The following is a 66,267-nucleotide window of genomic DNA, read 5'->3' as shown; positions in this document are numbered from 1 at the left end:
CACCTGCAAGAAGCAAGGTGCCTCTGAACCCCAAGATTGCTGCTGGACCTGCGCAGAAGCCTGTGACTTCCCTCTGCCCAGTCCAGCCCACTACCTGGATGCCTGCTGCCCCCAGCCCAGTGAAACTGTGAGTGCCATTCATACCCTTGGGCCACAGATCCTCGATCTGAGTATGATCTGTTCTTCATTTTCTCTTTCCAGCCTTTTTATTAACTGAGTACCAACTCTGTACCAAGCATGGTTCCGGAGTTATGTGGAGCCAGCATAAACACCATCCAGCTTTTTGGCTGGTTAATTGGAGATAAGAGTCCCATGGACTTTCCCACTCTGGGAAAGTCCTTCTAACGACAGTCCTCAGATCTCAGCCTCTTGAATAGTAGGATTACAGGTGTGAGCCACTGGTACCTCAATATTGGCTGCCACTGAATAGTCAGGGTTGACCCTGACACAGAAGATGAGCCCATTTCTATAGTTGTGGGAGAAAATATATTAAGCCCCGGGCAAACTCTTGGTCCGAAAATCCCTGGCAGATGTTTTAAGTTTCAAAATAAATTGGGGTAAGGAGCTTTTCTGTCATAAATCTACTTCTGGTTCCCTAGGGATAGTCAGGAGAGGGGCTCCAGGGGTTTGGGTTGATAGGGCAGAGGGTAAAAAATGGAGACCTTGGGTCGGACGCTGGTGGCTCATGCCTGTAATCCTAGCTACTCAGGAGGCTGAGGTCTGAGGATCACAGTTCAAAGCCAGCCCGGGCTGGAAAGCCTGTGAGACTCTTATCGTCAATGAACCACCAGAAAACCAGAAGTGGCTCTGTGATTCAAAGTGGTAGAGTACTAGCCTTGAGCAAAAGAGCTCAAGGACAGCACCCGGGCCCTGAGTTCAAGCCACATAACCACCACCACCAACAACAACAAAATGGAGACCTTGGATTATCAAAACTCTAGTTGGAGCTGCTCAGTTACAGAATTTCCTCTCTCCTGAGGACACTGTCCTCTTCCCTGTCTGGCCACACAAAGGGAATAGTCTGGCCATTTCCTCCTTAGGAGAGGATGGACTGAGGTGACTGTAGAGAGTCAAAGTATTCCACCTGCTGGTTCAGGAATTTCCCAAACTGTAGCCTTCAGGGTCTGGTTTGATCTAGTTTCTGCTGGAACCTGGAAGAAATCTGGAAGAGTTCTGGAATAACCAGGAGTAGGGCTCTGATTCTGTCCTTGAGTTGTCTTTCCTCAAAGTACATTGAAGTCTCTGTGTTCTCTCCTTATAGTAACAATAACAACCACAAAGGTAACAAAGCTCTTGCCTGTTCAATAGCTTTAGACACTAAGGCTCATAGATACTTCAGTGACTTGCCTGAGGTCATGGAGCTGGGCCAGCCAGACCATAAACCAGGCTTCTCATTGCCTCTGGGAGACAAGCCTGCCTGCTGAGCTGTTTTGTGGTGAGGGTTGAATCCCTACCTTCATTTCCCCACTACCACCACCACGTGTGTATGGAGTCACTGCTGACTCTGGGCTGGACCCTGGAACTTGACCATAGACCAAATCCTAAGTCTTGGGGGATCTCCCAGGACAGAGAGATAGGTAAGCTGTGACAGTAGAGTATAGGAGAAAGATCAGCTGTGCGGGAGCTCTGCCTGAGTGTGATCTGAAGCAGATAAGACACTTCAAAAGAGTCAGGCCGGGCTGGGAAGTTGGCTTAGTGGTAGAGCGCTTGCCTTGCATGCTTGAGGCCCTGGGTTCGATTCCTCAGCACCATATAAGCAAAAAGGAAAAAGCCGGAAGTGGCACTGTGGCTCAAGTGGTAGAGCGTTAGCCTTGAGCTGAAGAGCTGAGGGACAGCGCCCAGGCCCAGAGTTCAGGCCCCACAACCGGACCCCAAAAAAAAAAAAAAAAGAGTCAGGCCTCCAGGCCCCTCACAAGGTAGGTCTGAGGTATCGACTTAAAAATTAAAAAAAAGTTAGCCGGGTACCAGTAGCTCACGCCTATAATCCCAGCTACTCAGAAGGCTAACATCTGAGGATTGGGGTTCAAAGCCAGCCTGAGCAAGAAAGGTCGTGAGACTCTTATCTCCAGTAAGCCACCAGAAAACCAGAAGTGGCACTGTGGCTCAAGTGGTAGAACACTGGGGACAGTGCCCAGGCCCAGAGTTCAGGCCCCACGACCGACAAAAAAAAAAAAAAAAAAAAAAGTTGTCACATGTTCTATGGGGATTGTAACGCTAATGATGAAGCTAGTTCTCTTTCTGTGTATGCTGGACCTTGGATTTGAACTCAGTGCCTGGGGGCTGTCCCTAAGCTTTTATGCTCAAGGCTAGTGCTCCACCACTTTAGCCACAGCTCCACTTCAGGCTTTTTGGTGAGATAAGAGTCTCTTGGACTTTCCTGCCTGGGCTGGTTTTGAACCATGGTCCTCAAATCTCAGTCTCCTGAGTAGCTCCAATTACAGGCGTGAGCCACTGGTGCTGGCTAGTGTTCTCTTTCACCCAGCACTCACGAGGTGTCAGACATGGAACTCAATTCTTTCCAGATTCCCGGCAGTAACTTTGTGAAGCAGGTGTTATATTTGTTCCAGAGATGATGAAATTGAGGTTCAGAACATGAATTAGCCAAGCTGAGATTTAAATCCAGGTCTTCCTAGCTTTAGGGCCTGAACTCTAACCAATAAAGATGGTAACTGCCACCCCCCACCCATCTCTCTCTTGGCCCCTCTGTCTCTCTCTCTCTCTTGGCCTCTGTGTCTGTGTCACCAAGTAGTGGAAACTTGATACAAATGTTAATTATTTGCAAGGAGTAACAATTCTTTTTCCGTGGGAAAACTTTCAAAGTGAAAAAACTCATTCAGGAGCAGAGAGGCATGTAAGGGTTAACAGGCTTGTGGAGTTCTTGTTTAATGTACTTAAACAGCAGATTCCTTCCAGAAGCCACTGTTGTGAGTCAAGAAATCCATTAGCCTGTTATTAATGACTCCATCTAAACCCTTCTGTGGACACAGCCAAGAGATGCTTTTAATGCCCTTCTTTTCTGAGGTAAGGGCAACAGGGCCTCTCAGCCTCCAGCTCTGCACAGAGAATGAGTGTAAGGCCTCTAAAAACCCACAGCATGGGCTCCCTGGAGATGCCTCCAGCCCACCCCCTCATCAACACCAACAAAACCCACCTCTGGTCTCCCACGAGGGTTCTTCCTACCTTCTCTGGCTGTTGGCAATAGTACAGCCAGCTTTATAGCCCCTTCTGTTAGATCCCCTCCCCTTGCTGGAGCCCCTAGTGAAAGCTGATCTCACCAGTCATCTGACACCGTACCCCGAAACCTCAGCTGTTGGAAAGGTCATTTCCCTATTCCTGGCTTGGCCCGGGTCTCTGATTGAGCTGTGCAACTGTGTCACTAGCTCTCCTTCTGGCCCTGGGGAGCCAGTCTTCTGTCCCACTTCGGCCCCTTGGCCTGCCTCCAGTCCATGCCCCTGGCAGTTGCAAATCACTCCCTTCCCAGGGTGGAGGAGCGTGCACTGCAGGGGTTACAGCTTCCCATTTTGTCTCTAAGGACATGGTGTTCCTTCTCCCCAAGAGACAAGTCTGTTTCCTTGGAGCCCAGAGCCCTCTTCTGTCTGCCTACGGAGGGAAAACGATCTGCTTCACTTCATCCACTTATTCAGTGTCTGTGTCTGAGACACCTGCTCAGCAGAGTCTCCCTGCCCGCTCAGTGGAGAACAAGGGGTTATCTACCCCTCCCCTACTCATGCTCCTCAGCAGCAGTGGGGACAGGGGTATCTCAAGCCCGAGGGCAGCCAACCCTGGCTCATCCCAGCTCTAAAATTGTGTGCCAAATGTGGTGGTGCACATATGCAATCCCAGTACTTGAGAGGCAGAGTCAGGAGGATTGTGAGTTTGAGGCCACCATAGGCTACATTGTCTCAAAACAAATACTAAAATTTCTTTAAAATATTTCAGAGGAAACTAGGAAAGTGAGTTTTTTGTTTGTGGTACTGGGGTTTGAACTCAGGGCCTCATGCTTCTTAGGCTGGCATTCTACCACTTGAGCTAGCCTTAGAAAGCATTATGCCAGGCACCAGTGTTCACGCCTGTGAGAGGCTGGTATCTGAGAATTGCTGTTTGAAGCCATCCCTGGGCAGGAAAGTTCAGGAGACTCTTGTCTCCAATTCAGCACGAAAAAAGCTGGAATTGGAACTGTGGCTCATGTGGTACTAGCCCTGAGCAAAAAAAAAACCCAAAAAACAAAAAACTCGGGAACAGCGCCCTGGCCCTGAGTTCAAGCCCTAGAACAAAAACAAAACAAGAAGTATTTGGTGCTTGGTGCTCAAAAACAAATGACAGGCGGGGTGGGCATAGGTGAAGTGGTACAATGCCTGCCTACCAAATGGGAATCCCTACATTCAAACCCCAGTACTGGAAAGAAAAAGAAAGGGGGGGGGGCAAAGGAAGGAAGGAAGGGAGGGAAGGGAAGGCAGGAAAGGAAGGAAGGAAGGAAAGAAAGGAGGGAGGGAAGAGAATAGAGCTATGGCTCAAGTGGTAGAGTACCAGCTTTGAGTGAAAAACCTAAGGACAGTGCAAAAGCCCTGAGTTCAAGCCCCAGTACCAGCGTGCACGTGCACGCACGTATGCACGCAAACACACACAGAATGATATCCTGCAGCCTGGTCTCATGCCAAGAGTGATGTTCATAGGTTAGTGATGGACAGAAGAGTGTATGTACTTCCTGTGTACTAATTCGATGGCAAAAGGCCATGAGGGTACGCAGCAGAACCATCCTTGAGCTGGACCCTGGGACACCCAAGTTGTAGCAGGAACAGGGCCTTCTGCCCCTGGGTTCATGCAGGGGGAAGGAGAGAACCCCTCCAGCTGGCTCCTGAACACGGCCTGACTTCTCAACAGTACAGGGAACAGGTTTTGTTCACCCCAATAGTGGGTGGCACCCTCTGTTCCACTGAGCAAGCCCCTGGGTTCCTTTCCCCCTTCGAAGGGCAACTGACCCTTCTCTCCTCTCCCCGCAGGGCTGGGCTCCGCAGTGCCCTCACTGTTGCCCACTTTGTGACTGCGCCTGTGCCTGCCAGCTCCCTGACTGCCAGAGCCTCAACTGTCTCTGCTTTGAGATCAAGCTCCGATGAGGACCCAGGACCCCTGGTCTTTGGGGAGCGGTCAGCCCCCGGGAGCCACATGCCCCCCTTCCTAAGGGCCATCAGGACATTTCTCTCCGGACTCCTGGAGCTACAAATGGCTTCCCCAGCTCTCCAGGCTGGGAACCCCCAGTGGAAAGCCTGGCCCCTGGCAGCCTTTGGGTGGCTGGCCTGCAGAGAATTTGGAGGGCTGGAAGGGAAAGGAACTCGTTCTCTGGCCCGTGCCTCTGCCCCTCCTTCCCTCACCAAGTAAATGACTGCAGGTGCAGGTGAGGGCCAGGATACTTCTGACCAAGAAGGCATTATGGGAAGACCCCAGTGGGCCTTGAGCGTCAGGATGTAAGGGTGCCCGCCTGCACCCTATGCATGGACTCTTGGTTATTTTAGAAGTGAGTGTCTTGTCTTCTTATGCTCTCCCTCTTAAGAAAAAAATAAAAAACCCACCACCCGGCCCAGAGTGGGGACGGGAGGGGGTTAGAAGGAATGGGTGGCAGGCAGCGGGGAGGCACCCCCCCCCTTACTCCTTCCTCTCCACCCACAGATCCCTGCTCAGAGGATTATTTCTCATAACAACCAATAGCCTCAGTCTGGAATTGCAAGGACGAGAATTCCTCTGAAACATAACGGTGAGTTGGTTTGGGGGGGGGTGCGGTGCCCTCCCCACTGGGTGGACCCAAGGCCTCCGCCTGCCCCCAGGCAGGGCCCCATGCTGGCATGAATGTCAGGGGCTTCAAGTTTCCCTAAATATAGGTCCCTGCTGCGGGATCCGTGGTGAGGAAAGGGCAGGGGTTACCGCGAAGGTTGGGGACACTGGCGCGGGGGAGGGCAGGGGCTGCCTTATAACCCAGCCCAGGCCCCCGGAGCTCACTGCAGACCGCGCGCGCGCGCCAGGCCCGGCTCCTCTTCCGCTCCTCGCCTCGCTGCAGGTGGGCTGGGGCCGGGGGTAGGAAGGCGATCGGGCCCCAGGCCTGGAAGAACGGGAGGCCAAGCACGGGGGAGGCGGACAGCTCGGGGGCTGAATTAATTCTGGAGAAGGAAATCAGGCCCCGGGGCGGGCGGGGGGTGGGAGGGAAGCCGTTCCTCCGGGACCTGTCCAGGCCACGCCGGGCCAGCCCGAGCCGGCCCGTGCTCCCTCCCGAGTCAGGCTGGACGGAGTGCGCGTGCGCCCGGGGCTCGGCTCCCCGGCCGGGGCCGGGCCGGGCGCGGAAGGGCCTCGCCGCCCCCTGCCGCTCCCAGTGCGCCCACCTGCCGCCCTTTCCCCCGCCCCTGGCCCCGGGTGGGTGGCCGCCCGGAGGCCTCGGCCGGCTCCGCCCGACCTCGCCCTGGGGTTAGGGTGACTTAGGTGGCGCCGGCCGGAAGCGGGGCAGGGAGGAGCGGGCAGCCCGCGCCCGCCGCGTCCCTCGGGGCGCCCCGGCCCCGCGCCCGGGGGGCCCCGTCCTCCCGGGGCCCGCAGTTCCCGCTGAGTCACCGCGCTGGCTCGCGCGGGGCCGGCGGGGGCCCAGCACGTGGGGGGGGGGCAGGGCCGCGGCCCGCGGGATGTGGCCCGAGTCACGTCCAAAGGGGGCGGCGGCGGGCGGGGCCGCGCGGGCGCCCCGCCCCTCCCGGGCCCCTCCCGGGCGCCTCCCCGCGCGGCCCGGCCCGCGGGCGGCGGCGCTCTCGGCTCCTCGCTTGCCATTGGCGGCTTGGTGGCCCGGGCCCCGGCGGAGCCCGGCGGAGGGCGGAGCGGTGCCTTTAAAAGGCCCGGTGCCCGCCCCCGCCCGCCCCCTCGGCGCTGAATAGGCTGCGTTCTCTTGGAACGCGCAGAACCGAGCCCTGGTGACTGCGCTCGCGTGGCTCCGTCTGTCCGTCCGTCCGTCCGTCCGCCCGCCGCCGCCGGCCCCCTCCGCCCACCCCCTCCGAGCCAGGTGAGCGCCCCTCGCCGCGTGCGCGGGCCGGGGCCGGGGCCGGGGTCCGCGCCGAGCCCCGCTCCCGCCCCGCCGCGCGCCGGCATCTCCCCGGCCCTGCTGCGCAACGCCGCCGCCGCTCGGCTCGCTGAGTCATGGCGGGGGAGGAAGCGGGACGAAGGGCCATCTTACCACCGGCTCCTTCTTATATCCCCCCCACCAAGGGACTCCCCCCTCTCTCTGATGCAAAGCATTAGGGGTCCTTTCGCTCCCCCTGGGACCCCGGTTGGCTGCCGCCTCGGAGGGGGGAGGGGCGCCCGCCCGCCCGCCCTGGCCTCCGAGAGGAGGGGAACCCCCTCTCCGCACCCCCTCTCGCAGCCCTGGTGACCCATTAACACCTTCCCTGTCTTTCCTGATCTGTGACCTTGCTTCCGAGCTGTTTTCTGCCAGAGCCACACGCACTTTTTAAAGAGAAGGGGTGGGGCGCTTGTCTCTCCACCACATCCCCCAGTTAGGTAGAACCCCTCCCCTTCCCTCTCACTTGGGGCTTTTCCCCAGTCTGATTACCCTCGTGCCTTTCCCCTAACAGGGCCCCCCCCCCCCCGTCTGACCTTGGGATGTCCTTGAAGCCTGGGCCAGCCCTGGGATTCTTGATTGGAATGGATAGGACATCAAACTGGCAGTCAACATCTGGGTTCTAATCTCAGATCTGGCCCTTGGGTGGCTGTGTGGTTCCAGCACAGATCTTTCTCTTCTCTGGGCTCTTTCAGACGAACTTACTGGGCCCTCTTGCCCTACTCATGCATGATCTTTAAATTCTGAAATACTCCGGTTCAATTTTGTTTCTAGGAAGGTGACCCCATGGCAATGCGCAGGCCAGAAGGGTCCAGCTTCAACGTGACCCGCATGTCTCTGGCTCTGGCTGTTTCCTTTCCCCCAGTTGTCAGTGGGAGAGCCCAACCTCAGCAGGGCACCACCCAGCCCACCACCCAGCCACAAAGAGAGTTAGGAAAGGTACAGGTGGAGGCAGGTTTAGTATAAAGAAGAGCCGTGGATTAGGACATGCCCCAGGACCTGCCGGGTGTGGGGCAGGGGAGGTCTGGGAGGTTGGGAACCTCCACCCTGACCTCTAGGTAAGGAACCCTGACCCTGAGAGCTTATGGGAACATCCACCTGACCAGGCCTTGCTTCCTCCACCCAGGAAGTTGGTGTCACCAGCACCATGCCCTACCAATACCCAGCGCTTACTCCGGAGCAGAAGAAGGAGCTGTCGGACATCGCTCATCGCATTGTGGCTCCGGGCAAGGGCATTCTGGCTGCAGATGAATCCACCGGTGCGGTGCGGGCAGGAGACAGGGTGGTAAAGCCAGGATTGGTAGTGACAGGTTGATCCTCTTAACCTTCCCTTGTGACCCTGTCTCCAGGAAGCATTGCCAAGCGGCTGCAGTCCATTGGCACTGAGAACACCGAGGAGAACCGTCGCTTCTACCGTCAGCTGCTTCTGACCGCCGACGACCGAGTGAATCCCTGCATCGGAGGGGTCATCCTCTTTCATGAAACACTCTACCAGAAGGCGGATGATGGACGTCCCTTCCCCCAAGTTATCAAATCCAAGGGTGGTGTCGTGGGCATTAAGGTGAGGACGGAATACTGGTCAGGGGTCTGGAGACTTGTGTGCAGTCCACTCCAGACTTCTGGAACTTACTAGTCTCTTGCCCCTTTAAAAAAAAAAAATTGGGCTGGGAAGGTGGCTCTGGTAGAATGCCTGCCTTGGATGTGTGAGACCCTGGGTTCGATTCCTCAGCACCACATAAGCAGAAAAAGCCGGAAGTGGTGCTGTGGTTCAAGTGGTAGAGCGCTAGCCTTGAGCTGAAGAGCTGAGGGATAGCGCCCAGGCCCAGAGTTCAGGCCCCATGACTGACCAAAAAAAAAAAAGTTTTTGTGGTCCGATAGGTGGCACCCAGGGCTCCTCTGAGTTAGCCTGGGGATAGGCTAGCCCACCTCCGATGGCATCTTTCATTTTGCAATTCTAAGAGCAAGTGGAGGCATTTTCTCATTTTACAGATAGAAATCTAGAGGCTTGGGAGGTGATGAGATGGTTTGCTGCGTTGAAGGTAGAGCCAGGTCCCTTTGATATCCAACCCATTAATGTTCCTGTCAGATACTGTCCCAGCAGGTCCTGCCTCACAGGTCTGGGTGTTATGGCTGATGACACTGTTAGTGTGCCCTCTGAGAGGCAGGAGAGAGGTCAAGTAAATTTTGGGGAGATGGCGGGGGGGGGGGGGAGGCGCGTAGAGTAGGACAGTGCTTTAGATCATCGTTTCTCATCCCAATAGGTGGACAAGGGCGTGGTGCCCCTGGCTGGAACAAATGGCGAGACCACCACCCAAGGTGAGGACTGTTGAGCCCCTTCCTTTTCCCACGCAGCTCGCCAGGCTGGGGCTTAGCTTAGGCAAGAGTAAGTGGAGCCCCACGGCACATTTCCTCCATGTTCGGTCCTCGTCTCCTCTCCAGGGCTGGATGGATTATCCGAGCGCTGTGCCCAGTACAAGAAGGATGGAGCTGACTTTGCCAAATGGCGTTGCGTGCTGAAGATCGGGGAACACACCCCCTCCGCCCTCGCCATCATGGAAAATGCCAATGTTCTGGCCCGTTATGCCAGTATCTGCCAGCAGGTGGGATTGGACTGCAGGTCCTACCTCATTTGAGTGCAGGCTAGCTTGCTGACCATCTGCTAGGATACCTCCCCCACAACAACTGTTGCCAATACTTAGCAAGTAGTAGTAGGCCGCTTGGAGGCTACTCTGCAAGGCCGAAGGGCAGAGTAGAGATTGTGGGGGCAGAGCTGAGATTCGTTTTGCCCGTAATTTACTGAGCTTTGAAGCCTTGAGTCCCGCATGATAACATCTGGGCTGGTGGCTGTGGTAACTATAGGGTGGGGTTCCATCTTAGGCCTTACAACTCTGTCCCTCTCACCACAGAATGGCATTGTGCCCATTGTGGAGCCTGAGATTCTCCCTGATGGGGACCATGACTTGAAGCGCTGTCAGTATGTAACTGAGAAAGTAAGTGAGCAGTCCTGCCTGGCTGGGTCTGAGCTCTGGAATGATTGGTCCTCTACCCCACCACGTACCTTGGTCCTGTCTGGCTCCAGGTGCTGGCTGCTGTGTACAAGGCTCTGAGTGACCACCACATCTATCTGGAAGGCACCTTGCTGAAGCCCAACATGGTCACCCCAGGCCATGCCTGCACCCAGAAGTACTCGAATGAGGAGATTGCCATGGCCACTGTCACAGCGCTGCGCCGCACTGTGCCCCCTGCGGTCACTGGTGAGGCCCGTCCCCTCACCCACGGCCTCAGGGAGGGGGAGACAGCAGCTGACCATGACCTTGGATCCCAGTCGGTCTGCTGTGAAAGAAAGGCACTTTCTAGCTGCTTACCCCCCCCCACCCCCCCCCCCGCCGCCCCTATCTCTGACTCAAGTCCTGCCCTTGTTCTCCAGGGGTCACCTTTTTGTCTGGTGGACAGAGTGAGGAAGAGGCAACCATCAATCTCAATGCCATCAATAAGTGTCCCTTGCTGAAGCCATGGGCCCTGACCTTCTCCTATGGCCGAGCTCTGCAGGCCTCTGCTCTGAAGGCCTGGGGTGGGAAGAAGGAGAACCTGAAGGCTGCCCAGGAGGAGTATGTCAAGCGAGCTCTGGTAAGGCTGTGGGGAAGGCAGGTGGGCATCTGGCAAGTGGGAGGGCTCTGATGGGAAACCTCACTCTCCTCCTTCCTTTCCCCTCCTAGGCCAATAGCCTCGCCTGTCAAGGAAAGTACACTCCAAGTGGGCAGGCTGGGGCTGCAGCCAGCGAGTCCCTGTTCATCTCCAACCATGCCTACTAAGCTGAGGTGTTCCTAGTAAGCTGAGGTGTTCCTAGTAAGCTGAGGTTTAAGCTGCCCCCTCGACACTCCAGGCCCCCGCTCCACCCACTCCCTCTGGAGGAGTGGGCCTCATCTGGACTCCAGGCTCTTCCCCATCATTCTTGCCTCCTTTGTGACTTGGTGTGTGGTGTTGTCTGTGAGCGCTAACTCCATCACCCCTTCCAGCCCACTGCCAATAAACAACTCTTGAAGGGGGAGTCTGTCTGTTTTGTGGCTTTTAGGGTGGTGTGGAGTGGTAGAGACGGCTGAGGCCAGAAAAGGAAAGAGCCCTTGTCTTGTGCTAATACTCCCTAGGAAGGAGAAGGACAAAATAGTGGGTAGGACCTTCCTGCTCTGTTTCTTACGTGATCAGGGCTTTGAGAACGATGGAATAGTGCTTCCCAGCTGTGCTGGTGCAACTGCTAGGGCCTGGGAGGCTGCAGCCTTGGCCTCACTCGTAAGCCCAGAACTCAAGGGTGCTTAAGGTCACCATGGCAAAGTTAGCTACCCCTGTGAAGGCTGGCCTCTCCTGTGTGCTGTGAAGCATGAGCTCCAGCTTAAGCTTAGTATGTTTTGCAATCCTGAAATTGTACTGTTCCTTGATGAAAGCAGGACATTTAACCTATTACCTCCTTAGCTACATTCTTCAGCTGTTTTTCCATTTTAAGGGGAGTTGATAGCCCACTTCTATGATATCAACTACTGATCAAAGAGTCTGAAAAACAAATGTTGGGCCCAAGCAATATAGCACCTGCCTACCAAGTGCAAGGCCCTGAGTTTAGACCCTGGTGTTGCCATTAATCAGTGGGCCAGCACTGGGGATGTGCCTCAGAAGTGGGAGAATGCTTGCCTAGCATAGCAAGCCAAAGGCCTTGAGTTCAAATCCTGGCACTGACAATGCTGGGATTTAAAGTGGATTAGTTTCATTTAGGCAATAGAACCCTCCATAATGCAGGACACCTTGAAGCTCTGTTGTGGAGCTCAGGCTCCAGGTTAAGAACCAAGCTTCTGAGTTGCATTCTGTGAAGTTAAAGTGAGGGCCCCATGTTTATCCCCTGCCTTGAACCCTTGCCAACATCCAGTCTTGGGTGTAGTAGCAGCTACACCAGTTTATAACTGCTGCAAATCCTGATTGTAATGAGGGAACTGGTTAGTCTTGCTGTTTAATTTCCTGCAACCTCCCTGCTCTTTCCTGGTCCGGGAAGGATCCAGACCAGGAAATATTGACCTACACACTTATGGAATTGCAGTGATCCTCATAAAATTAACTTCCAACTATCTAGGAATTTAGAAACCTGATCTCCTTCCTATATGCACCTTTGCTTTCATCCAAAACCAAGCCCTGGTGGGATATATAACTCAGTAATAAACTAAGCATTTACAAGACTAGATTCACCCCTAGAACGGTTAGAAACCCCCCCCCCCAAACCTGTCTCTAGTACTCAACTTTCAAAAATTTAGAAACTCAGTCTTTAATCCCAGCTGTTAGGGAAGTGGGTACTTTGGCTAGTGGCCAGTCTGGGAAAAAAAAGATCCCCTGCCCCCATTTCAATAAGCTGGACCTGGTGGTAGTGAAAAATAGACCCTACCTGGAAAAACAAAGCTGGGGCAGGTCAAGTTCACTTAAGAAGCTGGGCAAAGGAGCTACCTCTCAGGAGGCTAAGATCTGAGGATCATAGTTTTTTGTTGGTTTTTTCTGGTCATGGGGCCTGAACTCTGGCCTGCGCAATGTGCTTCAGCTCTTCACCTCAAGGCTAGCGCTCTACCACTTGAACCACAGTGCCACTTCTGGCTTTTTCTGCTTATGTGGTGTTGAGGAATCGAACCCAGGGCCTCATGCATGCACGGCAAGTACTCTACCACTAAGCCAACTTCCCAGCTCTCCCCCCCTTTTTTTTTGTGGGTCGTGGGGTTTGAATTCTGGCCTTGGGTAGTGTTCCTCTGCTCTTCAGCTTACACACTACCACTTAAGCCATAGCCACCACTTCTGTTTTTCTAGTGGTTTATTGGAGATGAGTCTCATGGAGTTTCCTGCCGGGGCTGAGTAGCTAGGATTACAGGCGTGAGCCACTAGCGCCCAGCTAGATCATGGTTTGAAGCCAATCCAGGCAGAAGTCCATGAGACTTATCTGTGTGGCTCAACTGGTAGAGCAGCCAGTCTTGAGTGGAAAAAGCCAAGCAAAGGCACCAGGCCCTGAGTCCAAGCCTCAGTACCAGCACACAAAAAATTCTAGTTACTACAAAGAAAATGCAAAGAATATTGCAAAAGGGAACATTAGTGCAAATGCACAAAAACTGGATTGCTTGAAGGTCACAGGTAAACATTTGAAGGTATATGGTTTACTCCGCCTACAAGATACTAGGGAATGTGACTTAGTGGTAGAGTGCTTGCCTAGCAAACCCTGGGTTCTGTTCCTCAGTACTACATAAACAGAACCAGAAGTGGTTCTGTGGCTCAAGTGGTAGAACACTAGCATTGAGCAGAGAGAGGCTCAGTGACAGAGCCCGAGCCTTGAGTTCAAGCCCCAGGACTGGCAAAAATCAAAGATACTAGGGAAGAAGAGGACTTGTGATAGGACAGTTTGGAGGGTGTTTCTGCCTTCATTTTATAACAAGCTGATATCCAGAAACCTGGGAATGGGGAGGTGGGGGCACAGGACACTGGAGCTACGAACAGTTTTCCTGGGTTCAAATCTCAAGCCTCTGACCTAGTGTCCTCCTTAGGAAGAAAGACATTTTCAGGCCAAAGCAAGCGGCGCAGGAGTGTGGCGTGCGAGGGGCTGCGCTGATGCAGGCGCAGGCACGGGGCGGGACGGGCGGGCTCCTGGTTAGGTGCTCAGGCTGGCCTCTCACCCTGTAAGTGCTGGGGCTGCAGGCGTGCACCACCACGCCCAGCCTGAGCGGCCTAACGCCGCAGCTCCTCCAGGATGAAGATCGGGCTGCTAGGTCTTCACTGAACAAATGCTTATGAATGCCTACAGCAATGGCCCTCGTAAACCCTGCTGCTGCCATGGTGGGCCTGCAGTGGGGGGGATGGAGGGGGAGGAGGCGACAAGACCCCCAGGACCCGCCTCCCGCGCTGTCCCCAGACTGAACCGTCCGTGGTGAGTCTGGAGGACTAACGGTCTGGGCAGAGGCGACTTCCGGTTCCTTGCACCTCCCCCTCCCCTCCCCCATTCTCCGCCCAGAGAGCGATTGGAAGGGCGCGGCGAGGGCGGGGACGTGTGTATGACGTCACGTCCGGCTCACGGCGGAACTGGCCTCCCTTTGCTTCCGCGGCGGGGCCGGAAGTAGAAGCGGCTGTGGCGGCGGCCCAAAGCGGAGGGAAGGAGGGAGGCAGGAAGCCGGAGAGCCCGAGCCGGGGTCGCAGCGGCGCGGTAAGAGTCGGAGAGCCCTCCAGGCCACCGTCGTCAGCGCGGGGTCGCGGGGTTCGACGGGAGTTAGCGGGGCCTGCGGCCTGGGCGGTGGGACGCTGGGGGTCCCGGCGCCGATGTGAGGGGAGGCCGGGGTGGGGGGCGCCGGGTCAGCCCCAGAATCCAGTCGCCCCCCCCCCCGCGCCCCGTGCGTACACTCTGACCCGCGAGCTCGTCTTCGCCTTCCGCAGGAGACCCCTGTGCGGCGCGGAGGGGGCGGCGGCCCCGACTCTGACCCGCGCCGGGGGGAGAGCGGTGGGCCATGGCGGAGATCAGCGACCTGGACCGGCAGATCGAGCAGCTGCGGCGCTGCGAGCTCATCAAGGAGAGCGAAGTCAAGGCCCTCTGTGCTAAGGCCAGGTGAGCCCGGCGGGCTCGGGGCCGGGGGGGGGGGGGGCTCGGTGCGGGGCCATGCCCAGCGGAGGACTTGGGGGTTTGTCCCATTCTGGAAGCGTCCCCCAGAGGAGCCAGGCTAGGACCGCCAGCCTCGAGGGACAGTTTTATGTGCCGGAGAAAAAGCAAACAAGGATAATAACACTTCGAAAAGTAGTAGAGGGGGTGTTGCCAGTGGAGTAAAAGTTGTAGAAAGTTTTAAGAAAGTCAGGGAGGGTCCCAGCCTCCATCTGTCGAGGCCAACGGGGAAGACTTCTTGGAGCAGCCTGGAAGAATAAGGTGATACATGAGCTATGGTCGGCAAGAATAAACGCCACAGGCTAGAATGTCACAGACCTCGTGGGTTGTAAAATTCTCTTACTGCCCTCAGCAACGCTTAAAGAGAGGTAGGTGGTTTGTCCCCATTTCAGAAGTGAAGACTCATTGTTCAGTTCCTTCAAAGTGAAGCTAGTTTTTTGACCTTTTCTCAGTCCCTGCTGCACCAAGATGGATTTGGATTACTGGTTTATTTTGGTGTGAGAGAGCATAAGAAATTAGTAGCACATAAGGCACAAGTAAGTAGTAGAATTAAGCTTGATGTAGAGAAAGGCCTGACTCAAAAGAGTTTAATGGGAATTAGCAGGAAGTAATGGTTAAGGGTCCAGGTATAAGAATAAGAGGGCCTTCCTTTAGGTCGTCTGGGTTGTCTCTGCCTCCTGTTGTGGTGATAGTGAGGTGTGTTGGACTTTATAGGTAAAGAAGAGGCCATTGTGTAAGGTAGTTGTAAAGATTCATTCAGTGGGTTGTGCTTGAGGTGAATTTAGCAGTGTTTGGTAGCATCAGTGCTGACAATGAGCCGGTGTAGTTGACTATGTGCAAAGACGATGGTATATAAAGAGATGAAGCAATCGGAAACTTCAAAGAGAAGGTGGGCCTAGAAGGCTGGAGATAATCTGCTGGCTGACGGGGATACAACTGAGGAAGGGCCTTCCCAGCATGGCACAGTGGGAGTGGAAGCCTGAGACTTGGGCAATAGTTGAAGAGACAAATGACCTGTCCCTTCTAGAGAACTATAGTGGCTTCTACTAGGCTGGTGAACTGTAAGAGAAGAGGTAGAGAACGAGTAGCCATGCCCCATACAAGTTTTCTCCACTGCCACCCCTAGTCCTGTGAGGTTGGAATCATTTTGCTGTGTTGAGCTTTAGAGACTTAAGGACTTGACCCAGGTCATCCTGTGAGGAAGTAGCTGAGCTGGGTTCTGAATCTGTGTCCTGAGGCTCTTTGTTTGACTCTGCCCCTCAGAGACACTCTGAAGCCAGTCAGGGCTGAATTTGATTAACAAGCTATGTCCCTTTAAAAATACCCGACTTGGGGCTGGGAAGGTGGCTCAGTGGTAGCGCACTTGCCTTGCATACTCGAGGCCCTGGGTTCGATTCCTCAGCACCACATAAGAAAAAAGCCGGAAGTGGCGCTGTGGCTCAAGTGGTACAGTGCAACCTTGAGCTGAAGAGCTGAGGGACAGCGCCCAGGCCCAGAGTTCAGGCCCCACGACCGGACCCAAAAATAAAAATAAAAATACTGGACTGATGGGGCTGGGAAGTTGGCTCAAGTGGTAGAGCGCTAGCCTTGAGCTGAAGAGCTGAGGCACAGCGCCCAGGCCCAGAGTTCAGGCCCCACAACTTGACCCCCTCCCCCCCCCCAAAAAAAAAAAAATACCGGACTGAGGCAGTGCGCAGTGGATCACATCTATAATTCCTGCTACCCATTAGGTGGAGATGCAGAGGATCGTGGTTCTATGCCAGCCCAGGCAAAAAAAAAAAAAAAAAAAAGTAAGGGCCTCCATGTCATTCAATAAACCAGGTGTGGTGGTGAATGCCTGTCATCTCAGCTACTGGGGAGACTATGTGTAGGAGCATCATGGTCTGAAGCTGTCCCAGGCAAACACATGAGACCCTACCTGAAAAGTAACTAAGCTAAAAAAGGGCTGAGGGAAGGCCTCAAAAGTTAGAGTGCCTGCCCAGCAATCGCAAGGCTCTGAGTTTAAACCCCAGTATCACAAAGAAAGCTGGGGGCGGGGACAGGCAAGAGTAAGCAACTAGCTGAGCTCTTGTGTTTTGAAAGGCAGGAAAAATCACCCTGACCAGACCAGCTTGTGGGAAGTTTTCGTTGTCCTCGCTCCTTTAGCACTAATTTGTATTTAGGAACTTACACTGATTGCTGACTTGTATTGTTCTTCCCTCCCTCTTCCCCTAAGTCTAATCTTCCTGTCCCTCACTGGCTTGTGCCAGTGTGGTGGAGATGCTGGGCAATGCTTGCATAGCATCTTGGAGTTGCAGATTTTGATAGGAGTGCAAGGAAACAAGGAGCTGTGAAGGGACTGGGCAGAGGGAGTCCTGCCCTGGGGAGAAGTGACTAAACTGAGACCTGAGTTGGCCACTGTTTTCCCAGTCTCAGTCTGAAAGGAGAACAACTCCAGCACTTAGCCATGGCCTGTTGGGGACCCAGCAGAAGCTCTGACTGAAGCTGGCACTAGTGGCACACACCTATAATTGTAGGTACTCAGGAGACTGAGATCTGAGGGGGAAGGTCTTTAGCTTGACAAATACAAGAGATTCTTAATCTCCAATTAACTAGCAAAAAAACTGGAGCTTGGAACTGTGGCTTGAGTGGTAGAGCTCCAGTTGTGAGCAAAAAAAGACATGTAAGAGCCCAAGACCCTAAGTTCAAGGCCCTCCGCCCCCCAAGAAGAGCCCAGAGTAGGGGCTGGGAAGTTGGCTCAGTGGTAGAGTGCTTGCCTTGCATGCCTGAAGCCCTGGGTTTGATTCCTCAGCACCACATAAGCAAAAAGAAAAAAGCCGGAAGTGGCGCTGTGGCTCAAGTGGTAGAGCGCTAGCCTTGAGCTGAAGAGCTGAGGGACAGTGCCCAGGCCCAGAGTTCAGGCCCCATGACCGGACCCCCCCAAAAAGGAAAAGCCCAGAGTATACATAGATTACATCAAACCCTGCGGACCACAAGGCCTCCAGTGTCTGAGCTGAAATTGCTCCTATTTAAAATTATTAAGGGGCTGGGAATGGGGCTTAGTGGTAGAGTGCTTGCCTAGCCTGTATGAAGCCCTCAGTTCGATTCCTCAGTACCACATACACAGAAAAAAGCCAAAGTGGTGCTATGGCTCAAGTAGTAGAGTGCTAGCTTTGAGCGAAAAGAAACTCAGGGACCATGCTCAAGCCCTGAGTTCAAGCCCCAGGACTAGAAAAAAAAAATTAAATAAATATAATAAACACAATGAGCTTTTGAATCTTGTCTTCAGTTTGAATCTTAGCTTTGCCACCATTAGGAGTATGGCCCTGCTAGTCCCTTGACCTGTGAGTTTCTGAAATCATGAGGCTCAAATGAGATTCTGTGTATCCAGGTATAGGCCAGCACATGGGTGGGCACGTCTTGACAGGTGTGTTAGTTGAAGTAAAAGCACTGCAAGGGACAGAGCCAAGATTGGAGTCTAAGCTGCCTTCTCAGACCATGCTGGGCCCTTCCTTGCACTGAGTGGGTTTGCATAGAAGGCCCTACGTGTGACCTTACGGGGTTTCAGGTTTTGAGTCGGTCTGCAGAAGAGTGTCAGGAAACTGGGCTCTCAGATTCTCATTTAGCTACTCCCCAACTTTGTGGACTTAGTCTGGCAACTTTTCTTCAAACTGATTTCTGTACATCTGATGGGAGTGACAAGAGCCTCTCCAAACTGGACATTGGTGGCCCACACTTAAAATCTTAGCTATGGCCCTGGGTTCGATTCCTCAGCACCACAGAAACAGAAAAGGCCGGAAGTGGCACAGTGGCTCAAGTGGTAGAGTTCTAGCCCTTGAGCTGAAGAGTTGAGGGACAGCACCCAGGCCCAGCGTTCAGGCCCCCATGACCAATGAAAAAGACCAAAAAAGCAAAACAACAACAAAATAAAATCCTAGCTACTCAGGAGGCTGAGCCTGGGCAGGAAAATCCACAAGGTCTTTATCTCCCCAATAAACCACCAAAAAGAGGAGCTGTGGCTCAAGAAGTAGAATGGTAGCCTTGAGCAGAAAAGGCTTAGGAACAGCGCCCAGGCCATAAGTTCAATCCCCAGGATCAATACTTGAAAACAAACAAAAAACCATCAGGAAGGTCACTTAAGCAATTGCTATGGAATGACATTCCCCACCAGACTCTATGTGGGGGTGGGAGAGCCCATGTGCTGTGTGGCATCTCAGACCACTGCCAGAACCTCCTCTTTTTCCCAGAGAGCTGAGGCACACTACCTTTGTTGAGGGACAGCTGAACTGCTGTTTGCTGAGCTCAAGGACTTATGGCCTAGTGGGAAGAGCTTGGCCTCCCCCAGCAGAGTAGCTGGATAATAAATGAGAGCTGGCGGCCTCTCTCCTGAAGCCAAAGCAGCAGTCTAATAGGCACCCATATCTTCCCTGCCCTGGGACTTACTGAGGCCCTGCATCTGAAGACGGTTGCTCAGTGGTGTGTGTCCACGCGCAGGTCTCCCTACTGTCCTGGCACAGTGTGTGGGCTCCCACATTCACCCATGTGCTTATCATTGGACACAACTTGGCCTCTTTTTTTGGGGGGGGGGTCCGGTCGTGGGACCTGAACTCTAGGCCTGGGCGCTGTCCCTCAGCTCTTCAGCTCAAGACTAGCGCTGTACCTCTTGAGCCACAGTGCCACTTCCAGATTTTTTTCTTTTTACTTATGTGGTGCTGAGGAATCGAACCCAGGGCCTCAGGCATGCAAGGCAAGTGCTCTACCACTGAGCCACCTTCCCAGCCCCATTGGCCATCTTGTAACTGACAGTGATTTTTGTCTGTGCTCCATATCATAAGGGGAATCTGGAAATCCTTCCTGCCTCTAAACAGGAGCTGGCAACATAGGATCAGGCATCTCTTTGATGGATGCACTCCAGCCCTTGTGTTTGGACAGTCTGCTCAGTGGTTGGTTGGTAGAGAGTCAAGGAACAGTCAGGGAATGCTTGAAGGGAACAGGGGCTCTGTTGTGGAGGTGAGCAGCTGGGGTCAAAGCTGGAAGCCTGTTTGGAAGACCTTGAACTGAGGCCAGGGTGCAGTGGAAGGGCGTGGAGGGCTGTAGTCAGCAGACCCTAGTGAAATCAGCCACTTCATTCTTGTCCCCTGGAAGTTTAGGGACCACTTCATGTTCTCCCCCCTGCCAAAAAAGTCAGGAATTGGGCTGGGCCAGCTGTGGTGACCCTGGTCTTCTATTTCCAGAGAGATCTTGGTAGAGGAGAGCAACGTGCAGAGGGTAGACTCGCCGGTCACAGTGAGTATGCTGCCCCTGCTTGGCCTCTTGGGCACGCTTAGTGGGTCTACAAGGCCACTTCTCATTACTGAGAGCCCAGAAAGCCCTGTGTCGTGTCCTAAACCCTTCCTGCCATCTTCCCTCCCATCTGAGATCAAGGTTTAAAGCCAACCTGGTCAGACAAGAGACTCAACTCCACTTACCAAAAAGCCAGAGGTGTGGCTCAAGTGATAGATCACCAGCTCTGAGTAGAAAAAGCTGAGCACAAGACCTGGGAATAAGGCCTCAGTTCTAGTTCCAGTACTGGCTGAGGATGGAGCTCATTGGCAGCATTTGTTTGCCTAATGTATATAAGGCCCAGGGTTCCGTCTTGCATATCACAAAAGAAGAGAGGTAATGATGAACTGTTCACCTGGCTCAAGTGTTAGAGTAGCTAACCAATAAGTAAAAGGCCTGGAATTCAAACTCTAGTAACTGCCAAAACAAAAAACAAAACTGGACACTGGTGTCTCATACCTATAGTCCTAGCTACTAAAGAGGCTGAGATTAAGGTTGAAGTTCCAGGCCAGCCCAGTCAAATTAAAGTTTGCAGGAGCCTAACTCAACACAGAAGTCTTAAGTGTGATGGTGTGCACATGCCATTCCGTGACCTCAGGCTCTCATGGAAAAATGAGACCCAAGTTCAGAAATAATCAGAGTGAAAAAGGCTGAGCCATAACTCAGGTAGTATAGCTCCTGCCTAATCAAGCACAAAACACACCCTGAGAACAAATTCCAGTACTACCAGAAAAGAAGTAGGAATTTTATTAGGAGGAAACTTGGTTGGGGGCAGAAGGACTCTTAACTTGGTGAGTGGTTCTAGTCACATGTCTCAGTGGCCTTGTCAGTAACTTTATGCTGGGGATTTGAGGGGAGTTGAGAGAGGGGCCAAGTTGTCAGAGCTGTGGGTCTCTGGAAACTTAATACTGCTCTTGCTCAGAGCAGTTAACACTCGCTGTGGGGGGACATGGGGCGGGGGGGGGGGGGAGGGCAGGGAATGGTAGTTTGGGACTTGAGACAAGTGGTGAAAGTGTTTACATTCTCAAGTTTCTTATGTTAGACCCTGGGGACAAAAGGACTGTCCCTTTGTTCACTCTGAGTGTCAGACTTTCTTCCTTTGCAGGTGTGTGGCGACATCCACGGGCAGTTCTATGACCTGAAGGAGCTGTTTAGAGTGAGTGGGGAAGCAGCTGGGAACGGGCTCTGGGGCGGCCAGGGGTCAAGCCCCACGGGCTGAGCGGAACTCCTGCTTTGCTGTATGCAGGGCTCAGAAGTCGATGGGCCTTGGGCAAAAGATTGGCCTGGACTGGATGAGACCTGGTCATTGTGTTGGGAGGGTTGGGGTGGGGGGATGGGGGGTAGATGGTTCAGGTCCAAACAAAACCAACTCCCTCTGTCTAGGTGGGTGGCGATGTCCCTGAGACCAACTACCTCTTCATGGGGGACTTTGTGGACCGTGGTTTCTACAGTGTCGAAACTTTCCTCCTGCTGCTGGCACTCAAGGTGGGAACGAGTGGCCACCTCAGTGCCCTGCCTGCTTCCTCCCAGCCCTGTCCCTGTCTGTCCACTTGCCACGCCCGCAGCGGGGCAGTCCAAGAGGTCTTGACCTCTAATAAGGCCATCCAACCGGCCTTGGGGGGATGACACCAGCCGGGCACAGTGCCTGGGTGGGAACAGAGGCTCTGTGGTCGGGAGGTGGCCGCTGGGCCACAGGATCCATTGGTGCGAGGTGATTGGAGCCTGAGGGCCTCAGGTGTGTGTGTAGACTTGGCTTGGGATCTGAAGTTTGAAAGACAAGCCACTGTGTTTGTAGCTGGGGGGCTTGGGTGTCCGTCCCGTGGGGGGGATGCAGCACAATTTAGGTAAGAGATGGCACAGGTGTGGGCCAGGACGGTGGTGGTGACCGCGAAGATGAAGGACGTGTGGACTTAGGAAGGAGACAGGTGGAGGGCCGGGCTGCAGCCAGCCCTGGTGTTGGTGTTCCGCCGCTGCTAGGTTCGTTATCCTGACCGCATCACCCTCATCCGAGGCAACCACGAGAGCCGCCAGATCACGCAGGTCTATGGTTTCTACGACGAGTGTCTGCGCAAGTACGGCTCGGTGACCGTGTGGCGCTACTGCACTGAGATCTTCGACTACCTCAGCCTGTCGGCCATCATCGATGGCAAGGTAGGCTGGCTCCTCGGGATCGGAGAGCGAGGGCGCTCCTGGCCGACACCTCCCTTCCCTCTGGTATTTGTCTCCCTTCTAGATCTTCTGTGTGCATGGGGGCCTTTCCCCCTCCATCCAGACCCTGGACCAGATCCGGACAATTGACCGAAAACAAGAGGTACCCCATGACGGGCCCATGTGTGACCTCCTGTGGTCCGACCCTGAAGGTGAGGCTGGGCAGGTGGGTGCCCTTGGCCAGGCTGCTCCGCGCTTAGCTTGGCCAGGCAGACTAAAGCAAGTGCCTGAAAGGCCAGTTAGACTGGGGAGGAGCGGGACAAAGCAAAGCCACACTTGCCGCATCCTCCGCCTGCCTGCTGGACCTGTAGAGAACCGGCAGCATGGGGGGCGAGTGCGGGGACCGAGCGGTAGAAGCATGCGTACTGAGGCCGAGGGCTGGCGGGGCCGGGGTTCCTGGCTCCCTCAGTCGGAAGGGTCTTCAGAACCTCATAGCACTAGCTTCAGAGGCCAGGCCCCCAAAAGGGTCGCTCCCTGAAGACCCCCTCATTTTGTAGGATTCCCTGCCAGCAGGGGACAGAGCTGAGATGTAAAATCAGCTCCACTCCATCCTGCCACTCCAAGATGGCCTTAGCATGGCTGCTGTTTGGCTGGGTCCCTCCTGGCCCACGCCTGCCATTCCCAGCCTGGCCTTTGTGAGCCTCCCTGATGGAGGAACAGGGTGGTGTGTGTCCCTGTGAGCAGGCAGACCCCACCCCGGGCCTTCTGGGTGGAGCTCACCTGCCTTGCCATTTGCCATCCGCTCTCCACAACCCCGTAGAGCCTCTGGTCCATAGAACAGGGTGGTCCCCTCCGGGGCAGCGGGCGAGCAGAGATCTTGAGCCCCGCCCCCCTCCCCCCATCCTTGCCTTGCACCTCAGATACCACAGGCTGGGGTGTGAGCCCCCGGGGGGCCGGCTACCTGTTTGGCAGTGATGTGGTGGCCCAGTTCAACGCAGCCAACGACATTGACATGATCTGCCGTGCCCACCAACTGGTGATGGAAGGTTACAAGTGGCACTTCAACGAGACCGTGCTCACTGTGTGGTCCGCACCCAACTACTGCTACCGGTGAGCTGGCGGAGCCACGTGATCGGGGCGGGCGCAGGGAAGGGGATCTGAGTCGGCCCCTAACCGTTGCCCCTGTGTCCAGCTGTGGGAACGTGGCAGCCATCTTGGAGCTGGATGAACATCTCCAGAAAGATTTCATCATCTTTGAGGCCGCTCCCCAGGAAACACGGGGCATCCCTTCCAAGAAGCCCGTGGCTGACTACTTCCTGTGACCCCTCGGCTTGCTTCTCAGCCTCTCTGGCCCTTGGACCACTGTGACTGCCCTCTCCTCAGTTGGAGGCTGGGCGTGGAGGGGCTCCCAGCTCTGCTCTCCCCAGGGTGAGGACTTTATCGGGAGAGATTGGAGCCTCGGCCCCAGGCTCCCTTCTCCTTTCTCCCCACTCAAACCATGAAGTTTTCAGTCTTTTTTTTTTTTCTTTTTTTTTGTTTGTTTTTAGATAAAAGTTTTGAGAAAAAAAGAAAAAAATTCTAATAAAAGAAGAAAAATAAATGGTTTGGGGGTTTGTGTCAGGCTTGCGTAGGGAGTGGAGGAGCCGGCCTGGGACATGGGGTACGTGCTTCAGTCTAGACTGCTAGGAAGTCTGGGTGCTCACCCAGAGCCTTCGTGTCCCCCGCCCAGCAAAATCGCTCCCAGAGGGGCCTACCCAGTGCCAGATAGCCATGGGAGACAACCCGCATCCGGAGACCTCTCCACCCCTATTTTTCTGAAGAGAAAACCCGTCAGAACAGATTGATTTCTGTGCGTAAAGCTAGACATGTGGAGAGTGAACATCCCAGGCCTGGCTTGGGTCTGTGACAGTCTTGACTCTACGTAGCCCCAGCGAGTCCCAGCACCACGAGCCCCATGGGTCCTGAGCACTGATGTCTTTCGAGTTTTATTAACAAAAATTACTCTGCTCCTGAGAACAAATTGGTGGCGGCTTGCCCCTGCGGCCAGGGGGGGCGGGGGGGGGGCTGCTGTCCCATTTGGCCAGGCCAGGCTCCATTCACACCAAGGTGAGAGCAGGGAAGGGGAAGCTGGCCCCAGCTGGATTCCAGCAGCTTCTCCTGGGCTTTGAAGCCAGAGGGGGTGGGAGTGAAGTCAAGGTGTGAAGTTGGGGGGGGGGGGGAAGGCAGCCATTTGGCAGAGGGGGAGGAGGGCAGAAAGTTGAGGGGCTACTGGTTGGGGGAAGGGAAGCAGCGGAGGTAGATGGGGAAGATGCCACAGGGCTCTGCAGTGTCTCAGTACATTGGTTTAGAGCCCACATCCAGGAACCCTGAAGGTCCTGGGTAGGGGATGGAGAACGGCCCCCCTTGGAGGAAGTGTGGGGTAAAGGGTGCTGCTGGTGGAGCTGCCGCGTACCCTGATCCCCCCGGCCCAGGCTGCAGCTCCAGAAATGCAGCTGAGTAGGGGGCTGGGCGCCCGGATTCCACAGCCTCAGGAAAGCTGGGGTTCCTGAAGTAGAGAGAGGTGTCAGAACGGGAGAGAAGCCCGCCCTGCCCAGAGCAGCCCACCCGTGCCCTCACCTGGCCGGTAGGTGGCTGGGGGCCCCGTGGAAAGCTGCGGGGTGGAGGACGTACGCCTCAGCACTGGGACCTCCACAGGGAGGCGCTGGGGCAGGAGCAGCTTCTCCGGGAGCTGGGACCTGCTCCGGGTCCGACTCCTGAATGTCCCCACCCAGTGTGGAGTCACAGGGACCCCCTGGAGTATCTGGGGGAGACAAAAGGGATACACTGGGCCAAGGAGGATCATGGGGCCAGGCCTCCGGGCACTCAGGACAGCACTCACCTCCGTTCCCGTAGGCCTCTGTGGCTGCTGGCTCTGTGCCCCGAAGTCTCCTCTTCACACGGGCGTCTCGCTCCCTGGGGAACAGTGATAGTGATGATGATGATGGTGATGGTGATGATGATGGCACTAATAGTACTTACCAGGTGCCAAGCATGTCACCCTCCTGGTGTTACGTGTCATTTATTGTGCCCATTTTACAGATGAAGAAACTAAAGACCAGAGAATTCCCATGACAAGGAAGCACAGAGCTAAGCTTTAGGGCCCACTTGGAACTTTGCAGTGCTGTCCCTCTCCATGGAAACTGGGCAGTGGTGACATGGCCACTAGCACACCCAGTCTGATACTTGCGCTTTCCTCATCCCAGCCCCCAGCAGCAACCTTTCTGGAACTTTCCATCACCCTGCAGTTGCCCCACCCGTCCTTCTCAGCATAACTACCAGCATATGCCACTTTCAACATCTCTTCCTCTAGGATGACCTGGCCTCCTTCCTGATGTTTCTTACAGTCCCACATTTTATAAGCACCCCAAGAGCAGGGGGCCAGACTCTGGTGCCCAGTCCTTAGTAGTCCCTTACAGTCTGGCCTAAACTCCTTTCCCATCACCTTGTGACTTGCCGCCTGATGCCACCACACCCAGCATTGCCAAGGTCAAGTCCTGCCTCAGGGCCCTGCGTGTCACCTGGGCCCACAGCCTCCCTCCCCTTCCCATTCCCTCACGGCCTCAGAGAGGCCTTTGCAGACCTCTTATGACCTCTTATCTAATACTCCACTCTTTCTCTCCCCCTCCCTCCCTTTCCTGTTGGGGATGGAATAGTGCATTCCCACTGAGCCACACTCCAGCTCCACCCTCCTCCCTATCCTCCCCTGCTTTCTCTTCTCTCTGGAACTTAACATTCTAACCATTTGTTTCTCTCGTATACTTGCAATTCCATTCCATGAGGACGGTGATCTGAGCATTGACTGAATCAATGACTTAAAAAGATGTTTTTACTCTTCATTATTGTTCTTGACGCCCAGCACAGGGCCTGACCACATCAGGACTAATAAATGGTGAAGAAGAGTGCAGGAATGAGCAAGGTGTGGCTCAGGTTGGTAAAGTGCTTGCCTAATAAGCCCCAAGTCCCTGAGTTCAAACCCCAGTAACCACAGGAAAAAACAGATACCCACCTCTTGCAGTTTCTGCCGTTCTCCCGGAACCCTTTGGCAAAGGGATTGGCTGCAATCTTCAGTTGTGTGATCTGGGGACACACATCTGGGCTAAAGCTCCTTTGTGACCTAGGCAGAACCACCAGACCCCCACCCCACCCCCGCCCGACACTCACCCTTGGGTTCTGGTAGGCTGTCACAGAGATGAAAGTGGTCTCAGGGAAGCGGAAGGAGGCCACGCCCCCCCAGTGTTGGCTGCAAAGCTGGGCTGCCCGTACCAGGTGGATGCGGGGCTGATACTTGTGCATGGAATGCAAGATCAGCTGGAAGGGGAGAAATGCGGGTGACTCACTATTCTTAGTCTCAGCCTTAGCCTTTGTCCCAACATCACCCCCCCACCCCTATTCTGGGGTCCCAGTCTGAGCCTCACATGGCCATGGGGGTCCAGTGTGCTGTTGGTGAGTTTGACACGATGGAAGGACACCGGCTGCCGCATCCAGTGGGCCCCCGTGGCAGGGGAGTCGGGGTGAATGTACACACGATCCGGCAGCCGGGGCTCAGCCTTGCCGCTAGGCTCCCATCGCCGGCCCTGCCAGCGGTATCGAGCCCCGTCCACTGGAACCACATCCAGAAGGAACAGGTAGCGAGCCTCAGGGTCCAGGCCTGTGACGGACACTCGGCAAGCTGGAAACATGCGCCTGGCACCCGGGAAGAGGGGGAGAAGCCTGCAGCTACCCACTGCCAGAGGCAAGGCCGTTACCAGCAGGTGGCTTCCAGTGAGCGCTAGAGTTCTGCTACACAAAGTTCAAGGGAAGTAGAATTATACCCCAGAGGGAGTTGGGAGCTGGTGGCTCATGCCTGTCATCCTAACTACTCAGGAGGCTGATGTGAGGATCACAGTTTGAAACCAGCCTGGGTAGGAAAGTCCATGAGACTTATCAAATGGCAGAGCACTAGCCTTTGAACACAAAAGCAGCTCAAGGACCGTGCCCAGGCCCTGAGTTCAAGTTCCAAGAACATCACTAGCCCCATACCCCCAAACCAAAAATACCAAGAGTCTAGGAAGGTATCTCAAGCTTGATGGGGAAATAGGACAGATGGGTCAGGGGATCCTAAGCAAAGCCCACAGTCTTGACCCCAGCTCCTCTTGCAGAAGAGGTGCTATCTTGTCTTCCTAAAACCTTGCCAAGAAGCCTCCTACTTTCCACTCTGATCCCTTCACTTGGTCTCCACAACTGTTAGGCAAAATTGCTTAGGGAAAAAAAAAAAAGTCAGCCCTAAACCATAGCACAGGCCCTTAGATAGCTTGCCACCAGCCACACGCTGCTTCCTTGTCTCTAGGGTGTGCCTGGATCTTGTCACAAGCTGCCTCATACTTAAGTCACACACGCTTCTTGCTCCTGATCCTGGACAGATTTTCCGATGCTAGTCACTCGGCTGACCTTTGACCTCAGTCAGTCTGAATCTGACTCCAGCCACACACACTGATCACTGCCTGATCTAGGCCACACACTAACCTATAACCCAGCCAGACCTTCTGCTACAGGTCCAAAGTGATTCTCAATAGATTGGCTTCTAAACCCAGTCAGAGACCTCACAGACTGACAGTTGGCCCTTGCCACAGAATGATTCCCGATGCCATCCAGTGTCATCCTTGTCTAGGGCATCACCAGATTCAAAAGAGCTGCAGCTCCAAAGAAATCCCCAAACACGGCCCCAGAGCCCCCGAGAACTTTGCCTTTCACGAGACCCAGCTCAAACTGACTTGGCCATCCCTCACCTGCCGGCCTTGGTGATAATCATCTCTGTCCCCACAGCGCTGAATTCTTTCCACAGCTCCTGATTCTCCAGGCTCAGGCTGACCCCGGGGAGGGAGTGAAGGGCCTCTGGGGCTGGTGGGGCTGGCTCAGCACCCAGGGCTGGGGGCAGAAGGGGCAGAGGTGGGGGTGCAGCCAGGGTGCGTGGAGCAGCCTCAATCCCAGAGAGGAAGCAATCCATCTTGGGGGGGTCCAGATCTGGAGATGTTGGAAGAAGAAGAAATCAGCAGCTGGAAGCAGAGCCCCAATCCTCTACCCAGAAAGGGGACTCACTTCTCACCTGGGTAGCGATAGCCCTCTGCCAGGGCAGGTCCAAAACTGGGATCTGTCCCTGGCTGGGGAGGCCCCAGGCGGTAGCCTGTCCCCAAGGAGGGGTATAACTCTCGTGGATGGTACATGTTGTAGTCTCTTCTAGCCTCAGGGCACGTTGCTAGAGTCCCAGGGTGCTGAGAGGTGCCCCCTTTATAGCTCACAGCTCAGCCCCTTCCAGACCCGAGATCACAGCCCCTCCCCTCTTTGGGGCCCTGGAGGTGGGCTGGAGTGGAGACCCCTGGGGGCCTTGAAGGGGTCCAAGAAGGGGCCGGATACCTGGGTACCCTCCCCTCTCCTCTCCCCCCCCCCACCTCCCCGTGTGGCTTCATTAGCCCCGACCCCCTGCCCCCTCATTACATAATTAACTCCTCGGTCTGATTGATCCCCAGGGCTTGGACAGGGACGCAGTTTGGCCCTTCCGGCCAGCTGGTCCGGGTTCCCACGGCAGGAGCCTCGGCTAGCAATAAGCCTGAGGCGGGGCCTGGACCCTGAAACTGAAGCTGAGGCAGTCCTTGAAGACCCCAGAATTTTTGCCAGGTGACTCCCTATCACCACCCACAACACATTTCACTTGGAGGACTGGCCTAGGAGGGCAGGAGGAGTTCAGGGTTGGAAAGTCACGGCCTGAGCTAATTACTTGGGAGCACTGGGCAACATCAAGAAATCCGTAGCAAAAGACAGAACCCCGAGGTCCTCCTTGCTTTCCATTCCATAAACCCCCCACCCTCCGTCACGTCTCAAAAAGTTGAGGAATGAGTGAGCACAGCTCAAAAGTTCCTGACGTCTCACGCCGCAGGGTTGCTTAGAGGATCCAAGGGAACTACACTTCCCAGCAGGCCTCGCGCCAAAAGCGCGTAAGAAGGCCGGGAGCAGTTCGCGCTAGGATGACTGGGAGTTGTAGTTCGAAGAGGAGGTTAGGTTAAAATCAAGGCACGCCGGCCTGCTGATCGGGAACAGCCCCTAGGCGGCAGCCAAACACTAAAGCCAAAAAAAGCACAGACCAACAGCCGAGGTCAAGGCCTAGAGGGTCATTGTGAGCTTTGTGATCTCCACTGGCACTGGAAATGCACCAACTTGAGCTTAGGCTCAGAACAGGTCTATAGCTCAGGAGTCTAAATCCGAGTCTCCCCGTCCCCGGTTCCCCCTCCTTTCCTGGATTCCACGTGAGCCTGGGGCTGGTCTGCACTTCATTGTTTTATTATGTACAAACGCTACAGAACGAGGGGAACAGACACGCATGGGGTAAGAGGGGCCGATGGGAGTAGAAGGTCACAGGGCAGATAGTGCACTGGGGCCAAGACAGCAGCACACAGGCCATAACTATGGGGCAGGCGGGACAGGAAGGAAGGGGTTAAAAAAAACAAAACAAAACGAGATCCAAGCCAGCCAGATCACAGGAAGGAACAGGGGTGGGGGGGTTGTCTTCCCCCTTCTGATTTCCCCCTCCCCCCCAAAGTCACAGTGCATGCAATAAAATATATGTACAGGAGCTGGATCCTTCCTGCCCTGCAGGAGCCCCGAGTGTCCAGAGCTCCCTTCCGCTGGAGGGAATCCAGTGGCGCCCCCTGGCGGCCAGGCCAGGCTGGCGCCACATGCGTCAGGAGCAGGGGTCAGTCCCAGCCGTTGTCTTTGATCATGTGGTTGAGTTCAATGATGTACTTCCCCTCTTTGTACTTCTGGCTGCTCTCAAAGGCCTGCTCCTGGAAAGGAGGGGAGGAGCCAGTCATCTCCTCGGCAAATGCTTTACCACCAGCCACAGGAGTGGGGGAGTATGACTGGACCCATTTTACTCAGGAGGAAACTGGCCCGGGGAAGCCAAGCAACCTGCCCACCGACATAGCTGGTAAATGGTAGGGCTGTTTCTCACTACCAGGGTGCAGTCAGAATTCTGAGTCACAGCTACTTTTGGAGTACTAACAGCAGCTCCAATGGAGGACCTAGAAGAGCTCCTAGGGTTGCAACTAGTTGGTGGCCCTGTGAGCCATTTCAACCTACATGTGGTTTGGGGTGGGCAGCAGAGTTTAATATGAATAACTTTAGGTGGTTGAGCACTTGTATAGCAGGTACAAGGTCCTGGGATAGATCCCAGCACGTCAGACAGAAACAAAAGAAAACAACTAAATATTAAACAATCCTCATTTCTAGGTACGCATGCTCACTTCCATTTGCCAGTCTGCTTTCTCACCAGATACTATGATTCCTCTTTGACAAATCCAGTGTTTACTTGACTTTGCAAAGGTTAAGCATCTTTTGTTTTTATTTTGTGTGTGTGCCAGCATTGGGCTTAAACTCCGGGCTTGGACACTGTCCCCTCGCTTTTACCACTCAAAGCTGGTGCTGTACCACTTTGAGCTACCCCACGACTTCTGGCTTTTCTAGTAGTTAACTGGAGATCTGTCTCACAGACTTTCCTCATCTGGGCTGGTTACCGACCCTTGGTCCTTAGTTCTCAGCTTCCTGAAGAGGTAGGTTTACAAGTGTGAGCTACTAGTGTCCAACTAAGATGAAAAAATTTTAATCTCTGGATCTGGCCATCTCATTCTTTTACAGAGATTCTCAGAGAACCCAAGACACCTATCCAGAGACACAGAGCAAATCTGTGGCAGGGCAAGAGGTAAACTCAAGTCAGGTATCTCAGCCTGGGACATCCACCCCACCAAAAGACTCAGAGCAGGCCTCCCCCAATCCTTTGAAGATTCCCAAGAGCATATCTAATCTGATCTCCAGAAAGGTGTGGGGTGCCTCCTGGCGGCATTATCTTCCAATGCCAGATAAGGAAATGAGACTCAGTGTAGGGAAATCAGATCCTCCACCGCAGCTGAAGTAGGGAGAGGGTGGAAAAGGAGTCTAACTTCCATATTGCCAAAGAGGTCCAGGCAACTTCTCTGATTCTCTATGAATAACAGTATGAATAGTGACCCAGGGTTTGTTTTTGTTTTTAAAGTCAAAAGCCACAAACACGTTCTGTAATTCTAGCCCCCAGGAAGCTAAAGCAGGTGGATTGTGAGATCTAAGCCAGCCAGGGCTAGATAGTAAAACTTTGTATCAAAAAACAATTACAACAATAAACAAAATAAAACAAGAACAACAAAACAAAACATCAACAAGCCAAGCAAGAGTCCGGTCCCTATCCTGTTACTAGCTGCTTGTTCTTGGGCAAGTTCCCTAATAACTCCAGGCCTCCTTCTCTTCTACGGAAAATAGATTCTACCATCAGCACAGTATACTGTCAACAGTAGTGCTTGCAACAGTGTTGGCAAGTAACTGTTCAGTGTGTGGTCTCTGCTTATACCTTGTCTCTAAAATAGGGGTGGAAGAAGTGAGTTAGGGAAAAAAAATCCTAAAAGCCCTTGTAGGCTGTGAGGGAAGAGGTCATGGTCAGGAGGTAAAGACAGTTTGGTTTGTCTGCACTGGCCCTACGCACTCTGAAAGGTTACAGAGACTGTAAGGAAGAGGCGATGTGAGGTCGAATCAAAGGCCGGCCTGGGCACCCAGATCACTGACTCACATATTTCCAGCCCAAAGTGGTCTTGCAGTTTTCACAGTGGATGTCAGCGACAGCATGGAGGCCTGTCAGCAGCACCCGCTCCTCGGCTGGCCCGCAGCCCACGTTTACCCTGTGGGGACATGGGACAGTCCCAGGGAGAGTTGCACCAGCACACAGCCCTCCCCTGCCAAACTGGCGTCCAAGCCGTGTGTCCTTAGCCTCCAAGAAAAGGGTGATCAATGGCTTCCTGTCTGAATTCCTGAACCATGGAACTCTGGGATTCTCAGCATGATTGGGGGGTGGGGGGGAAGGGGGTCACAGGCCACAAGAGGTCAGGGAAAAGAAAGACAGCAGACTAATACTCACACAGAATTGAAGAGGTAGGCGCGCCCCTGACTGCCCTGGAAGGACTAAAGGGAGGAAAGCCAAGAGGGGATCAGGACGGCTGATGGGGAGTTGCCAAGTAGCCCTTGTGGCCCCCATTCTCGCCTCGGCTGTGGCCTGGTTACCTTGGAGATGAGGTCGTCGTGGTTGGCCAGGTGAGCGCGGCAGTGGGCGCAGCTATACCTCCGATGGCAATCATCCAAGTAGGCCTGAAACGTCTTGGGCTTTGATATCCGCACCATGGCGGGGGCCAGGGGCAATGGCCCCACGCGGGGAGCGGCCCACGGGGAGCAGAGGGAGCCCAGTGCCTGCCAGGGAGGGAGGAGAGGGCGCCCGCCATCAGGCCCCTCTGGCCACACACACACACGCTCAGACCCGTGGGGACCGTCACACTTGGCTACTCTCCTTTCCCCAGAGCCGGCAGTCTCACCAGGGACCAGAGTCGACTCGGTTTGGCCTCCGTAAGGAGGCCTCAGGTTGCATCAGTGGGGAAACTGAGGCCAGGAGGAGCTGCAGGTGAGTCACCCACCTGCTTCCGGTCTCAGCCTGGCTGATCGGGGCAGGTGAAGCTGGTTAAGGGGCTTGCGAGTGGATGGGCTGTCCGTCTCCAGTTGAGGGGGGGGGGCTAGGCATCGCCGGTTCTTAGGACCCCATTCGTGCTGTGGGTGGGGCTATTTGGGGGGTTCACCTGGGGAGAGGGGTCCTCCACCTGGAGGCGGCCTCGCTGAAGGGTCAGCTAGGAAGGGGGGGAGGCTCTTACCTGGGCGCGCTAGGTCTCATCTCCGCCGAGGGAATCTTACCTGCGTCGCGGAGCCTTACCTGAGACCCCCCCCCCAGCTCACCTGGGGGTGCGGGGCTGGGGGGGGCGGGCGCCCGGGGAAGGGGGCTGTCCTCGCGGGCGGGGCGGGGGCCGACGCGCAGCCTCGACGGGGCGGGCCTCACCTCGCCTGGGCGCGCGGGGGTGCCCGGTCCGCGGGGTGGTGGCCTGGCCTGGGAGTGGGGGGCGCTCCTAGCGGGCGCCGTCCCCCCCGGCCCGGGTTCGCAGCCGCCTCGACTTGTTTACACCGAGACCAGCTGCTGCCGCGGCTGCGGCGGGAGGGGGAGGGGGCCGGCCTCCGGTCCCGGCGGCCGCCTGGGCCAATCGGCGTGCGGCATGCAAATGAGGGGGCGCGTCATAGGCCGGCCGGCGCAGGTCCCGTCTTTCCTCCCCTCCCTCCCTCTCCGGCCCCCCCCCCCCCCCGCCCCTCGCCTCCCGACACCCCCCAGCCCAGGCTCCCGCCGGCCCGGAAATGCGGCTGCGGCGCGCTCGCTCGCACGCTGCTGCCAGCGTGGGGTCAGGAGGAGGGTGGTGTCTGCACCACAGGCGTCATCGGCTCGGTTTATCCACCGTGGGTGCCCGATCTTCTTCTAAGCGGCAGCGATCCCGCAGAGCAGCTGCTCCTATTGTCTCCATTTTACCAGGGACTGAGGCCCAGTGAGGTCCAGCATCTCTCCTGTGATGGTCCAGCTCCCTTCCCTATGCCACCTGGAACAGATTCTTTCCCTCTTCGGTGGGAAGAGGTGCAAAGTATCCCTTAGCTATTGGATTCTTAGGATCTAAAGTCTTGGAAGACGCCAGTTTGCACTGAAGCCTGTAACCCTCTCCAGGCAGCCGCCTCTGATGTCCCTTCCCTCCAAGGTGTGCAGGCCTCAGACAGAAATGTCTACTTAAAACATAATGATCGCCATTCTTTAGACCGAAGGCTGGTGTAGAGCACTCTCAATACTTGTGCAATGGGAATATTCGGTAATCAGGTTTCAGGCTAAATGGATGAGACCTGGGAGTGGAAATGATATGGTTGGCAGCAGGTGGCCTATGAACTAGCGGCAAGGGGAGGGGGAGTAAGGTCCTTACTGAGTGTCTGGGGCTGTTAGTGGCCTGAAGAGAATGGGATCACAAGCTATAGCTCTCAAGAAGCTGGGGGGCCAGGGCACCTGGCTGGCCCTCTGAGACATTCCTGAGTGTGGAGGTCAGGCTGGCACAGGGTGTGGTATTGCCCTGGGTAGTTGGAATGTAGTGGAACCAGTGGGCCGGGCTGGCTAAGGCCCTGGGCTCTTGCCCCAGGTCCTAAGGCTCTGGCCCCAAAGATTTCCCCTCTACGCCTCACTCCAAGCACAACAAGATGACTGACATAAAAATATTTATTTTTCAGGAAGAGAAACAGAAGAGAGCCTCAGACCCAGGGCTGCTGGTTTGCTGGTTTGTGGTTATCTAGGTAGCGCCTGAGGGCTGTGGGGAAATCTGTTATGATGCCAGTGGCCCCCAGGCCAGAAGCTGCTTCAAAATCTGACTCTTCATTAAGGCACCAAAATATCACCTAAACAGGGAAGGAGGGGCTTGTTAGTTTCCAATAGCCCCCCTCTTTTTGTTGTTGTTGTTGTTGTTGATTGTGGGGCCTGAACTCTGGGCCTGGGCGCTGTTCCTCAGCTCTTCAGCTCAAGGCTAGCACTCTACCACTTAAACCACAGTACCACTTCCTGCTTTTCTGCTTATGTGGAGCTGAGGAATCAAACCCAGGGCTTCAGGCACGCAAGGCAAGCATTCTACCACTGAGCCACCTTCCCAGCCCAGTGTGTCTCTTCTTAATTTCACTATTTTCCTGTTTCCTGTTTTCTTGAGGTTTCTGAGTTGGTTGAATCTGTGTAATGTATCCTGTGAAATGTACATCTCTTCCCTGTTCTGTATTTATGACAATACGTTGGCCATCAGAAATTGGTCAAGGTGGGAATATTTTGGGTGTGTGCGTGTGTGTGTGCCAGTACTGGGATTTGAACTCAGGGCCTGGGCACTGTCTCCCAGTCTCCAACTCAAGCACTACGTTTCCACTTGAACCACAGTTCCACTTCCAGTTTTCAGGTGGTTAATTGGAGCTGGTCTCCCAGACTTTCCTGCTCTGCACTGGCTTTGCACATGGATCCTCAGATTTCAGCCTCTGGAGTTGCTGGGATTACAGGCATGAGCTACTGGTCCTAGCCCAGGCTTCTTTTGAGGTTAGTGACCTGCCAGCTTCAGCCAAGCTGTCCCTGGCCACCTCCCCCAGGTTATGGCCTGGGGAACTTCCATTTTCTGATGTCTCAGCCTCTTGTTCCTTCAGCCCTCCTACTTGCAGAGCCCCTGGCCTAACATGTCCTCTCTCCCTCACACTCTCTGCTTCCAGACCCCAAAGCCACAGCACTGTTTCCTGCCTGTGACAGGTGGTGTTAGCCGGCAAAGGCCTGCTTCCCTTCGTTCCTTGTGCTACAGTACCTAGATACTCTCTGTGAAGTTTGTTTTCAGATTTGACCCTCAGGGCTGTGGGACAGGATGGGCTGAGCCAGCCTGCTTTTCCCCTTCTTGGCCCAGGACATTAGGTTCCATTTGTCAGCGTCCTCAAGTGGCTCCTCATCCATCACACCCTCAAGTACCAGGTCCACATGGCTACCAGGAAGGTAAAAGAACTCTCAGAAGAGGTGCCATGACCAAGGTATTCCACCAGGTGGCAGCAGAGTGACCAGAGCCCTGCTGCCAGCCAGGTGCATGCTGGGAACCACCTTCTGGCTCTGAAGTGGTTGTCAATTCTCACCTGTATCCCTCGCGCCTCCAGGTGGCGGATCAGACTTTTCCTCATGATGAGCCTGGGTGGAAAGGGGATGGCAAAGGTGAAGAGAGGGGACAAAGAAGGGCAGTGGCAGATCCTTGTGGACCCCCATCCCGTCTTTGGAACCACCTCACCATTTTGTAACCACAGCATACAGCTTGTTTAGCCTGGCGCAAGAAAATGGGAAGTAGGTCCTGCAGAGAGAAGATGGGGGGAAGGGGGTGCGTGTCAGCCACTTGGGTGTCTGACCCCTGACCAGGGTAACCCCGCCCCCGCTAGAAGAACCTTTGCAATTAATTGTCTAAATTAATTGAGAGTAGGACACTCCATTCAGAAGGCCACCTGTTGGGATTGTCCAGCTTCGTGTGTGTGTGTGTGTGTGTGTGTGTGTGTGGCACGCATGCATGCCAGCACTTGACTTTGGCTTTGTCACTCAAGACTGGTGCTCTCTTAGGGCTGGTGGGTCAGTGGTAGAGCGTTTGCCTTGCATGCATGAGGCCCTGGGTTCGATTCCTCAGCACCACATAAGCAAAAAGAAAAAGCCAGAAGTGGCGCTGTGGCTCCAGTGGTAGAGCGCTAGCCTTGAGCTGAAGAGCTGAGGGACAGCGCCCAAGCCCAGAGTTCAGGCCCCATGACCAGACCCCCCCCCCAAAAAAAGACTGGTGCTCTCCTACTTGAGCCACACCTCCACTTCCAGCTTTTTCCTAGTTCACTGGAGAGAAGAGTCCCACAAAGTTTTCTGCCCCAATTAGCTTTACACCCCCAATCTTCAGGCTTCAGACTCCTGAGTAGCTAGAATTACAGGTGTGAGCCACTAGTCCCAGGACTGGTTTTGTTTTCTGTCTTTTTGTCAGTCATGGGGTTTGAACTCGGGGCCTGGGTGCTGTCCCTGAGCTCTTTTGCTCAAGGCTGGTGGTGGGCTACCACTTTGAGCCACAGCACCACTTTCAGTTTTCTGGTGGCTCATTGGAGATAAAAGTATTAGGCACTTTCCTGCCTGGGCTGGCTTCAAACCATAATCCTCAGATCTCAGCGTCCTGAGTAGCTATGTTTTAGCTTCTTCTCTAGGGCAACTCCCAGGGTGGCTTTGCAGTGTCCTCTGCACAGGACGTACTTGTCATTTTCTTGCCCTGGACTGAACCAGTGGCAGCTCTGGTTTCAAATGATGACGTAGATGAGAAGGCGGAGTGGAGTCCCCGCAGGATCTGAAGTCAGATCCAGCACAAACTTCAGTTCTGTACCTCCAACTGCGTCAAATTACAGAACCTCTCTTGCCTCTGTTTCTGCGTGTGGAGATCATAAACTGAGAAGATCCAATTCTTCTAAAGATGTGAAATCACTTTGCAATTTTTCAAAATTGAAATGTGTGTACCTAAAGCTTTGTTGACCGAGGGATAGTGGAGCTGGCTGAGAACTTCCCTTGGGACAAAGGACAGGAGCTGAGAATATTGGGACCACCCAGAAGCTGTGAGGAAGCAAAGGGAGGGGCAGGGCTTGAGAGCCCAGAAACTAACCAAGCTTTCTGATACTCAGCTGTTACTTTGTTACACAGAGTCTGGAACTTGAGAAAGGTTTCCTTTCCCTTCAGAGAATAGGAGAGAAGGCTCCAGTGGGCCAGACTATAAAGTCACTGAGTATCTAATCAACCACATGTCTTATTCACTAATGTAAGCACTAGAGAAGGCCAACCTACAAGAGTCTGGAAAGAGTTGGGCGCTGGTGGCTCACACCTGTCATCCTAGCTACTCAGGAGGCTGAGATCTCAGGATCACAGTTCAAAGCCAGCCTGGGCAGGAAACTCTGTGAGACTCTTATCTCCAGTAAAGCACTAGAAAACCAGAAGTGGCCCTGTGGCTCAAGCGGTAGAGTGTTCACCTTGAGCTGAAGAGCACAAGGACAGCGCCCAAGCCCAGAGTTCAAGCCCCATGACTGACCAAAAAAAAAAAAAAAAAAAAGATCATATTTGAAAAGTAAACTAAAAGCAAAGGAGTATGGTGTGGTTCAAGTGGTAGAGGCCCTAAGTTCAAACCCAAGTAATGCCCCAAAACTCCAGCTAACCAATAACCAAAATAAAAACAAACATATTTGCAATAATGTCACGGTCCCTCAGAGTTCATGAATGCTGAGTAAGAGCCACTGTCTTGTCAGATTAGTGGTGCATGCTTGTTACCATAGTAACTGGAAGGCCAAGGCAAGAGAAATGAGAGTTGATGCTAGCTTGGACTACATGGTGACATCTTGTCTCAAAAACAAACAAAAACCCCATTGTCTTCAAAAGACACTGTGGTGTCAGCTCACATCTGTAACCCTAGCTACTCAGGAGGATGAGATCTGAGGATGGAAGTTGAAAGCCAGCTTAGGCAGAAAAGTCCATGAGATTCTTATTTCCAATTAACTAGCAAAAAGTAGGAAGTGGAGGTATGGTTCAAGTGGTTGAGCACTAGCCTTCAGCAAAAAAGTCAAGTGTGAACCTGAGGCCCTGAGTTCAAATCCCATACCAGCACACACACACACACACACACACACACACACACACACACACAAGACAATGTGAGGCTGGGCCAGTGGCTCACATCTATAATCCTCCCTCAGGAGGCTGAGATCTGAGGATCGTGGTTTGAAGCCAGGCAGGATAGAAAAGTCCCCATGAGACTCTTATCTCCAATTAACCACTCAAAAATTGAAGTGGCTCTGTGGCTCAAGGGGTAGGGCGCTAGCCTTGAACACCAAGAGGCTCAGAGAAAGCACCCAGGCTCTGAGTTCAAGTCCTACAACTGAATAAAAAGACAAAGTAGGTTTTCTAGGGGGCACCAGGGGGAACAGGGGAGCCTGTGATTCATCTTCCATAGCAGTCCCTGAGCAGGGTGTTCTGAGGCCTGGCCCCAGCACTCGTACCTGTTGACGATGGTGGGCAGGAAGCAGAAGAAGAACTGCTCAGGAAAGGAGACAAAGGGCAGCAGTCCCAGGTGATAGAGCAACACCATCCAGATGGCTCGGTTTGTCGTGAAGGATATGGGCATATCAGGGTTCTAAGAAGCAAAATAAGAATGAGGGGCACTGTTGCCTGCTCCTGGGGGATCAAGGTGCAAGGTGCAAGGAACAGTATGCACTGGACAGCGGGAGGCCTACACCCTTGCCAGTGTGCTGATGAATCTGTGTGTGAGTGTGTGTGTGTGTGTGTGTGTGTGTGTGTGTGTGTGTGAGAGAGAGAGAGAGAGAGAGAGAGAGAGAGAGAGAGAGAGAGAGAGAGCGTACTAGAGCTTAAATTCAGGACATGAAGCTTTCTCTTTGCTGAGTTTATTCATGGATGGCACTCTACCACTTGATCCATGCTTCCAGATTCATTTTGCTGGTTCACTGGAAATAGAATCTCCCAGATTTTTCTACCTGGGCTGGCTTCAAACAGAGATCTTCAGATCTCAGCCACCAGAGTAGGATTGGATTGCAGGTGTAAATCACTGGCATTTGACAGCTCCCCACTGTGTGTGTGGTGTGTGTGTGTGTGTGTGTGTGTGTGTGTGTGTGTGTGTGTGTGCACGCTGGTGGTACTGGTGTTTCTGGAGAGGATAACTTAAGGGATACACTAGTACTAGCATCCCATAGGAAAAAGCAGGAAATCCTACTAGGTTCTCCCCCCCGCCCCCACTCTCATATACTCTGTGGCCTATAAAGATGGGCCAACCAATCACAGAGCCTCTGAAACTGAGCCAAAATAAATGCTCCTCCTGTCAGTTGTTTATCTCAGGTGTTCGATCTTCATAACAAATGGCCAGTGCCGGAAGCATGAATGGGTCCTTGTCATGGCCACCACCAAATCAGTGCCCTAAACACCCCAAAGCCTGTCCTTGGGAACTGTGATAAAGGATCAAGAAGTAGCTCCTAGCTGGGTGCTGGTGATTCCCATCTGTAATCCCAGCGAGTCAGGAGGCTGAGATCTGAGGATTGGAATGGCCCTAGAGCAAGGAGGGAAAGAGACTCACAGCGGCCTTGCATTTCTTCATAATCGAGCTCTTCTCTGAGGCCCATATGGTGATCTGGCTGCGGTGAAAGCGCTTTGCCAGGCCGGCTACCTAGGAGGAGGACAGGGAGGCTGGGGGGTGGGGGTGGGGAGGCAGGGGAAGGGCCAGGCCTCTCAGGGACCTGGTGGCTACCCTGCCCAGCCCACAGCACAACACCTTCTGAATGAGCTCCTCATTCTTTTCTTTGATCTCCACGATGGCGGGCAACTGTGGAAACCTCTGGAACACATCCTCCAGGCGGATCATATGCCGGTCAGACCCACAGGCAAAGCGGCCTGGGAGGGAAGGGATTCAGGCTCAGAGAAGGATCAGAATCAGGGCTGGGGAGAGCCAAGGGAGATCCAGGACAATGGTCTGAAAATGCCTGCTCTCACCTGGTGAGAAGTAAATCTCTAGCTTCTTCTTGTAAAGCGGCAGATCCTGGAGGAGACAATGAGGAAAGTGTCACATGATTCACGCTGATGGAGATGGTGACTGTTTGTTTGTTTTGTTTTTTCTTGGGGCCTGAACTCTGGGCCTGGGCGCTGTCCCTCAGCTCTTCAGCTCAAGGCTAGCACTCTACCACTTGACCCACAGCACCACTTCCGGCTTCTTCTGCTTATGTGATGCTGAGGAATCGAACCCAGGGCTTCATGCTCTCTACCACTGAGCTATCTTCCCAGCTCACAATGGTGACTCCGTGTATGGGGTTATGGCAAGACCCACCTGAAAATCCAGGCTGCTTATATCCTTGTTCAGGCCCGACTGACGCTTCAGGTTCTTGTCGTGTGATACCACCACGACGCCATCCCTTGTCAGGTGGCAGTCAAGTTCCAAGAGGTCTGCTTTCTGAGCCACGGAGCTATGAGGAGCAAAGGTGGGTGGGGAGGGGGGAGGAGGAGAGGGCCGGCTTGTGTGCTGGTGGGGAAGGGGATGGAAGGAGGCAGAGATTCCGGGGGGGGGGGGCGGGAGGGAGGGGTGTGCAAGCCATCTGCACATTTCTTGGGGATTCCGGGCACCCAGGTGAGGATGCCAGCTCTGGGTGTTGTGACAGGAGCAACCTTACACAGCAATGGCGCCCTGGACAGGTGCACTTACTTCTCTATGGCCGCCATGGTGCTCTCCAGCATCTCTCCAGACCCTGTATAGGGGCAGCCAGGGTGGGTCCCTGGGGCCTGGTGGGGCTTAATCACTACCTTCCTTCCCTCTGGCAGGCCTCCCTGCCTCAGGCCTCCTGGTCCCAGCAGCTGGATTGATCCAACCTCTCTTTCTCCCTGCCCTGCCCTGGCCTTTCCCACTTGCTCCTTGTCCTGCTTTTCAGCATCCACTCCCCCTCCTTCCCCCCCCCCACGCTGCCCACAGTAGCCCTTAGGCCTCACTCCACCCTAAAGAGAGTCAACCCCTCCCTCCCTCTCCCCTTCCCAGCTCACCTCCTCGGTGCGCTGTCAGGCGGCCACGGAAGGCTGGCGAGCGGGGTGTATGCAGTAGGCGAGGGCGGCGTAGGAAGAAGATGGAGATCGTGATGTAGGTGGCCAGCGAAGGCAGGGCAAAGTACAGCAGGGGGCTCATGGCTGCAATCCGGGTCAGGTCCGGGATCCTGCTGTCAGCCATCCCAGGGCACTGGGCTGCTTGGGGCTGGCTGCCTAGCTGGTATAGGCTGGGCCTGCCACTGGCCAGCGCCACGCCCCTCGGACCTGCTGAGCCTGCTGCTGCTGCTGGCAAGAGGCCAGGCTGCAGGCCGCCCTCCCTCGGGCTGGAGTAGAGCAGGAGGTCTGGGCGTCCCATTCTCAGACTCTTCCCAAAGCCCAGAACACACCTCTGTCTTCAGCCACTACTTGGGGGGAATATAGTCCCCCTCCCCCAGGCGCTGATGGCCTAGATAAGGTATACAAGAGCCCCTCCCTTGTTACTTCCATAAACATGGAGATGTAGAGTGTGTCCCTGAGTCACCCCAAATCACCCCCAGCCAATTAGACAGGAAGCCATCCCAGCAGGGAACAGTGACTAAAGGAGAAACTGATCCCATTCTTTCAAAAGTCTGGATCTCCTTACACCCTTCCACCCGCCACTCCTGGCTAGGTGGAGCCAAAGGTGCCCAGGGTCCCATACAGAATTGGTTCTCGGCCAGGCACCAGTGGCTCGCGCCTGTCATCCTAGCTACTCAGGAGGCTGAGATCTGAGGATTGTGGTTCGAAGCCAGCCAGGACAGAAAAATCACCGTGAGACTCTTTTTGTGTGTGTGTGTGTGTTAATTCATGGGCCTGAACTCTGGGCCTGGGCATTGTCCTTCAGCTCTTCAGCTCAAGGCTAGTGCTCTACCACTTGAGCCACAGTGCCACTCCCAGCTTTTTCCGCTTATATGGTGCTGAGGAATTGAACCCAGGGCCTCATGCATGCCAGGCAAGCACTCTACCACTGAGCCACCTTCCCAGCCCAACCATGAGACTCTTATCTCCAAGGAACCACTCAAAAACCAGAAGTGGCACTGTGGCTCAAGTGGTAGAGCGCTAGCCTTGAGCACAAAGAGGCGCAGGGCCAGTGCCCAGGCCCTGAGTTCAAGGCCCACAATGGTGAGAGTCAGGCATTGGCGTACACAGACGGAGGCAGGCCAGTCCATATACACATCTCTGTATTTATATATTAGATACAGGCACGGGGAGCGGGGGGAGGGCGCCGGCTCTGCGGGGCCCATGTCCGCTTCTCACCCACACACAGAAGCAGCAGCGAGGCGTTAAATGTGGCAGCTTTTGGGGAGACAGGGGGGGAAAGGGAAAGGCCCGGGGCCCAGCTCCTCAGGGATACTAGCCCTTGAGACTTGGGAAGGGTCCCACAGGGAAAAGGGGGTGGGGTTCTAATGGGATGAGTGGGGAGGCCTTGTCCTGAGTCCCTACTCAGCACCCCAGCCCCTGGGTACTGGGGTAGCCACAGCCCTTGCCCTGCAGAGTGGGCTAGCCTTGGGCTAGCCTGGGTAAGCTTTTACTCTGGAGCCTCTGAGCCTCTCAGGCCCTCGGGAAGAAGAGGAAGGAGTGGGGTGAAAGGGAACCTTGGCCTGCCTCAAGCAGGAGAACCCAGCAAAGGATGAGAAGGTGGACAGGCCCAGCTTTGGCCTGGCCGAGCTACTGGGGTCTGGGCTGAGCACAGTGTCCATTTTCTAACAGTCCGGCAGGGGAGAGTGGGCAGGTGGCAGGGCCTATGGAAGAAGCAGGCAGGAGAGAGCTGTTAGTTTGTGAAGGGAGCCCGCGGAGCCCTGACCCCAGGGCCGCCCTCCCTCCTCGGAGGGGTGTCTCTGTGGTGGATGCTCTGAGGGACCAGCGCTGGTGGCGCTGAAGGACAGTGGCAAGGTGTGTACAGTATCAGGCAGCCTGTACTAAGTGGTGGCGCTGAGGGACTCATCCGGGAGGAGTCCACCTCCTTGCCATCAGGCCCCAGCTGGCCAAAGGACAGAAGGAGGCAGGTAGGCTGGGGAGATTGCTTGTGGGTGTGTCAGCTGCTGACCTGGGCAGCAGGTGGGAGGAAGTTGGGCATCTGAGTCAGCCGGCCTAAACAATCATAGCCCCATCTGCCTCTCTGCCCACACTGGACAGCCAAGTCTGGTCCTGGCTCCTCAGGGGGAGAAAGAGGCCTCAGTGACTTGCGGGGGGTGGGAGGGGGTGCTGGAGTGGCTACTGGGCTGCAGGGTGTTGATGAGAGCCAGCTAGATGGGGCTGGGGAGAGACAGGAAGGTCTAGCTGGCCCCCAGCCAGGTCCCAGGCAGGCTCTGCCCTTGCGCTGACACCGTCCCCATGGAGCGTGAGGTGCGCTGTGACTGTGCTCAGGCATTCTGGGGGGCAGCTGTGAGGCCACTCACCAGACCCTGAGGAACAGGGATTTCTGACTGGGTTAAGGGGCGTCTGGGCCCCCTGGCTGGAAGCGGGCTGTCTCCTGGAAGATGAGCTCCTTCAGCCGCTCCTTGGGTAGGTCATCCAGCTCCATGTCGAAAGTGAAGGGCTCCTCAGCCACTGGCTGGGGGAGCAAAGACAGTAAGGCCCAGGCCTGGCATGGGGGACACTATTCCTGTCTGGCCGCAGTGCTGAAGTGGCTGGCCCACCTCATCCGTGGGATCGTAGTACTGCTTCAGGTAGGGGTGGGCAAGGGCTTCCTCCACGGTGATCCGCTTGTTGGGATTGAAGGTTAACATCCGGTCCAGCAGGTCAAGAGCTAAGGAAGGGCAGGAGGCAGGGGTTCCACGGGAAGGCTCGCGAATCTTCTAGAAGAATCCCTTAGTGCAGCATCTAGGGACCTGTCTACTCAGGCAGCAGCTGGGGTCACAACATCCTTCGCCACCCTGCACCCCCACCCCTCACCTTTGGAGTCTGACTTGGGAAAGAGCTTGGCCCAAGCCACCTTGGTCTTGGATGGCAGAGACTGTAGGTAGTTTCGGGCCTTCATGTTGATGATACAGTTCAGGTCTTCCTGGGATGGGGAGCCCAGGATACCTGCGGATGGGATTGTGTCTGAGTGAGAAGTCTCAGCAAGGGAAGAATTACAAGGAGTCCCCAGTCCAGCCCCTGCCCCAACACCTTGGTCACCTCCCAGTCAACAGTGTGGTAAAGAGCAAGGGGCTGAGATTCTGGAAGCCCCTGGATTCAAACTGAGGCCCAGCCTTCCTTGCTTTTTCCAGTTTACCCAATGGGGACAGCATGCGTACTTTGCTGCAATATCATGGGATACTGGGAGGGTTCCACACATGGGGCCATCCATAATCCCAGCCCTCTGGAGAGCTCACCTCCACTAAGCTGATCACAAACACCCTCCCGAGGAGCCCTCCAGATCCCCCTCACCCAGAATGTGGTTGAGCTGGTCCAGGTAGTGCTTGCCAGGGAAGATGGGCCGATTGGAGAGCATTTCAGCCAGAATGCAGCCCACAGACCAGATGTCGATGGACTTGGTATAGCCCTGGGGAGGAGGGACAGGGTGGGTTCCTGGACCCACCTCCCCATGGTCCTCCCAGCCTCCCAGCCAAGCACCACTCCCAACCTGGATCCATGACCTGGCAAAGGGCAGAGGCAGAAAGAACCTCTTCCTGTCACGGCCCAAGAGCCAGAGGGATTTGCCAAGACCCAGAAAGCAGATATCCTGAGTCACAGGGGCAGGACCTGGGCCCGAGATGGTTCGAAGGCTTCCTCTTTGAGGGGAAGAGCTCTCCTACCTTGGAGTTAAGCATGATCTCGGGGGCCCGGTACCAGCGTGTGGCCACATATTCCGTCAGAAAGCCCGTGTGGTCATGTTCAGGATCTGCAATGCGGGCCAGGCCGAAATCGCATATCTGGAATCAAACCCAGGTTGCTAAAGTCAGTGTGCACAGGGCTTCTGGCTGCCCTGCTTTTTACCTATTTGTTTATATCTTTGGTGGGTTGTGGGGCTTGAACTCTAGGCCTGGGCCCTGTCCCTCAGCTTTTCAGCTCAAGGCTAGCACTCTACCACTTGAGCCACAGCGCCACTTCCATTTTTTTCTACTTATGTGGTGCTGAGGAATCGAACCCAGGGCCTCATGCAGGCGAGGCAAGCACTCTACCACTGAGCCACCTTCCCAGCCTACCTTGCTTTTTGCCTATGCTGTACACCTTGCTTGCTACCTGCCAGAGCTTCTTCATTGGTCAGCTGGAGACCCAAGGCCCCATGGGAGGCCAGCACCCAGCCTGCTAACCTTAAGGTCGCAGTTGGTGTTGATGAGCAGGTTGGAGGGCTTCAGGTCCCGGTGGAGCACATTGGCCGAGTGGATATACTTGAGGCCACGCAGGATCTGGTAGAGGAAGTAGCAGATGTGGTCATTGCTCAGCTGCTGGCTTTTGAGCAATTTGTATAGATCTGTCTCCATCAGGTCCTGAACAATGTAGCTGAGGAGGGCTCCGGAAACCCCCGGCAGGGGGGGGCGTAGCAGGAGGCACTTGGTTAAGGAAAGCAGGCCAGAGCAACTAGGCTGCCCATCCCTTGTAACTGGGGCCCCTTGGACTCATGAACTGAGCAAAGCTCAAGGGGTCCCTGTCATATCTCAGCCTTGCAAGGCACGTCCACAGTTTCCCTACAGAGTAACTAAGACACCTTGGTGGGGAGGAGAACCTTGTGGTTAACAGATCCAGAGTTGCCCACGATGTCTGGCAGCCCCTGCTCCACTGCTAAATAGCTTTGTTGTTGATGGTATTCAAGTCTGGTACTCTATCACTTGAGCCATACCTCCAGACTCCAGATCTTTTTTTTTGCTGGCTCTGGGGCTTGAACTCAGGGCCTGGGCACTGTCCCTGAGCTTTTTTTGCTCAAGACTAGCAGTCTACCACTTGAACCACAGCACTGCACTCTATCACTAGGCCACATTCCCAGGCCCCACCACCCTTTTTTTTTTTGTCAGTTGTGGGGCTTGAGCTCAGGGCCTGGACAATCCCTGAGCTTTTTCATTCAAGACTGGTGCTCTACCACTTTAAGCACAGCTCCACTTCTGGTTTACTGGTGGTTAATTGGAGATAAGAATCTTATGGGCTTTCCTGCCTGGGCTGGCTTTGAATCATGATCCTCAGATCTCAGCCTCCTGAGTAGCTAGGATTACAGATGTGAGCCACCAGCACCTGGCTTTCCTTATGTTTTGAATAGGCTTTGCTTTGTCCCTGGGCCACTCAGGACCTCTTATTTACACTTTCCATATAGCTGGAATGACAGATGTGAACCACTGCATCCAGCTATTGGTTGGGATGGTGGTCTTGTGTGAACTTTTTTGCCCAGGCCAGCCTTGAAACACATTGCTCTGAATCTCTGCCTCTCTCAGATAGCTAGGATTACAGACCTGTGCTACAGGGCCAGGATCCGCTTTATGTTCTTAACCTGTCTGTCTATGGCTTAGTCCTTTGTCATCTGGCAAGTAGGAGAAATAACAGTTCTGCGTGGCTGTGCAGCTCAGACGTGATGGGCCATTGCGCACTGTCAGCCTGGCATTTGGCATGTTGTAAACGCTCAGCAAATACAAACTATTACTGCTACTACATAGGCCTGAGCCGCGTGGCTGTTGAAGGGGTTACATGAGCTAATGTATGAACACCATCTGGCATGCAATAAATGTTTGCTTCAAAATAAATGCCTGCCTTATGGGAATGATTTGTGCCACAGAAACGAGGAGATACTCCCAACACGCTGTTCCCACTCAGTAGCATACCTTGGCCATAGAGCAGAAGATGGGGGAAGTGAATGCTTGCACATACATGCAGATAAAACACAAACCCGACATAAATAAAATTTAAAAGATGTCATGTGGCTTATCTCCGGGAGACTAAGTCAAGATTATCTTTCAACAAGAACAAGTGGACCAACCCTGTGGTTTTACAGGCAAGGAGGCTGGTGGGGGGCGGAAGAGGGGGGGGATATGGGTGTCACACAGCAAGCTGGGGTTGAAAATGGGGGATTTCCTGTCCAGTCTGTGGTGGAGGCTGGAAGACTACAGGATCAATCCCTGGTTTGGAATGGAGGTCTGGGACTGGCAGGGGTGGGTGGAGAAGAGGTGATGGGTATTATAAACTGCTCACTTTGGAGCCAGACAGGAAGTAGATAAGCCATAAAGGGGCAAGGGGCAAATCCACAGGTAACCAGGGTGGGGCTCTGAGCAGGAAATGTCAGACAAGGAAGAACAAATTCCTATAGGGGAGTTAAAGAAGTAAGAGCAGAAATACTTCGGTGTTGGGAGGCCTCAGTTTCCTCCTCTTTGAAATGGATCGGGTAAGGCCCAAGTTCATGGGGCAGGTGGAAGGTAGATTCAGAGCCATCAACTACTTGGCATGCATGGCATCTAACACAGAGTAGACCAGCAAGAAAAGGCAGTTTTCTTTACTGCTTTCCTTCCAGTCTGAGACTCAAGAGGAAAGAATCATCAGTCTGTTAAGTAAGAACTGTGGGCAGAAGCTGGGTCATAGCACGGAATTGCAGATGTCAGAAGACAAAGCTCCCATAGAGATCCAGTCTCTCCCCATCTCCCCCCCTCTGCCCCCCACCCCCCATCCCCCAATGGAACACAGGGCAGAGGAGGACTGGTCCAAGGCCACTCTGCCTGCCTGGCTGCAACATGCCACAATCCATTTGAGGCCTCCACTCCAGCGCCTCTCCTCACTGGAAAGCTCTTTTGCTACATTTACTTGGGAGGGGGAGAGGGAAGGAAGATGGAAACAGGAAAAAAAAAAAAACAAAAAAACCAGCTAGCTCTGAGACTGTGCCTGACCAGCCAGCTGGTCAAGGTAGAAGGATACACATCCCTCATGGCTTCCAGTGTGGGTGCCCGAAGAATGTCTCGGATGCCTATGACATTCTCATGGCGGAAGCGCAGCAGGATCTGGATCTCCCGGAGTGTGCGCTGGCAGTAGGTCTGATGCTCAAAGGGGCTGATCTTCTTGATGGCCACCCGAGTCTTACGCACGTGGTCATAAGCGGAGCTGAGAGAGAGCCAGAGAGATACATGTTGTTGGTAGTAGCCTTACAAAGGGGGAATCCAGGCCTGGTGACCCCACCCAGGCCTTAGAAGGGAGGGGAGGGAGCAGGAGAGGGCTCTAGCCAAGGCATAAACAATGCTGGTTCCTTCCTGCTATAAAGGCCTGGGATCTCGAGGGAAAAAGCTGGGGACCAGCCAGGCGGCCTTTCGGTGACTTCACAAACAGAGGAAAGGACTGATCACTCACTGACTTCCACTCATCGACCTCCTTCCATTCCAGTTGCCCTGACCCCTCCTCTTCCCCTTCTTACAAAAGGGCTCACTCAATCCCAGACAGGTCCAGGGGATGGTGATGTGATGAGGCAAAAGACAGCAAGGTAACAGTCTTTAGAGGGATCGGAGAGGAGGGACACGGAAGAGTGGGTGGGGGGGGAGCTACCTGGGTAGCAAATAGGAATAAAGGACCAGAGCACACACACACACACACACACACACACACACACACACACACACACACACACACACACACACACACACACACACACACACACGGTCCAGGAGGAACTGAAGACCCCTCCCAAGATGTGCTGGGAGGGTCTTCCTGCCCACATCCTTCTAAGGGAGAGGGAGGGAGGGGCGCTGGCAGGACACTGGGGAGGGGCTCAAAGGCTGGCCCCACCCAGAGCTCGGATCTTCTCTTCCCAAGTCCCCAGCACCGCCTCACTGGGGGGAAACCGAGTCATCCTCTTACCCCCCCCCCTTTCACTAAGAAGACTTATGCTCCCAGCTCCCCTGCCTCAGTGGTCCCCCGCTCCCCCGGGGACACTCAGATGCCCCTCCCTCCAGGACGGAGAGGTCAGGGGGTCCCTCAGGGGACCCCACCCCGCCCGGGGGGGGGATGGAGACAGCCACCTCCCCCCCCAAAAACAATCAAACAAACACTGCCCGCCCCCCTCCCTCCTTGGGACACTCCCCAGGCTTCCAGAGTCCCCGGCGTGCACGGGACGCCCCGAGTCTCCACGCCCCCCACCCCGAAAGGCAGCGGGCCGGGCCTCGGCCTGGCCGGGGGCGCCCCCGGCCCCCGGAACGCCCCCTCACCTGACCATGCCGTACGCCCCCTCGCCGATGTACTGCAGCTGCGTGTAGCGCGGGCCCACGTCGAACGGCTGCCCCTTCACCACCTCCACTTCCCCCGGGACCCCCGGGCCGACCCCATCGGCTCCCCGGGGCTCCCCGCCCCCGCCCCCCTGAGCCGCCGCCGCCGCCGCCGCCGCCGCCGCCATCTCCACTCCTCCCCCTCCCTCCCCCCGGCGGCCCCGCCCGAGGCCCCGCCCCTTCCCGCCCGCCCTGTCACCCGCGGGGCCGCGCGCACGCCGGGCTCCGCCCCCGCCGGCCGCGCGCCCCCGCCGCCGCGTCACGTGACCGACCCGGCTTTTCCCGCCGCCCGGCCCCCCTCCGAGTTCCCTGCCCTTCCCCCCTGCGCGTGCTCCCGGCCGATCCGGGCGCGGCGCCCGGCTCTAGGCCTCGGTGCGCTTTAGGCGTCTCTGCAGCCCAGCGATCGTCCCCGCCGTAGGGGTTCGGAACCCCTCACCGGCCCTTTCTCGTGCCTCCCCGAGTCAGGCCTAGGGGCCGGGTCCAGCCCTGTGTCACTCCGCACCACCCAGCCGCGGGGCCTCGGGGTCCAGAGGGGATCCAGGCGCCCAGACTAGGAAGGTGTGTCGTCTCCCCGAACTTGCCAGAACTGCAATCCAGTTGAAGACTGGTCATCTTGAATTCTGTACCTTACAGGGTCGAGTTTTGGTAGCTGGATGAACAGGGGTGTCCCCGCCCTGCCTGGTGTGCAAATGTTCTCGGCCTTTTGTGGTTTGTTTGAGACAGTTAGGTGGCCCCCAGGCCGTCCTAGAACTCACTCTGTGACCTAGGCTGGCCTCAAATGTGGGATCTGTCCGAGTGCTGGGATTGCAGGTGAGCACCACCACAGCTGGCCTGAACGCTTTTGTTGTTTTGGTGGTGGAACTGGACCTTGAACTCGGGGCCTCGCACTGAGTGAGGCCTTCTCACTCTTGCTTGTTCATGACTGGTGTTCTACCACTTGAGCCATGTCTCCAGCCCACGCATTCTTTTGCTGGTGAATTGGAGATGGAATCTCACAAATTTTCTGCCTGGGTTGACTTGGAACCTTGATCCTCCATGCTCAGCCTCCTATGTAGCTAAGATTACTTGTGTGAACCACTAGTCACCAGTTTTATGTTTTTCTTCTTGTTTGATTAGTTTTTGTTTTTGTTTTTTTAAATAAATGGTGGGGAATCTGAGAGGGATTAACTAACTCGACCATGGTCACTGATATCTTTAATGCAGAGATGGAGCCACATTCTACTTCTTTGTTGTCTCAGAATGATAGACCCTTCTCAGGGAAGAAAGGGCTGGGAAGGTGGCTCAGTGGTAGAGCGCTTGCCTTGCATGCATGAGGACCTGGGTTTGATTCCTCAGCACCACATAAGCAGAAAAAAAAAGCCAGAAGTGGCATTGTGGCTCAAGTGGTAGAGTGCTAGCCTTGAGCTGAAGAGCTGAGGGACAGCACCTAGGCCCAGAGTTCAGGCCCCAGGACCGGACCAAAAAAACATCCCCCAGCTCATCCCCCTCATATCCCAGTTGTTATGTGACCCAGAATCTTTACACACACACACACACTTCCAGGGTTTCAGTAAGCAATCACATTGTTTTTCTCCCAGAGAAGTGAGAATACGGATATTACAGATCAAGAGACAAACAGAACAGTAATTATGATTCTGAAGTTGCTCATAATGAGATCCATCACTCTGGTGCTCTAACTCAAATGAACAATAGTGAGTTGCTGATTCCCAATAGCCCCTAAGTCATTGAAGGTTTAAGAGGTACTAATTAGATCAGTGACTCTTAGTTATTCATTTGATGCACTGTAGGAGCAAAGGTATGCGCCAGGCAACTGCAACTGATGACAGATTACTGTATACTGTGGGTTCATGTTGAGATTAGAACTCCAGGAAGCTGGGCCCTGGTGGCTCACATCTATAATCCTAGCTACTAAGGAGGGTGAGATCTGAGGATCAAAGTTTGAAGCCCCCAAGGCAGAAAACTACATAGGACTCATCTCCAATGAACAACTGAAAAGCCAGACATAGAGCTGTGGCTCAAGCGGTAGAGAACTAGCCTTGAGTGGAAAAAGAAAAAAAGTTCACTGGAGCCAGATTGGTTATCCCATATTTGCTACTTGTTTGCTGTGTGGCCCTTGGCAAATGGCCTACTAGACTGTCTATTTATAGAATTTTTAATTTATTAAAGATGTGCAGGCATCAGTCAATGTAATGCTAGGTAAATGAATGTAAGAGATAGTTTGTGTGTGAAATTGGGTGGGCAAGATCACTGTGTGCCAGTGAGGAGGGACCAATGGAGATAGTGGCCACTGAGCCACTGAAAAGTAAGGTAATAGAAGGTTGGGTCAGAGAAAAGGCATCAAGGAAGAGGAGTAACGAGCAAAAATACAGGGGCAGGCACGTCATTCATCAAGTGTAGTTTCATAAGCCGTACCCAGGGCCAGGTGCTCATGGTCACACCTGTAATCCTAACTACTCAGGAACTGAGATCTGAAGATAGTGATTCAAAGCCAGCCTATGCAAGAGTCTGTAAGACTCTTATCTCCAATGAACCACCAGAAAAATGGAAGTGGCGCTGTGGCTCAAGTGGTAGAGCACTAGCCTAGAGCAAAAGAGCTCAGGGACAGCACTTAGGCCCTGAGTTCAAACCCCAGGATGGACCCCCCCCCAAAAAAAAAAAAAAAAAGTATTCAGTATCTCTAAGCTGGAGATGCAGGTCAGGGCCAGATTGAGCAAGGCCTTGGACGCAGGCTGAGTTTGGATGTTACTCAGTGAGCAGTGAAAACCCTTGAGGGACTTCTGCCAGATCATTTTGCAACTGTGGGAGAGTATAGTGACTCAGAGAAAACATCTTGGAGCCAGGATTCCTGAGTGGGAGTGTTTGTCCCAGAGACTCACTCACTGCTGGGAAAGGCTGAGCTGCTGGAGCCTCATCAAAGCCATGTGTCCTCGATTGCCCTCTAGTGGCTCTGGTTGGTATATCCTTACAGGATTGGGCTGGGATTTCTCAGTCTTCTTAGATTTGAGGTTTAACTAATGTAGACTGAACATCTAAATCTATACCAAATACTTTTTTATTTTTTGGTCGGTCGTAGGGCTTGAACAGGTGTGAACCACTGACGCCTGGCTATACCAAGCACTTTTATGTACATGGTCACCCACAGTCCTTATAATGGCCATGTGAAGTAGATACTATTAATATTTAGCTAGGGAAAAGAAGACACTAACTACATAGGTTGAAGGTAATTGCAGTCATGACTGGGTCCATCTAGATTAAAATCATAAACCAAGCCCAGCCCAGTGGCTCATACTGAGATCTGAAGATTGCTATTGGAAGCCAGCCTGGGCAGGAAAGTCTATGAGACTTTTTTTTTTGGTGGTGGTGGTGTGGCGCTTGAACTCTGGGACTGGGTGTTGTCCCTCAGCTCTTCATCTAAAGGCAAGCGCTCTACCACTTGAGCCAAGCTCCACTTCAGTTTTCTGGTGGTTTATTGAAGATAAGAGTCTCACAGACTTTCCTGCCTGGGCTGGCTTTGAACTGTGATCCTCAGATCTCAGCCTTCTGAGTAGCTAGGATGACAGGCGTGAGCCACCAGCACCCAGCTGTCTAGGAGACTCTTATTCCTAACTAATCACTAAAAACCCAGAAGTAGCATTGTGGCTCAAGTGGTAGAGTGCTAGCCTTGAGCAAAAGAAGCTCAGAGATAGTGTCCATGATCAAATGGATCATGATTTAAGTATTATTAGGAAAAAAAAAACCAACAGCAACAAAAACTTCTGTTACAATTTTCTTGTCACATATCATCATGTTTTAGAAAATAATCTGTGCTAGAGGGCATACTTGACATGTTCTAGACCCTTCCAGCATTTTGCTGGCTAACTGAAGATAAGTGTCTTACAGACTTTTCTTCCTGCCTGGCTATAAACCATGATCATGAGATCTCAGCTTCCCCATGCTAGAGTTACGGATGTGAGTCAGGTGCCCAGCTCTGTTCATGTTTTAAACTCTATTTTTTATATTTTTATTTTTGTCGGTTGCAGGGCTTGAACTCTGGGCCTGGGCACTGTCCCGGTACTCTTCAGCTCAAGGTGAGTGCTTGAGCCACAGCACCACTTCCAGTTTTCTAGAGGTTCATTGGAGATAAAGAGTCTCATGGAGTTTCCTGCCCAGGCTGGCTCTGAACCGTGATCCTCAGATCTCAGCCTCCTGAGTCATTAAGGTAAAAGGCATGAGCCACCTGTGCCTGGCACTGGTTTTAAAGAAACTGAGTCATTTTAGTTGGGAGCTAGTGGCTCACACCTGTAATCGTAGCTACTTAAGAGGCTGATATCTGAGGATCGAGGCTCAAAGCCAGCCCAGGTAGGAAAGTCCATGAGACTCTTATCTCCAGTTAACCACCAGAAATCTGGAAGTGGCACTGTGGCTCAAGTGGTAAAGCGCTAGCCTTGAGCTGAAGAGTCCAGGAGCAGTGCCCAGGCCCAGAGTTCAGCCCCACCACTGACCAAAAAAACAAAAAACAGAACAAACAAACAAACAAAAAAAACGGAGTCAGGGCTGGGAAGGTGGCTCAGTGGTAGAGTGCTTGCCTTGCATGCATGAGGCCCTGGGTTCGATTCCTCAGCACCACATAAGCAAAAAGCTGGAAGTGGCGCTGTGGCTCAAGTGGTAGAGTGCTAGCCTTGAGCTGAAGAGCTGAGGGACAGCGCCCAGGCCCAGAGTTCAGGCCCCACGACTGGACCCCCAAAAAAACAAAAAAACAAAAAACAGAGTCATATCAGAATAAAGAAAAGACAGAAAGCAGACTCAACAGATTTTATTCTGGAGTCTGGGAAGGGCAATCAGGTCGCCTTCAGCATGGCTACCAATTATATAACACCTGTCTCTCAGGCAGCAACCCAGGAGCATGGCAAAGCCATCTTTTCTGCTCAAAAGTTTAAGACCCGACTCTGAGAACATAAGACCCCCCCCCCCCCCCCGTCACTGCACCTCAGCAGGAAGTAGCCAGATACAACAACACAACAACAGTGTCCCTTTTCCTTTGTTCCTTATGCGTTTCCAGAGTCAGGAATGATGGAAAGTGATTTAACCTCCAGAAGTGGAGCTGTGGCTCAAAGTGGTAGGACCTGCACAAAGAAATAAAAAAATTATATATATATTTATATATATATAAATATATATGTACATATATATGTACATATAAATATATATGTACATATATATGTACATATATATATGTACATATAAAATATATAGTGTATGTTTTGTTTTGCTTTGGTCAGTTATGAGGCTTGAACTTAGGGCCTGGGTGCTGTCCCTGAGCTTTTGTGCTGAAAGCCAGTGCTTCACCACTTGAATCACACTCCAGGCTTTTTGGTGATTAATTGGAAACAAGAGTCTCATAGACTTTCCTACCCAGGCTGGCTTTGAACTACAATCCTCAGATTTCAGCTTCCTATGTAGCTAAGATAGCAGGCATAAGCCACCAGCACCCAGCACGGTTGGTTATTTTTTAATTAACAGCTATTTAAAAAAAAATTATTTGCCAGTCCTGGGGCTTGAACTCAGGGCCTGACCACTGTCCCTAATGCTTCCTTTTTTGCTGAAGGCTAGCACTCTACCACTTGAGCCACAGTGCCACTTCTGGCTTTTTCTGTTTATGTGGTGCTGAGGAATCAAACCCAGGGCTTCATGCATGCAATGCAAGCGCTCTACCACTAAGTCACCTTCCCAGCCCTCAACTATTTTTTTTTTAATTAAATAAGCATTTAAGAAAATGAAGTTGTGGGCTGGGAAGGTGGCTCAGTGGTAGAGTGCTTGCCTCACATACATGAGGCACTGGGTTCAATTCCTCAGCACCACATAAACAGAAAAAAGCCGGGAGTGGCACTGTGGCTCAAGCAGTAGAACCCTAACCTTGAGCTGAAGAGCTGAGGGACAGTGCCCAGGCCCAGAGTTCAAGCCCCACGACCTACCAAAAAAAAAAAAAAGAAAGAAAGAAAAAGAAAAGAAAATGATGTTGTTGCAAAAACTTGATGAATATTGAATTTTGAAGAAAGAAGTTGAACCAGACGCTGGTGGCTCATGCCTGTAATCCTAGCTACTCAGGAGGCTGAGATCTGAGGATTGCAGTTCAAAGCCAGCCTGGGCAGGAAAGTCCATGAGACCCTTATCTCCAGTAAACCACTCAGAAAACTGGAAGTGGTGCTGTGGCTCAAGAGGTAGAATGCTAGCCTTAAGCTGAAGAGCTGAGGGACAGCACCCAGGTCTAGAGTTGAAGCCCCACGACTGACAAAAAGAGAAAAGAAAGAAGTGATTCTGATAATTTTTTTTGGTGACTATTCTCATTGCTTATATGAAGAAATGATTTTTTTTTTTTTTTTTTGCCAGTCCTGTGCTTGAACTCTGGGCCTGGGCGCTGTCCCTCAGCTCCTCAGCTCAAGGCAAGCGCTCTACCACTTGAGCCACAGCACCACCTCCGGCTTTTTCTGCTTATGTGGTGCTGAGGAATGGAACCCAGGGCTTCATGCATGCAAGGCAAGAACTCTACCACTGGGCCACCTTCCCAGCCCGAAGAAATGAATTTTTACAGGTTCTTACTTTGACATTTTTGCTGGCCCTACAGAAGTCAACTCTTACTATTAATGTTCAAACAACCATCAACATAAGTTCCTCCACCTGTGCTTCTGCTTCGTTCTATGGTTTGCAGATTTCCTGAAAGACTTGTCTATTTCTGACCTCAAGGCAAGAGTAAGTTAATACCTTAGGGCTCCTGTGTCTGACAGTGTGGTAATCCTTCTGTGATGCTAGAGATAAGGGAAGGGAGATTGATTTAGCAAGAAATTTCAGTGCTCCCCCATTTACTGCTCACAAGTAAGCTAAGGAATCTAGCCTGGTGCTGGTGGCTAATGAATGCTTCTAATCCTAGCTACTCAAGAGCAGAGATCTGAGGATCGTGGTTTGTAGCCAGCCAGGCAGAAAAGTCCCTATGAGACTCTTCTCTCCAATAAACTACTCAAAAAGTCAAAAGTGGTGCTGTGGCTCAAGTGGTAGAGTGCTAGCCTTGAGCACAAAGAGGCTCAAAGACAGTGCTCAAGATCTTAGTTCAAGCTCCAGGACCAGCGAAGAGAAGAAGAAGAAGAGGAGGAGGAGGAGGAGGAAGGAAGGAAGGAAGGAGAAGAAAGAATATGCAATCGCAATCTTTTTTTTTTGGGGGGGGGGTCCGGTTATGGGGCCTGAACTCTGGGCCTGGGTGCTGTCCCTCAGCTCTTCAGCTCAAGGCTAGCACTCTACCACTTGAGCCACAGTGCTACTTCCGGCTTTTTTCTTTTTGCTTATGTGGTGCTGAGGAATCGAACCCAGGGCCTCAGGCATGCAAGGCAAGCACTCTACCACTGAGCCACCTTCCCAGCCCTGCAATCACAATCTTGAACTTTGCTAAGGAGACTAATGCTAAAATAACGGGTAAATATGTGGTTTAGTGGTAGAATGCTTGCCTAGCTCGCATGAAGCCCTGGGTTCGCTTCCTCAGTGCCCCATAAACAGAAAAACCCAGAAGTGGCGCTGTGGTTCAAGTGGTAGAGTGCTAGCCTTGAGAAAAGAAGCTCAGGGACAGTGCCCAGGCCCTGAGTTCAAGCCCAAAGATTGGCAAAAATAAATAAAAAATAAAAACTGTAATGAGGACTGGGTGCTGGTAGCTCACACCTATAATCCTAGCTACTCAAGAAGCTGAGATCTGAGGATTCTGACTAGAAGCCAGCCTGGGCAGAAAAGTCTGTAAGACTCTTATCTCCAGTAAAAAACTACCCTCAAGAAAAGCCAGAAATGGAGCTCTGGTTCAAGTGGTAGATCTCTAACCTTGATCAAAAGAAGCTCAGGGAGGGGCTGGGAAGGTATCTCAGTGGTAGAGCACTTGCCTTGCATGCCTGAGGCCCTGGGTTGATTCCTCTGCACCACATAGAAATGGAGTTCTGGTTCAAGTGGTAGATCTCTAACCTTGATCAAAAGAAGCTCAGGGAGGGGCTGGGAAGGTAGCTCAGTGGTAGAGCACTTGCCTTGCATGCCTGAGGCCCTGGGTTTGATTCCTCAGCACCACATAAACAAAAAGAAAAAAGCCGGAAATGGCGCTAAGGCTCAAGTGGTAGAGCGCTAGCCTTGAGCTGAAGAGCTGAGGGGCAGCGCCCAGGCCCAGAGTTCAGGCCCCACGACCGGGCCCCCCCCCCAAAAAAATAAAAGAAGCTCAGGGACAATACCAGGCCCTGAGTTCAAGCTCCAGAACCAGCACACAGAACACAGAACACACACACACACACACACACACACACACACACACACACACACACACACACACACACACACACACACACACAGAGTCATTAGGGCAAGAGCAACATTTACCCATTCCCAGTGTGTTTTCTATTTTTTTTTTTTTTAATTTCTTGAGGTTTTTCTACAGTGGTTCCAAAACTATACATAGGGTTTCTTCTAGCATCTTCAGGGATGGACTCGATTCAGACCTGCAATCTTGGACATTTTCTCCTCTTTGGGGTTTCCACTCCTCTTGCTATAATCTTAGGGCATTTTCATTGTTAGCATCATTCTCTTTGCTGAAGAGACAAAGCGGACAAAGGCTGAACAGTTCTGCTTTCTCTCAGTCATCTGTTTCTGTTACACCATCTTCTCTCAGCAATGGGCTTATTTCTTCCTTCTGCTTGTTCCAAATATAGCCTGGGTGCTGTTGATAACAAGTTTTGTAATCTTAGCTCATTCCCAGCTACAGCCAGATGGACACTGTTCTCATACGTTCATACTGTTTTTTTGGGGTGTGGTTTTCATTGGCTTCAGGGTATGTGTGTGTGTGTGTGTGTGTGTGTGCGCGCGCGCGCGCGCCAGTACCAGGGCTTGAACTCAAGGCCTTCTCATTTTGTATGGCTTAGCTTGCTCATATCTAGTGTTCTACTACTTGAGCCACACCTCCAGTCTGGCATTTTGCTGGTTTATTGAAGATAGTCGCATTGACTTTTCTATCTTGGCTGGCTTTAAACTGCCATCCTTTGGGTAGCGAGGATTACAGGTATGAGCCACAGTGCCAGGCTGTAGCTTTTGTGTGTGTGTGCTGGTATTTATTTATTTGTTTGTTTAATTTTTAATTTTTTTGCTAGTCCTGAGGCTTGAACTCAGGGTCTGGGCACTGTCACTGAACTTCTACTTGAGCCACAGCACCACTTCCAGCTCTTTCTGTGTATGTACTGAGACATCAAACCTGGGGCTTCATGCAAGCACTCTACAGCTAAGCGACCTTCCCAGCCCCCTGGTTAATTTTTTTGTTGTTGTTGTTGGTTATGGGGCTTGGACTCTGGGCCTGGGCGCTGTCCCTCAGCTCTTCAGCTCAAGGCTAGCACTCTACCACTTGAGCCACAGCGCCACTTGCAGCTTTTTCTGCTTATGGGGTGCTGAGGAATTGAACCCAGGGCCTCATGCATGCCAGGCAAGCACTCTACCACTGAGCCACCTTCCTAGCCATCCCCTCCTCCCCGCTGGGTTATTTTTAAAAATGGAATCTCCCATCCTTCCCAGGCAAGTGTTAGACCATGACCCACTGTTTTGTTTCCACGGCAGGTGGGATAACAGATATGGCACCACACCCAGTTTCTTCCCTTAAGAGAGAATCTATTGGGCTTTTCTGTCCAGGATGCCCTGAAACCATGATCCTTCTGATTTCAGCTTCTCTTGAGTAGCTAGGATGACAGACATGAGCCATTGCCTAGCTAGTCACTCTCTAAAGTTAGCAATGCATGTGTTGGGAAATCTATGAGGCTTATCATGAAAAACTGGGGCTTCCCTATCACCTGCTTCCTGTTCCGCAGAGACAGAAACATTTAACCCTTTAGCTCATTCTTTTGCACTCAGCTTTGTGTCTCTAAATAGCACACTCATACTACTATTGATTTCTTTTGTTGTTTTAGGTATTATCTGTTGTTTTCTGGTTTTGGAGTGGAACTCAGGGCTTCCCATTTATCTACCATGTTGAAAGTTATTGTTTGCTTTTGTTTTTGTCAGTTGTGGGGCTTGAACTCAGGGCCTAGGCGCTGTCCCTAAGCTTTTCTCTCAAAGCTAGCACTCTACCACTTTGAGCCACAGTGGCACTTCTGTCTTTCTGGTGGTTAACTGGAGATAAGAGTCTCATGGTCTTTTCAACCCTGGCTGCTGGTTTTGAACCACAATAATCAAATCTCAGGGGCTGGGAAGGTGGCTCAGTGGTAGAGTGCTTGCCTTGCATGCCTGAGGCCCTGGGTTCCATTCCTCAGCACCACATAAGCAAAAAGAAAAAAGCTGGAAGTGGCTCTGTGGCTCAAGTGGTAGAGCGCTAGCCTTGAGCTGAAGAGCTGAGGGACAGCGCCCAGGCCCAGAGTTCAGGTCCCACGACCGGACCCCCCCCCCCCAAAAAAAAAGAAGAAGACTGGAATTTTTTCTGAGGAGGGGGGACAGGACAGGTGCTAGTCCTGGAGCTTAAAATCAGGGCCTGGGCGCTGTCCTTGAGCTCTTTTGCTCAAGGCTAGTGTTCTACCACTTGAGCCACAGCGCCACTTCCAGTTTTCCTTTGGTTTATTGGAGATAAGAGTTTCATGGACTTGCCAGGCATCAGTGGCTCATGCCTGAAGTCCTAGCTACTCAGGAGGATGAGATCTGAGGATTGTAGTTCAAAGCCAGCCCAGGCAGGAAACTCCGTGAGACTCTTATCTCCAATAAACCACTAGAAAACTAGAAGTGGTGCTGTGGCTCAAGTGGTAGGGCACTTGCCTTGAGCTGAAGAGCTGAGGAACAGCGCCCCATGACCGACAAAAAAAAAAAGAGTTTCATGGGCTTTCCTGCCCAGGCTTGCTTTGAACCTAGATCCTCAGATCTCAGCCTCCTGAGTAGTTAAGATTACAGGCGTGAGCCACCAGCTCCCAGCTATGTTTTTTTTTTTTAATTGTTTTTAAAGATAAGCATCTCAGGGACTTTCCTGCCAAGGCTGGCTTTGAACCATGATTCTCACTCAGATCTCAGCCTCCTGAGTAGGATTACAGGCAGGAGGCCACTGGTGCCAGCGACCACTGGATTTCTTGCTAGAGGGAAGGAGAATATTTGATCATGTTACTCATTTTCAGAGTGTTTTCATCAAACGTTTACACATTTGAATGTTAATGAAGACATTGACAAATATAGACAAAGTGTGATAATTGGTACTGCTTCCTGATAAGAGCACCAGTTGGTGTTGGTGATGTCATTTGATTGCACCAGAGGTGCTGGGTGAAGGGGAACGGATATAAAGGCTGTACCTGCTGTCTGAGCATCACAAGTTAATTTTAAGAAAAAGGCAAATATTAGCAAAGACTCAGCAGTGTAGGCATTGAGAACATAGAGCTCACTCACCAACTGCTGCACTTTAGATGTGAGATATTAGCCAGGCACTAGTGGCTCACACCTCTCATCATAACTACTCAGATGGCTGAGATCTGAAGACTGAGATTTGAAGCCAGTCCAGTTCAAGAAACTCTCATTGCCGGGCACTGGTGGCTCACGCCTGTAATCCTAGCTACTCAGGAGGCTGAGATCTGAGGATGGAGGTTCAAAGCCAGCCAGCCCAGGCAGGAACATCCCATGAGATTCTTATCTCCAATTAACCACTAGAACACTGGAAGTGGTGCTGTGGCTCAAGTAGTAGATTGCTAGCCTTGAGTCAAAGAGCTAAGGACAGCACGCACGCCCAGAGTTCAAGCCCCACAACTGACAAAAAAGAAAGGAAAAGAAAAGAAACTTTTATCTCCAATTAACCAGCAAAAGATCAGAAGTAGATGTGGGTCAAGTGGTAGAGCACCAGTCTTGAGTGAAAAAGTCAAGGGCTAGTATGAAGCCTTGAATTTAAGCACACATACACACAAAAATTAAAATAAAACTAACCAAGTCTAGTCATTATTCAATACATACTAAGAATCCCTGGTATCAAACACTGCTACATATGAATCAAAGATGACTTCCTGCCTTCCTGATAAGCCTATATATAAGAAAATAATAATATGGCCAGGTGCTAGTGGGCCCATCTGTAATCCTAACTATTCAGGAAGCTGAGATCTGACGATTGTAGTTTAAAGCCAGCCCCAGCAGGAGACTTTTTTTTTTTTTTTTGACAGCCTTGGGGCTTGAGCTCAGGGGGTCATGGGGCTTGAACTCTGGGCCTGGGTGCTGTCCCTCTACTCTTCAGCTTAAGGCAGGTGCTCTACCACTTGAGCCAGAGTGCCCACTTCAGACTCTTTTTTTTTTTTTTGTCGGTCATGGGGCTTGAACTCTGGGCTTGGGTGCTATCCCTCAGCTCTTCAGCTCAAGGAGAGCATTCTACTGCTTGACCCACAGCACCACTTCCGGTTTCCTAGTGGTTTATTGGAAATAAGAGTCTCACAGACTTTTCTGCCCCGGCTGGCTTTGAACCATGATCCTCAGATCTCAGCCTCCTGAATAGCTAGGATTACAGGCGTGAGCCACTGGCCCCTTGCTCTGACTTTTTTTTAATGTGGTGCTGAGGAATTGAACCCAGAGCCTTATGTGTGTGGCAAGCACTCTACCACTAAGCCACCTTCTCAGCCCCCTTCCTGAGACTCTTATCTCCAATTAATCACCAAGATAAAAAAGCATTAAGTAGAGCTGTGGCTCAAGTGGTAGAGTGCAAGCCTTGAGCAAAAAAGCTCAGGGACAGTGTCCAGGCCCTGAGTTCAAGCCCCAGAACCAGCACATACAAAAAAAGAATAATGATCAAGTACTTGCCTTCCACATATAAAGCCCTGGGCTCAATTCCCAACATTACAATAAATAAACAAATAATTATAATAAATTTCAAAACCAAAAAGTTGAATTCTCATTCTCCCATGTGAATGATAAAACTCAATAGATGAGGTGAAGCTCTGTCTTCTGTCTTGAGTTCTCAGAAGCTGGGTAGATGGTTTAGGCCTATAATCCTAGCTATTCAGGAGGCTGAGATCGGAGGATCGAAGTTTGGAGCCAGCTTAGGCACACTAATCTGAGAGATCTTCCTTCCTTCCTTCCTTCCTTCCTTCCTTCCTTCCTTCCTTCCTTCCTTTCTTCCTTTCTTTCTTTCTTTCTTTCTTTCTTTCTTTCTTTCTTTCTTTCTTTCTTTCTTTCTTTCTTTCTTTTTCTTTCTTTCTTCTTTCTTTATTTTGCCAGTCCTGGAGCTTGAACTCAGGGCCTAGGCACTGTTCTAGACCTTCTTTTGCTCAAGGCTAGCACTCTACTCTCTACCACTTTTGGCTTTTTGTGTTTATGTGGTACTAAGGAATTGAACCCAGGGCTTCATGCATGCTAGGCAAGCACTCTATGGCTTAGCCACATTCCTAGCCCTTGAGAGACTGTTATTACCAATTATTCAGCAAAAGGCCAGAACTCGAGCTCAATAGAGTGCCACCCTTGAATGAAAAGCCAAGCAAGTGTCAGGCCCTAAGTTCAAGCCTCATTTCCAAAAACATAAAAAAGAAAGAAGACAAACTCTCCAGGGAAACCCAAGTCCAGAAAGGTTGGCAAAGCTAATGCGAACTATTGCAATATGCTGGCTGGAAAATATTAGCAAAGTTCTAAGTTGTATTTACTTACAGAAATTGTCTAAAGTACTGTGTTTTCTTTTATTCTTAAATCCCAGCTTTTTGTGCAAACTGAAGTTTCAGAGGGAAGATGGAAAATCATGTTGGCTGTCTCAAGAACAAAAAGCTGTTCTGGCTTTTTACATTTTGGAGGAACAAAAGAAAATTTGAGTAGGAAGCTTCGTCAGTCTCATTGTAAATCACTTCCAACCAAAATGAATGACAAGTCAATGATGTCTCATTAAACTCCTACACTAGCCCTAGGAAATAATTTCTTATAACGATTAAATGGTTTCACAGTTCTTGACAAACAAAATGGTTTGTTTTTTGGAAGGGTTATAAAATAAATTGACAGCAAAGAAAGCATGTAATCTCTCTTCATAGCAGGGAAGAAATATACAGCAGGATTTAAAATTAGAAACAAGGCAAAGCTTAGTAATAATATTTGCCTTGTGCTTGTAAGACTAAAGCTCTACTACTCAAGCAATAGCTCCAGTCTTGGTATCTGCTAGTACCAGGGTTTGAACTTAGAACTTCACTCTTTTTTTCTCAGTCAGTCGTGGGGCTTGAACTCAGGGCCTGACTGCTGTTCCCAAGCATTTTTGCTCAAGACTAGTGCTCTACCATTTTGAGCCACAGTGCCACTTTTGGTTTTCTGCTGATTAATTAGAGATATCTTGAAGACTTTCCTACCTGGCTTCGAATCTTGATTCTCAGATCTTAGCCTCCTGAGTAGTTGGGATTACAGGCATGAGCCACTGGCTCCCAACTTAAAGCTTCCCTCTTGATCAGCTTTGCTTGCTGGGCTGGTACTCCATCATGTGAGCCATACCTCCAGCCTGGCCTTTGCTTACTATTTTTGGAAATAGACTCTCATGGGCTTTTGTGCATGATCTGGCTTCAAACTGAGATCCTCAGGATCTTAGCCTGCTGAATAACTCGTTATAGAAGCCATCAGCATTCAGCCACTATATATATATTTAGCCAGTGATGGAGCTTGAACTCAGGGCCTGGGTACTGTCCCTGAGCTTCTTTTGCTCAAGGCTAGCACTTTCTACCACTTGAACCACAGTGCCACTTGCAGCTTTTTCTGTAAATGTGGTATTGAGGAATTGAACCCAAGGCTTCATGCATACTAGGCAAGCACTCTACCACTAAGCCACATTCCTAGCCCTAGATAGCTTTTTTGGGGGGAGGGGAGGGGGGGTTGGTTGTGGGGCTTGAACTCTGGGCCTGGGCACTGTCCCTCTTCAGTTCAAGTCTAGCAGTTCACCACTTGAGCCATAGCACCACTTCCATTTTTCTGGTGGTTTACTGAAGATAAGAGTCTCACAGACTTCAGTTCCTGGGCTGGCTTTGAACCAAGATCCTCAGATCTCAGCCTCCTAAGTAGCTAGGATCACAGGCATGAGCCCTAGATAGCTTTTTATGTTGCCCAAAATGACAATGATTTAGAGCTGTGCATGTGACTTATGCACGTAATTCTAGCATCCAGGAGGCTGAGGCAGGAGATTGAAAGTTAGAGATTAGCTTGGTTAAGTGAGACTCTGTCTCAAGAGAACCAAATTTAAAACATAGTGTCAGACCTAAAATATTATTTTAGATTCAAGTGATTTATTTCAACTTCAATTTAATTAAAGCTGATTTTCTATTCGTTACCTTGGAGACATTACTGTCATCCTTACCGAGGTAATGAAGGATTATACTATATGCCAATAAAATAAATTACTTAGATGAAATAAAGTAGAAAAAGAAAAAACTATCAAAAGGAAAAAATTGAAAAACTGAATAAATAGCGAAGAAGTAAAGAAAATTTAATAATGAAGGATTAACAGAAAGCAAAGCCTAGCTGGGTGCCAGTGGCTCACGCCTGTAATCCTAGCTACTCAGGAGGCTGAGATCTGAGGATCAAGGTTCATAGCCAGCCCAGGCAGGAAAGTCCATGAGACTCTTATCTCCAACAAATCACTAGAAAACCGGAAGTGGCACTGTGGCTAAAGCAGTAGAGCACTTGCCTTGAGCTGAAGAGCACCCGGACAGTGCCCAGGCCCAGAGTTCAAACCCCACGACTGACCCAAAAAAAAAAAAAAAAAGAAAGCCCAGGTCCAGATGGTGAATTTGTCCAACCATTTAAGAAAGAATTAATACTTGTTCTTTAGAAACACTAGAGAAGGGCTGGGATGTAGCTGAGTGGCAAAGCGCTTGCCTAGCAAGTGCAACGTCCTGGGTTCGATCCCCAGTACCAAAAAAGAAAAGACAAAAAAAAAAATACAGTAAAAAAAAAAAAAAAGAAAGAAACACTAGAGAATCAGCAGCCTCTTCCCTGTTCTTCCTATTAGGCAAGTATAACCCTGATACCAAAACCAGAAAGAGATCACGAGAAAGAAAATTGAAAGTCAATATCCCTAGTGAATACAGAGGCAATAGTCTTCAAATAAACATTAGCAAACAGAATCCAATATCATATGAGAAAGAACTGTGTAGCTGGGCACTGATGGCTCACACCTGTAATCCTAGCTACTTAGGAGGCTGAGATCTGAAGATTAAGATTAAAAGCAGGGCAGGAAAGTCCTTGAGACTCTTATCTCCAATAAACTACCAAAAAGCCAGAAAACAAAGCTGTGGCTCAAGAGGTAGAGCATTAGCTTAGCCTTGAGCAAAAAAGAAGCTCAGGGGCTGGGAATGTGGCTCAGCTTGCCTAGCATGCATGAAGCCCTTGGATCGATTCCTCAGAACCACATACACAGAAAAAGCCAGAAGTGGTGCTGTGGCTCAAGTGCTAGAGTGCTAGCCTTGAGCATAGAGAGGCTCAGGGACAGCACTCAGGCTCTAAGTTCAAGCTCCAAGACTGGCAAAAAATAAAATAAAATAAAAAAGAAGCTCAGGGATAGCAGGCCCCAGGACTGACACCAAAACTCCCCCCCAAAACCAACAAAATGAAACTAATAAACAAAAAAAGTATAACAGAACCATTTATCCTAGGAATGCAAGGTTAGTTTAATATCTGAAAATAAAACAATTTAATGTATATTACAATAAAGCAACAAAAAACCCATAATCATCTTGATACAGAAAAAAAACTGACAAAATCTAACAGCCTTTTGTAATTAAGACAAACAAGCATATAAGCATGTGTCAGGCACCAGTGGCTCAGGCCTGTAATTCTAGCTACTCAGGAGGCTGAGATCTGAGGATCATGGTTTGAAGCCAGCCTGGGCAGGAAAGACCAAGACTCTTATCTCCAA

The 66,267-nt window shown here is 52.5% G+C and overlaps 6 protein-coding genes across 8 annotated transcripts; 2 read left to right on the top strand and 4 right to left on the bottom strand.

Annotated features, from left to right (window-relative positions):
- Nucleotides 1-6,026: 6,026 nt before the first annotated feature.
- Nucleotides 6,027-11,129, top strand: LOC138841727 (fructose-bisphosphate aldolase A). Of its 3 annotated transcripts, XM_070042554.1 has the most exons (10): nt 6,880-7,027; nt 7,856-8,020; nt 8,208-8,340; nt 8,431-8,642; nt 9,343-9,397; nt 9,521-9,681; nt 9,988-10,071; nt 10,161-10,335; nt 10,509-10,708; nt 10,798-11,129. In XM_070042554.1, the coding sequence occupies exons 2-10, from the start codon at nt 7,868-7,870 to the stop codon at nt 10,891-10,893; spliced, it is 1,269 nt and encodes a 422-aa protein (XP_069898655.1). In that variant the 5' UTR covers nt 6,880-7,027; nt 7,856-7,867; the 3' UTR covers nt 10,894-11,129. The 3 variants fall into 3 exon arrangements, with proteins under 3 accessions (XP_069898657.1, XP_069898655.1, XP_069898656.1); XM_070042556.1 differs by lacking the exons at nt 6,880-7,027; nt 7,856-8,020 and adding an exon at nt 6,027-6,049; XM_070042555.1 differs by lacking the exon at nt 7,856-8,020 and having other exon boundaries at nt 6,930-7,027.
- A 3,063-nt stretch (nt 11,130-14,192) lies between these two features.
- On the top strand, nt 14,193-23,784 carry LOC138841725 (serine/threonine-protein phosphatase 4 catalytic subunit). The gene is made up of 9 exons (XM_070042553.1): nt 14,193-14,288; nt 14,516-14,684; nt 19,949-20,000; nt 21,142-21,192; nt 21,420-21,521; nt 22,014-22,187; nt 22,270-22,396; nt 23,105-23,294; nt 23,377-23,784. The coding sequence occupies exons 2-9, from the start codon at nt 14,587-14,589 to the stop codon at nt 23,504-23,506; spliced, it is 924 nt and encodes a 307-aa protein (XP_069898654.1). The 5' UTR covers nt 14,193-14,288; nt 14,516-14,586; the 3' UTR covers nt 23,507-23,784.
- A 369-nt stretch (nt 23,785-24,153) lies between these two features.
- Nucleotides 24,154-28,290, bottom strand: LOC138841690 (T-box transcription factor TBX6-like). Its single transcript, XM_070042465.1, has 7 exons — nt 27,989-28,290; nt 26,639-26,906; nt 26,385-26,531; nt 26,230-26,300; nt 25,063-25,136; nt 24,801-24,984; nt 24,154-24,729 (listed from the first exon to the last, which is right to left on the bottom strand). Exons 1-7 carry the CDS (start codon nt 28,204-28,206, stop codon nt 24,516-24,518), a joined length of 1,176 nt encoding a protein of 391 aa, XP_069898566.1. The 5' UTR covers nt 28,207-28,290; the 3' UTR covers nt 24,154-24,515.
- Nucleotides 28,291-29,513: 1,223 nt separating this feature from the next.
- Nucleotides 29,514-33,297, bottom strand: LOC138841724 (protein yippee-like 3). The gene is made up of 5 exons (XM_070042552.1): nt 33,151-33,297; nt 32,334-32,516; nt 32,191-32,234; nt 31,846-31,954; nt 29,514-30,037 (listed from the first exon to the last, which is right to left on the bottom strand). The coding sequence occupies exons 2-5, from the start codon at nt 32,448-32,450 to the stop codon at nt 29,948-29,950; spliced, it is 360 nt and encodes a 119-aa protein (XP_069898653.1). The 5' UTR covers nt 32,451-32,516; nt 33,151-33,297; the 3' UTR covers nt 29,514-29,947.
- Nucleotides 33,298-34,371: 1,074 nt separating this feature from the next.
- On the bottom strand, nt 34,372-41,480 carry LOC138841689 (lysophospholipase D GDPD3-like). The gene is made up of 10 exons (XM_070042464.1): nt 41,254-41,480; nt 40,922-40,964; nt 40,550-40,685; nt 40,219-40,264; nt 40,001-40,119; nt 39,806-39,895; nt 38,721-38,854; nt 35,960-36,019; nt 35,811-35,862; nt 34,372-34,565 (listed from the first exon to the last, which is right to left on the bottom strand). The coding sequence occupies exons 1-10, from the start codon at nt 41,432-41,434 to the stop codon at nt 34,422-34,424; spliced, it is 1,005 nt and encodes a 334-aa protein (XP_069898565.1). The 5' UTR covers nt 41,435-41,480; the 3' UTR covers nt 34,372-34,421.
- Nucleotides 41,481-42,435: 955 nt separating this feature from the next.
- On the bottom strand, nt 42,436-49,445 carry LOC138841723 (mitogen-activated protein kinase 3). The gene is made up of 9 exons (XM_070042551.1): nt 49,362-49,445; nt 48,085-48,267; nt 45,510-45,699; nt 45,012-45,128; nt 44,644-44,758; nt 44,167-44,298; nt 43,911-44,020; nt 43,671-43,825; nt 42,436-43,013 (listed from the first exon to the last, which is right to left on the bottom strand). The coding sequence occupies exons 1-8, from the start codon at nt 49,367-49,369 to the stop codon at nt 43,703-43,705; spliced, it is 978 nt and encodes a 325-aa protein (XP_069898652.1). The 5' UTR covers nt 49,370-49,445; the 3' UTR covers nt 42,436-43,013; nt 43,671-43,702.
- Nucleotides 49,446-66,267: the final 16,822 nt, after the last annotated feature.

This window comes from Dipodomys merriami, unplaced genomic scaffold (assembly GCF_024711535.1).
Source record: "Dipodomys merriami isolate MVZ:Mamm:240054 unplaced genomic scaffold, mDipMer1.0.p SCAF_328, whole genome shotgun sequence".
NCBI lineage: Eukaryota > Metazoa > Chordata > Mammalia > Rodentia > Heteromyidae > Dipodomys > Dipodomys merriami.
Note: the sequence above shows the minus strand (reverse complement) of the source record. Positions and strands in the feature narration are given on the sequence as shown.

Excerpts from the sequence above, each read along its gene's own strand:
- LOC138841727 (XM_070042554.1), top strand. The coding sequence starts at position 7,868 with ATGGCAATGCGCAGGCCAGAAGGGTCCAGCTTCAACGTGACCCGCATG. Across the intron at positions 9,682-9,987 it reads ATGCCAGTATCTGCCAGCAG|AATGGCATTGTGCCCATTGT; the intron begins GTGGGATTGGAC and ends CTCTCACCACAG. Across the intron at positions 10,336-10,508 it reads TGTGCCCCCTGCGGTCACTG|GGGTCACCTTTTTGTCTGGT; the intron begins GTGAGGCCCGTC and ends CTTGTTCTCCAG.
- LOC138841725 (XM_070042553.1), top strand. The coding sequence starts at position 14,587 with ATGGCGGAGATCAGCGACCTGGACCGGCAGATCGAGCAGCTGCGGCGC. Across the intron at positions 22,188-22,269 it reads CGGCCATCATCGATGGCAAG|ATCTTCTGTGTGCATGGGGG; the intron begins GTAGGCTGGCTC and ends TCTCCCTTCTAG. Across the intron at positions 23,295-23,376 it reads GCACCCAACTACTGCTACCG|CTGTGGGAACGTGGCAGCCA; the intron begins GTGAGCTGGCGG and ends CCCTGTGTCCAG.
- LOC138841690 (XM_070042465.1), bottom strand. The coding sequence starts at position 28,206 with ATGGATTGCTTCCTCTCTGGGATTGAGGCTGCTCCACGCACCCTGGCT. Across the intron at positions 26,907-27,988 it reads ATTATCACCAAGGCCGGCAG|GCGCATGTTTCCAGCTTGCC; the intron begins GTGAGGGATGGC and ends CCCGGGTGCCAG. Across the intron at positions 26,301-26,384 it reads CAGCCTACCAGAACCCAAGG|ATCACACAACTGAAGATTGC; the intron begins GTGAGTGTCGGG and ends GTGTGTCCCCAG.
- LOC138841724 (XM_070042552.1), bottom strand. The coding sequence starts at position 32,450 with ATGGTGCGGATATCAAAGCCCAAGACGTTTCAGGCCTACTTGGATGAT. Across the intron at positions 32,235-32,333 it reads ACGACGACCTCATCTCCAAG|TCCTTCCAGGGCAGTCAGGG; the intron begins GTAACCAGGCCA and ends TCCTCCCTTTAG. Across the intron at positions 30,038-31,845 it reads CCACTTTGGGCTGGAAATAT|GAGCAGGCCTTTGAGAGCAG; the intron begins GTGAGTCAGTGA and ends CCTCCTTTCCAG.
- LOC138841689 (XM_070042464.1), bottom strand. The coding sequence starts at position 41,434 with ATGGCTGACAGCAGGATCCCGGACCTGACCCGGATTGCAGCCATGAGC. Across the intron at positions 40,965-41,253 it reads CCTGACAGCGCACCGAGGAG|GGTCTGGAGAGATGCTGGAG; the intron begins GTGAGCTGGGAA and ends GCCCCTATACAG. Across the intron at positions 40,686-40,921 it reads ACCATGGCGGCCATAGAGAA|CTCCGTGGCTCAGAAAGCAG; the intron begins GTAAGTGCACCT and ends TGCTCCTCATAG.
- LOC138841723 (XM_070042551.1), bottom strand. Across the intron at positions 44,759-45,011 it reads AGATCATGCTTAACTCCAAG|GGCTATACCAAGTCCATCGA; the intron begins GTAGGAGAGCTC and ends CCTCCTCCCCAG. Across the intron at positions 43,826-43,910 it reads ACTACGATCCCACGGATGAG|CCAGTGGCTGAGGAGCCCTT; the intron begins GTGGGCCAGCCA and ends TTGCTCCCCCAG.